Source organism: Benincasa hispida, chromosome 7 (genome assembly GCF_009727055.1).
Source record: "Benincasa hispida cultivar B227 chromosome 7, ASM972705v1, whole genome shotgun sequence".
NCBI lineage: Eukaryota > Viridiplantae > Streptophyta > Magnoliopsida > Cucurbitales > Cucurbitaceae > Benincasa > Benincasa hispida.
The window spans coordinates 47,167,848-47,239,936 of NC_052355.1; the positions used below are offsets into that span (position 1 = coordinate 47,167,848).

General features: G+C 33.6%; 1 protein-coding gene across 1 annotated transcript; it reads left to right on the forward strand.

The window, feature by feature from the left end:
* Positions 1-33,608: 33,608 nt before the first annotated feature.
* Positions 33,609-36,422, forward strand: LOC120081673 (WAT1-related protein At1g70260). Its single transcript, XM_039036743.1, has 7 exons — positions 33,609-33,878; positions 33,970-34,038; positions 34,807-34,923; positions 35,024-35,273; positions 35,373-35,531; positions 35,627-35,778; positions 36,026-36,422. The coding sequence occupies exons 1-7, from the start codon at positions 33,673-33,675 to the stop codon at positions 36,183-36,185; spliced, it is 1,113 nt and encodes a 370-aa protein (XP_038892671.1). The 5' UTR covers positions 33,609-33,672; the 3' UTR covers positions 36,186-36,422.
* Positions 36,423-72,089: the final 35,667 nt, after the last annotated feature.

The following is a 72,089-nucleotide window of genomic DNA, read 5'->3' on the forward strand; positions in this document are numbered from 1 at the left end:
CACTCTTGGATGGAATGCAATTCAGGATGCACATTGTAGTTTCTACTGCATAATCCCAAAACGAGTCAGGTAAGGAAGCATAACTCATCATTGACCGAACCATGTCCAACAGGGTTCGATTTCTCCTTTCTGATACACCATTCTGCTAAGATGTACTAGTTGCTGAGAGTTGTGATACTATTCTATGTTCTATCAAATAGTTTTGGAATGTCAGATCCATAAACTCTCCACCTCAATCGAATTGAAATGTCTTTATTGTTTTACTTAATGCATTTTCTACCTCAGCCTTGAATTCTTCGAACTTTTCAAAAGATTCAAACTTATGTTGCATTAATTAAACGTACTCATATCTTGAATAATCATCAGTAAAGGTGATGAAATATTCATAACCTCCCATAGCTTTTACATTCATCGGACCACAGAAGTCTGAATGCACTAGCTCTAGAGGTGCTTTGGCCCTGTGACCTTTTCCAGTAAAGGGTCTCTTAATCATTTTGCCTTCAAGGCATGACTCACATACAGGTAATGAATTTTCTTCTAACTCACTTAGAAGTTCATTCTTCATCAACCTCTCAATCCTATCGAGATTGATGTGTCCTAACCGTAGGTGTCAAAGTTAGGCATTTTCTTCAAGAGAAATTTTAATCCTTTTATGTTGAGTTACTGCAGTCTTAAACATTTTCGTGTTATGGAGGATGTTAGTTGCTAATGGTCTTAGCACATAAAAATTATTTTCTAGTTTTGCAGAACAAATACCAACACTATTCTTAAAAATAAACACTTTATTTAAAAGAAAGTTGATATTATATGAACGTTCAAGCAAACACTTTACAGAAACAAGGTTCATTTTTAAGTCAGGAACTACACAAACGTTTTCTTAAATAAGAAATTTGTTTTGTAAAGTCAACCGGAGACCTTCCACTGCAACAGCTAAGACGATATGCCCAGTTCCAACCCTCATCATCATCTCACCAGCATTTAATTGCCTTCAGGAACTAACTTATCATGTATAATATATATGTGTGTGTGTGTGTGTTATATCAAATATCACATATAATCTATATTTTTTTGATATTGTATCATATACAATATAACCTATAGATTCTTTTCTCTTTCATATGGCATTTAATATAAATCACATTTATATCAAATTTAACAATTATGAATCCAATTCATATAAATAATATTTGAATCTTATTCAAATATTTATTTTCTCTCATAATGTATAAATTACATTATACCAATTATATCATATATAGTTAAAATAACTTAATTATATCATATATAATTAAATACCTTTATTAATTTGAACAATTCAAATTAATCCAAAAACTAATTCTCGTTTAATCTTATTAAGCTACCAAGAGAACCTCATGAACTTGTAGCTTAAAACTTCAATGGTACATGAATAATTAATCAAACTCTTTAATTAAATTTTTTACCATTTGTTAATTATCGAGCACTCCACTAAAGACCGACAGTTGCACTTTTTGCACTACAGATATATTTTTGTGTCCATTGGATATAAACAATCAACAATACGATGACCCTTCACAAATTGCTTGTAAGTACAGGTGGGCTAAAATTACCCTTTTTCCCCTATAGTTACATTTAACTCCTTAGGTACTACTTATGCCTCTAATAAATAATAGATCATAGTCCAACTATGACTAAACCTCTCTCGTGCCAGGAAAGGGTATGGCGCCATATTGTTCAAGCCCCGGAATCAGCCCTTAAGGGAGAAATTTATCTACTTACCCCTACCTCAGGCAAGAAGTGAATTTCTTCTTGTGTAGTTGTATTCCCAACTCCCCAATCAGATGAATCCCTAAAATGGTAGGCTTATTGAGTCGACGGTTTGGTCACTTTTACCCATACAAATCAAAGAACCGCCCTCATAGGCAGGAATTCACAACTCACTCAAGATTCAGGTCATGTTACCTATGGTCATCCTAGTGAAATGTAAGTCTCTGTTATGAATGACGTTATATAATGAGACCAAACATTTCGTTGTTCGATCTTATACAAACTCCTTTATATAGAATATCCCCGCTCACATGTCTATACATGAATGATCAAGATCAGATCATTTGTAGCACTTTACAACAATTGTAACACTTACAATACGAGCCATACTCGTAGTTTCACCAGGATAAAGTACCCAACCTGATCCATCTACGTCAGACAATTTAGGTTATCACTTAAACATGATCCACATGTATGTCTCTACATACATGTTTAAGCTATAAAATATTGGATGCTAGTTTGTTGGTTTGTAGTTAATGCAACTAAAAATATGGAATAAAATATAATATATTTCATTAAATAAACAATGAGTTTGTTCAAAAAAAACATTTACAAACTATAAGACTCTACGAGATTTAAGATATCAACCCCAACAGCTCCAACCGTCTCGTGAAGTTTCAGTCGTCCCGTGCGCTTCAGCCATCCCCTAAAGCTCAAGCCATTGGGTGACTCGTAAGCTCATGCACGCCAGCTGCTACATCTGAATTGCCTGCTCAGGTGAAGTTGGCTCAGTCAGTCCAGATGGTCTAGATTGATCCCGTTCGACTGGTTTAACCAGGTTTGACCAATTTTTGCCCCTTTTTTTGGAGTTTTGGAGCCTGTTCAAGGGATTTTAAAGTGGTTCAAATCTGTTTAAAGTGTTCGAAAGTAGTTCGAGACATTTTACTGTTTATTCTAAAAATGGATAATTTAGGTTTTGACATCCAAATTCTCTTTTGATTTGTAATAATTATTGTAATTGCCTAGTATTTTATGGGCTTTAACATGTCATCAAGGGAATATAAATTTGCTAGAGTTAATAGAGTTTGATTTTTGGTTGTAATTGTTCAGTTTCGGTGAAATGGACAACTTATTTTTGAATTTTTTTTGCTAAAAAACTCGAGACAATCTCATAGACCTGGTCTGGGACCCGTCGACCCGTCTCATGAAGTTGCACTCCAGTCGTCTTGTGAAGTCGTGTTTTCAGCTGTCCCATGAAGCTTCAGTCATCTCGTGAAGTTCCAGTCGTCTTGTGCACTCCAGCCGTCCCATAAAGCTCAAGCCATTTTGTGACTCGTTAGCTCGAGCGTGCCGGCTCCTCCATCTTAATCGCCCGCCTGGCTGAAGTTGGCTCAGTCGGTCCAAATGATCTGGATCAATTCGGTTCAACTGGTTTAACCAGTTTTGACCGGTTTTTGCCAATTTCTTAGAGTTTTAGAGCCTATTCAAGGAATTTTCAAGTCGGTTCAAAGTGTTTGGAGGCGGTTCGAGATAGTTACTGTTTATTATTGTAATAAATTTAGCTGTCTGCTAGCTTAAGATGCCAAAATCGGTCCATTTTTAGTATGGTTTATTTAATTATACATTATGAATGTATGAATTAAATAGTTTATCTTATATGTGCATAAAACATGCCATATAGATTTAAAATCCTACCATAGAAAGCATGTATCATGCATTAAAAGTATGTTATAATATGTTATAATACATAATATGCATGATTTAAGGCTTCATGTATTTAATATAATTGTTATATTAAATTATGGAATGCTTGATATATGTTATAGCATGTCTATATTTTATAAAGTGTTATTAAATGAATTAGACGTTTAAAATATATAAGAAAGATTAGATGCATGCTCACTAGCGTCATTGTTGGGGACTTCGGCAAAATAGTTGTTAACGGTAATTTTTGTGATTTCTTTGCAGAACTCTTAATCTCTGGCGAACTACGACCTAGAGATTGAGAGAACATTTCGAAGGAGAATAAGATACCACCAACAGCATCCACAATCCGATAAAGAGGAGATGGCGGAGCAGCCTAGGAATGAAGCAGCAAACAACAACAATATCATGGAAAATCTGATTCTGTTGGCAAACGATCGCAATAGGCCTATTAGAGACTATGCATCACTAAACCTCTATGATTTCTCTCTAGGAATCATGAGGCCTGCCTTAGATGGAAGAAGATTTGAAATGAAACCGGTGATACTGCAGATGATTTAGGCTGCAGGTCAATTCGAAGGAAGACGTGGCAAGGATCCGCACGCCCATCTCCAAAGTTTTATTGAAATCTACAATACTTTTATGTTCCTGAACATCTTTGCTAAAGAAGTTCGACTAACGTTGTTCCCATTTTCTCTCTGTGATCAGGCTAGAAAATGGGCTTATTCGCTCAAATCAGGAGAGGTCATTTCTTGGGAGTAGGTGATGGAGAAGTTTATGAAGAAGTATTTTCCACCTACCGAGAATGCGAGATGAAGAAAGCTTATTACAAATTTTGAACAAGATATGGACGAATCGCTCAGCAATGCTTGGGCGAGGTTTAAAAGGTTGATCCGAGATTGTCCGCATAATGGGCTACCAGATTGCCTACAAATGGAAATTTTCTACCACGGTTTGAATCCTGCTTCGCAGACTGCTGCCAATATGGCAGCAGCTGGTTGTCTGCTTGACAAGACTTATGATGAGGCAAAAAATATCCTGGACCGCATCTCCAAGAATCATAAAGACTGAAAGGAGAGTGACCAGATTAAGACTCAAGGATTCTGATGCAAATAACAGTGCTATTGTCTCATTGCAAAACCAAATGATGAATTGATTCAAGGAATGACGCTCAGCAACCCAACACCACAAGGTGGGCAGATTAACACAATAAGTCAAACCACCGCAAGGTGTGCGACTTGTGGTGATGGGCATGCAATGGAAGATTGCCCGTAAAATCCACAGTCTGTATATTTTGTAAAGAACAACCCCTTTTCAAACACCTAATACCCAGTGGAAAAACCACCCCAATTTTCTTGGAAGAATCAACAACAAAATTTTCAATCTGTGGCGCAAAAAGAAGGGCCACGAAGATTCTTTCAACGAAGTAACGATCAACAGAGCAACCAAGTAAGTAGCTCACAACAACCACCGCAATCTTCTTCTCTAGAAAGCCTATTGAAGAAATACATAGAGAAAAACGAGACAGTGCTTTAAAGTCAGGCTACGTCCATCCGCAACCTTGAATTGCAAATAGGACAGATTGCAAATGAGCTCAAAAGTAGACCACAAGGGGCGTTGCCAAGTTCAACCGAGCTTCCACGCAACCCAGGGGGATTAGGTAAAGAGCAATGTCAGATTGTGACATTGCGCAGTGGAAAGACCGTGGAGGGAGGAAGAAAGGACCAGAGTAGAACAACTTCCATCACAACTGAGCCTGAGATTGCGACAACACAAGAAGAATAAAAGGAAAATGAAGCAGTAGAACCTAAGGTTGCATCAACCTAAAAGTCAAATGAAACGAGAACCGTGAAAGTTCAGTTACCATCCTTCCCTTAGAGGCTAAGGAAGAAGAAAAACGAAGAGGTATAGCACCAATGCTTCCTGTCTATGCTAAAACAATTACTTATTAATATTCCTTTCAGTGAAGCAATTGAGGAAATGTCTGCCTATGCCAAGTTTCTGAAGGACATGGTAACTAAGAAGAGAGGCGCTAGAAAATTTGCCATGGTGGCACTAACACAAAGTTCCAAATCTATTATCCCACCGAAGATGAGCGATCCTGGGAGCTTTACTATTCCTTGCTCTATAGGAGAACTCTATATTGGGCAAGCCCTGTGTGACTTGGGGACCAACATAAATTTGATGTTGCTGTCAATTTCGACAATTAAATGTGGGGAAACTTGCGCCCACATCCATGATTCTCCAATAGGGTGACAGATCTCTGGTTGATCCAGAGGGTAAGTGAAGGACGTGTTGATCACGATTGACAAATTTATTTTACCAGCTGACTTCATCATCCTGGATTATGAGGCCGATAAAGAGGTGCCCATCATTTTGGGGCGACCTTTCATATCAACGATTCGTGCTCAAATTGATGTGCACAAAGGAGAAATCACTTTGAGCATAAACGGATAGAAGCTCAAATTTAACATAATTCGTGCCATGAAATTTCCTGATGAGGAAGACCTGCCAGATTCTAAAGATAACCTGAATTTGATTGAAGAAGAAAAGTCTGATGAAGAGTGTAAAGAAGAGAATGCCAACGCATCCGTAGTTGCCTGCAATGCAATCGTAGCAAAAACAAACAAAGAAGAAGGATTGATCGCAACGCAAGAAGAAGAGCCGAAAGAAGAAAGAAAAATAATGAAACCTTCTCTCGTGGAACCACCAACACTTGAATTGAAAACCCTACCAACACATTTGAAGTACACATTCCTGGGGCAGAATGAGAAGCTGCCAGTGATAATTTCCTCCACACTTAACGTAGATCAAGAGAATGCGTTGATGAGCATTCTCAAGAAGCATGTGCGAGCAATCGGCTGGACGCTCACTGATATCAAAGGAATTAGCCCCGCGTACTGCATGCACCACATTCGTCTTGAGGATGACCATAAAGAAACCATTGAAAATCAACGTAGACTTAACCCTGCGATGAAGAAGGTCGTCAAAAAAGAGATTATCAAGTGGCTAGATGTGGGCATTATCTATCCCATTGCAGATAGCACGTGGGTCAGCCCCGTGCAATGTGTGACGAAGAAGGGAGGAATGACGTTAGTCCCAAATGAGAACAATGAATTAATAATGCAAAGGACCATCACTGGATGGCGCATCTGCATGGATTACCACAAATTGAATGTGGGCACAAAAAAAGATCACTTCTCTTTGCCATTCATCGATCAAATGCTGGACAGATTAGTAGGGAACGATTTTTATTACTTCTTGGATGGATATGCCGGGTATAATCAGATCATGATAGCTTCTGAAGACTAAGACAAGACCACATTCACCTGCCTATATGGGACATTTGCTTTTTGTCGCATGCCGTTTGACCTCTGCAATGCACTAAGCACGTTCCAGAGGTGCATGATGGCGATCTTTTCAGATTATCTCGAGGACTCAATAGAAATATTTATGGATGACTTCTCCGTTTATGGGAACACTTATGAAGTCTTCCTAGTCAATTTGGAGAAAATTCTGAAAAGATGTGAAGAGACGAACCTGGTGCACAAGGTCTCTCGAGAAGGGTTAGAGGTGGACAAAGCAAAGATTGATGCAATTGAAAAGCTTACACCTCCAACCAACGTGAAGGCTGTGTGAAGCTTCTTGGGGCATGCCAGATTCTATAGACGATTCGTCAACGACTTTTATAAAATAGCAAGACCATTGAGTGTGTTGTTAGAGGCAGACAGGAAGTTTGAATTTGACAACAATTGCCTCAATGCATTCAAAATTTTAAAAGATGCGCTGATTACTGCACCCGTCTTGATTGCGTCGGATTGGGCACTCCCATTCGAACTCATGTACAACGCAAGCGGGTATGTGATGGGAGCTGCATTAGCACAAAATAAGAAAACTATTTTGCACCCCATCGCATAAGCGAGTAAAACTTTGAACCCTGCTCAACTTAATTATACCACCACTGAAAAAGAGCTCCTGGCTGTGATTTTTGCGTTGGAAAAATTTTAGGCATATCTATTGGGAACAAGGGTACTCATTCACACTGATCACTCGGAAATCAAATATTTGATGAAAAAAAAGGATGCAAAGCCGAGGTTGATCAGATGGGTTCTCCTCCTTCAAGAATTTGATATCAAGATAATTGATCGGAAGGGGACAGAGAATCAAGTTGCGGATCACTTGTCCAGATTAGAAAATCCTGAGGTTGACCGCAATGAATCTGAAGTAAGTGTCGTGTTCCCGGACGAGCAACTGTTTCGCATAAAAGAACTGCCCTGGTATGCGGACATCGTTAATTATTTGGTTTGTGAACAATTTCCTGAAGATTACACCTACCATCAACAGAAGAAGCTCAAGAATGAATGCAGACACTATTATTGGGATGAGCCGAATCTGTATAAAAGAGGTGCATATCAAATCATTTGATTATGCGTCCCAGATGCTGCTCAACAACACATATTATCGTAGTGTCATGATTCGCCATATGGAGGGCACTTTGGAGGACAACGTACTGCAGCCAAAGTTTTACAAAGTGGATTCCTCTGGCCTTCATTATTTAAAGATGCTGCTAACTACACAATGAAATATGATCAGTGTCAACGCACCGGCAACATTTCATGGAAGAACGCAATGCCAATGAATACTATCTTGGAGCTGGAACTATTTGACGTATGGGGGATTGATTTCATGGGACCATTCCCTCCTTCAAACGGTAAGTACTATATTCTATTAGCTGTTGACACTGTCTCCAAGTGGGTAGAGGCAGTTGCATGCGCCGCAAGTGATGCGGTAGTAGTCTCCCAGTTCCTGAAGAAAAATATTTTCACCCGTTTTGGCACTCCCCGTGCCATCATAAGTGATGAAGGATCACACTTTGTCAACCATAATATATAAGAGTTGTTGCGCAAGTACAATATCCTCCACAAAGTGGCCGCCGCATACCATCCGCAAACAAATGGCCAAGCTGAAGTGTCCAATCGGAAATTAAATTGATACTTGAGAAGGTAGTCAAACCTTCGCGAAAGGATTGGGAAATAAAGCTTGATGATGCGTTATGGGCATACCGGACTGCATTTAAAACACCTATAGGTATGTCCCCTTATGTGTTGGTATTCGGCAAGGCGTGTCACTTGCCTTTGGAGCTGGAATATAAAGTATTGTGGACGGTCAAGAAACTGAATTTCGATTTGAAGAAAGCAGGGGAAGCGTGGAAAGTGCAATTGGTCGAGCTAGAAGAATAGAGTAACAACGCATATGAAAATGCAAAAATTTATAAAGAGCTCACCAAGCGTTGACATGATCAACACATATGCAGTAAAAACCTCCAAGTTAGGTAGAAAGTCTTGCTTTTCAATTCACGTCTGCGACTCTTCCTGGGAAAACTAAAGTCTCGTTGGTCCGGACCGTTCATAATTCGATAAGTACTTCTGCATGGCGCAGTGAAATTATCAAATAACGACAGAAACAACATATTCAAGGTCAATGGGTAGTGGGTAAAGGCATACCATGGAGAAGACTGGCATCGCCAAGTCGACTCCATGGAATTAAGAAACCTTGAATGAAGAAGGAAGTAGGTGGTTCTTGCATTATCAAATGATCACAATTTATCAGGGACGCAAAGTTTTGGAAAATCTCAAGTCTTTAGCTCTTTTATCCACTACTCAGAATTATCCTTACTTTACTATCTTTTCATTTTTCACTTCTATTTCTGAAAAAAAAAATGCCTTTTATTTTGTTTAAAATAATTTGACCCTCTCTTTGATTTCCTTACAACGATCGAGGCGCTGGATTGTAGAAATTTTATGCGAAGTAGCACTTATCTTATTCCATCACCGCAACCCGACGAAGAAGATCATTGCGAGATGGATGCGTCAATGCAATGTGGGCGACAATGCTAAATTTGGGGATGTACTCTTCCTTATCCTTACTTCAAATTTTGCGCTATGACATTGCATATTTCTTTTCAAAGTTTTATCACCGCATCCTTCTTGACGACCACAAACATATCACAAGTAGATAACTTTAGTAGTTTGCCGCATGTATTCTTTGCCAAGTATGATTTCAATGACGAAAAATATGCTTCTATCTCTTTCGTATATACTAGAGTCAACGTTAATCTTAAGATAGTCACCTCATGAAATATTTCTCGAAGTTAGGGGTTTGCTAGCTTTCTTTCAAATTTTCTTTACAACGCATTCTATGACCATCACATGACTTATTTTAATTTTTTGGGCAATGAGGAAATTGCCATATTTTAAATTTGGGGGTGGGGTATTTGTTCCTGACCTTGCTAAAAAAATATATATATAAAAAATTAAAAAAAAAATGAATAATAACTCCACTGTCAATGCAATGGGAAACCCATGTTGATAAGAGTTAAGTTGTGAAAGGTACTTACCCATAGTTGGATGTCCACATGATATACATGGGGGCAAGCCAAAACGAAAGTAAGTCACCAGGATCAACGCATAAATAAATGACCGCAACTCCACTGCCAAGTTCAGTCTGAGAAAAAGTGCACTGCTCGTAGTTGGATGTCCGCATGACACCCGTGGGGGCAAGCCAAAACGAAGGCAAGGCACTCGGATCGACGCAAGGTAAAAAAAAATTAGCAATGAAGAAAATTTTTGTGCAAGGATAAATCATTTAACACCCCAGTGGAAAATTTTCTTTTTGAAATAAATAATGCGATGTTCCGTAATTCAGTAAAGTCCTTTTGAAAGATAAGCTTGCAATCCCTAAGTCGTAGAAGTATTTTAGGAAGAGATTTGAATAAGACTTAAGGAAATTTTGGTATATAGGATTCGAAATAAGTATCATTGAGAAATCTAGGGAAGGAACTTTGCGGCTAACTTACTAAAAGAATCTTTAGCTTTAAGGACAAGCATTGTTTAAATTTGGGGGTGTGATAACGGGTAGAAATACACGTTATCATAGTGTTAAATCATTAAACAATGTTGGATTGCATTGATGAAATATGTTAAATTGCGTCCATCAAGCATAAATTATATAATATTGCGGTCGCATGCGTCCAGTGCATTAAAGCAGTTGATATTTATACTTTTATGCAGAATAATGCATTAACACAATGCAAAGAATGCGATCATAGGAATACATTGGTCGAGCGCAACTTCACCGCAAGACTTTGCGTTGATCGTGCTCGCAAACATTCACCCAAGAAGAATCACCACAACATGGTGGACGCATCCGGAAAAAAGGACAATTAAATCGATGGGACAGAAAGCTAATGGCAGTCGGATCCAAATTAAGTTGACAGCCGATAATGGTCACAAAGTACACCCAGCTTTATCGGTGACAATTATCCGACACATCAGTCAGGAATTAAAGTTGTCCCATCTGTACAACCAGGAGAGAGAAGTCGTCTTTCACCTTTGATGCCTTTTAAATACCAAGGGCATTCTTCAGAGAAGGGGTGAAGCAGTCGATTACCTCATCACCATTACAAGTTCATACCTCTGTTCATAGTTTTCTTTTCCATTTTACGGTGGGGCAAGAGAAGAGTGGTGACGTTGGAGATTGTCCAAGGCAGCTCGAGAGAGAACCTTGGGGCGTAAGAGCAGAAAGTGGGCTGCCTCTCACGAAAGTGAGACTATCTTTAGAGCATGAGTAGAAACAGTGTAACGCCTGGCAGCAAGAAATTACTCCAGGCTCTTTAGTATACTTGCATTGTCATTCTGTACTTCAACTTATATCTATTCAATGGAAGTTCTATTTCTACATCTGCTCACTCTCTTAATACGCATGAGTAGCTAAACTAGTTGAATGGGTTAAGAGGAACTAAGCTAACATGATCTAGGAAGTTCATTGCTTGTGATTGTCTTGTTATATGTTGTATAAAATACCCCTTTAGAGTTACTCGAGAGAGAATCTAAAGAAAGAACCTAATGTCTTGAGAGAGCTAAGTTAGAATCTAGACTCGGGAGAGCGAGATTAGATCGACATAAGTAAGAGATAGGGACTTAGAGATAAGCTCTGTTTTTCAACACTGCATCGCGTGCACCTTAGGAATAGGAATGATGATATGTGGTCACATATTTGTGTGAATGTCATGTTGTCATCGCATAAATAAAGATAGAGTTTTATGTGTAAACCCTGTAGACTTATCGCATATTTATCGCATGTGTTCTAGCCTTAGAAGCCGTGGCATTCACACCGAGAGGTGGTTTACTATTGTATGCATGTTGCATGATCGCAAGGCATGAACGCGTCCTAGGGAGTGTTAGCCGAAACCTTTCTCAACCCGTTCACTGCATATTCATCGTATTTCCCATTTACCAACTCTTTTCGAACTCTGCTGCATTCGTTATTATTTTCATGAACGCAACAACAACCCAACACTTATTTATTCAACTGGTTACCGCAATTTTTCATAAAAATATCCAACACAACTATTTTCACAAGTCCCTATGTTCGACCCTGGACTTACCAGGAAACTCAGAGGAATTTACACTTGGATTTCTCTAGGGAAACTTGAGTGCACAACGTAATCCACCAACATATATCATCCATAATTTCCACTTCATAAAATTCAAGCATCAAGTTTTTGATGGGGGGAAATTGGAAGACAATTTTACTTGAAAACCAACTTCCCTTGGACGCGATATGCGATGTATGTTCCTAAGATATGTGTTGATAGTCATGCGTCGGAATGAAAAATGCGTTAATTGAATGTATGTGATGACCATGTGTCCTACCACAAGTTTTCTTGCGTTCATGCCAAGTATAAAATGAGTGCAAGTTTCTCGGGTAATTCGAAGTCGAACACAAGGACTTGTAGCTATATGTTGCGGTGATATGCATGCGGCGATTTGAATAAAATAATGGAGGGGATGTTCCTATGTTAATCCTACTCCTACTTCTATCTAACAGACAACGCAATGAGAATTATGCATGAAAGGTAGAGATGCGATAAACCTTGACATGAAATAAATGTGTGGGAAAATAGGTAAAATGCAGAGATGTTTTCATTGCAAAACTTAAGAGTGATCGCAAGGACAACCCTAGTCAACGCAAACTAATGCGATCATGCAACACTCATACAATAGTAAACCACCTCTCGGTGCAAATGCTACGGCTTCTAATGCTAGAACGCATGCAATGTATGTACAGAGGTGTCTATAGGGCCTACACATAAGCCTTTAATTCTTGTCTATGCGATGATACACAAACAAGGCGACCACATATCATCATTCCTATTCCTAGGGTGCACGCGATGCAGTGTTGACAAACATAGCTTATCTCTAAGTCCCTATCTCTTGCTTATGCTGATCTAATCTCGCTCTCTCGAGTCTAGATTCTAACCTAGCTCTCTCGAGACATTAGGTTCTTTCTTTAGATTCTCTCTCGAGTAACTCTAAAGGGGTATTTTGCACAACATAAAACAAGACAATCACAAGCAATGAACTTCCTAGATCATGTTAGCTTAGTTTCTCTCAACCCATTCAACTAGTTTAGCTACTCATACGTATTAAGAGAGTGAGCAGATGTAGAAATAGAACTTCCATTGAATAGATATTAGTTGAAGTACTGAATGACAATGCAATTATAGTAAAGATCCTGGAGCAATTTCTTGCTGCCAGACGTTACACTGTTTCTACTCGTGCTTTAAAGATAGTTTCGCTTTCGTGAAAGTCAGCCCGCTCTCTGCTCTTACGCCCCAAGGTTCTCTCTCAAGCTGCCTTGGACAATCTCCGGCGTCACCACTCTTCTCTTGCCTCGCCGTAAAATGTAAAAGAAAACTATGAACAGAGGTATGAACTTGTAATGGTGATGAGGTAATCGACTGCTTCACCCCTTCTCTGAAGAATGCACTTAGTATTTATAGGGCATCAAAGGTGAAAGGCGGCTTCTCTCTCCTGGTTGTACAGATGGGACAGCTTTAATTCCTGATTGATGCGGCGGATAATTATCATCGATAAAGCTGGATGTATTTTGTGACCGTTATCGACTGTCAACTTAATTTGGATCCGACTGTCGTCAGCTTTCTGTCCCATCGATCTTAATCGTCCTTTTGTCCGGATGCGTCCACCATGTTGCAGTGATTCTTCTTGGGTGAATGTTTGCGAGCACGATCAACGCAAAGTCTTGCGATGAAGTTGCGCTCGACCAATGTATTCCTATGATCGCATTCTTTGCATTGCGTTAACACATTATTCTACACAAAAGTATAAAGATCAACTGCTCTAATGCATTCGACACATGCGACCGCAATATTATAGAATTTATGATTGATGGACGCAATTTAACATATTTCATCAATGCAATCCAACATTGTTTAATGATTTACTACTATGATAACATGCATTTCTACCCGTTATCACTCACCTAGGGTTAACAAATAACAACTTATTTTAATAGTTTAAATAGTTCGTTATCTTGTAAATTTCTGGTTACAAACTCAACCGAACTATAAAGTCTAAGGTTGAAGGTACTTATGTTGACAGTTTACGAAACACCTATTACCTAAGGATTATAACCAAATTTCGAGTGTTGTTGACCCAATTTTATGAGCATATGTGAGCGGTGTAAGGTAATAAAATGGTTTTATGACTTAGAAATTGTAGGTTAAATCCAAATATAATAGTTAAACTTGGATAATCACCTAGACTTAGGATGTTTTTAATCGAAATAACCTAAGTAAAGAATATACTCAAACAAATAGAACACTTCAATGGGAGATTAATAATATATATGATATATTGTTTTTAGTTCTCACCTTTCTAAGAGTTCACACCGTGAGATCCATGCTCGGCTCGTGTCACTTTTACCACGACTACTCCATTCGAAAAGTGTTTCATGGGTCAATAACAAGGTGAATAGGGGAAGTAATTTATAGTAAGTGGGTGAAGGAATTGTGTCAACATATCCTACAGTCTCTTCCATTAGTTTGAACCAGGAGATTCTTATGTTGCGCCTGCTATTGTTTTTAGGTGGTATTAGCTAGTTGGTTTTTAGTGACTATCCTCTTGGAGGGTTGTAACATAGGATTCAAAACAACTCAAACTTCAGAAATGAATATGGTTTCTTAGTTTCGTCTTTAGAATTGTCTTCCAATTTGGGGGCTTACTGATACCGTTCTATAAAATTTGAAAATGGAGGGTCACACTTACAAGAGTTATTAAATGTTAGTAAGTTCTTGACCAAAAATGATAACTAAATAACTATTGGAATAAAGAGTTATTCTGGAATTAGTATTTAGTCAAGAATGTCTTGCTTTAGTGAAGAAATATTTGTCTGCCCCTCGGTAGCATCTATTCTGACTCACTAAAGTATCTTTGCAAATAAATAATGAAATCTATGTACATTATTACTTTTTGCTCAAATGAATTTGGATTTAGATGCATTTTTCTGATAGAATTTGTTTATGTTTCAGTATGTCGAATTCAATTATCCAACTTTTAGCTTCCAATAAATTTAACGGCGAGGGTCATTCAAACTGAGAATCAAATATCAATACAAAATTAGTTATGGATAATTTGAGGTTTGTTTTAATGGAGGAATGTCCTCTAGTTCTCAATTCAACGACAAACTGAAATATTCGGGATGCATATGACAGATGGGTTAGGACAAATAGAAAAGCTTGAGCCTATATCTTAGCTAGCATATCTGATGTGCTAACTAAGAAGCATGAGTGATGGTCACCGCTAAGGAGATCATGGAGTTGTTACAGGCGATGTTTGGACAACCGTCTTCATCCGTTCGACATGATGCTATCAAATATGTTTACAATTCCTGAATGAATGAAGGGACCTCTTAGAAAAAAATGTCCTGGACATGATGGTCCACTTTAATATCGCGGAAGCAAACATGACTGTTATAGACGAAAAGAGCCAAACCAGTTTCTTGACATTTCGTACAAATATTATGATGAATAAAATAGAATATAATTTGACTACTCTTTTGAATGAGCTTCAGACTTACCAATCCTTGATGAAAAATAAGAGCCTGGAAGGGTAAGCAAACGTTGTAACCCAAATAAAATTATAAAAGGGATCGTCATTTGGGACTAAACCTTCTTATAAAAAGTCTGGACTTTTAAAGAATAAGAGTATTCAAATGAAAAAGAAAGGAAAAGGGAAAAAGAAAACTCCTACAAAGAAAGACAAGGAAAAGGTTTCCATTGTAATGAAAATGGGAATTAGAAAAGAAACTCCCTAAATATCTTGTTGAAAAAGAAAAGGCTGAAAAGGAAAAGGTAAATTTGATTTACTAGTAATTGAAACATATTTAGTGGAAAGTTCTCATTTGACGTGGATATTAGATTCAGGCATTGCTAACCATATTTGCACATTCATTCAGGAAACTAGTTCCTAGAGATAGCTAACAGAGAACGAGATGACTTTCAAGGTGGGAACAAGTGAAGTCATTTTGGCTCGTGTAATGGAAGATCTAAAGTTATTTTTTAGAGATGCTTATATTTTGTTAGAAAATATATATTATGTATCTGATATGAAAATGACTTAATATCAATCTCCTATTTATTAGAACATATGTGTAAAGTTATTTTTTATCAATGAAGCTTTCATGAGTTCTAGAGGTGTTTACATATGTTATGCTAAACTTGAAAAGAACTTGTATGTGTTAAAACCAATTGAGGCGAAAGATATTTTAAGTATAGAAATGTTTAAAAAAGATAAAACTTAAAATAAGAAACGAAAAATTTCTCCTAACGCCTAAGACAATTCTCTATCTCCATATAAATCATGTCTTGAAGGTAAAATGACTAAAAGATATTTTACAGGAAAAGGTCAAGAGCCAAAGAACCTCTAAAGCTTGTACATTCAGATCTCTATGGTCCAATATATGTTAGAGCTTAAGGAGGATCTAAATATTTCATAAGTTTTATTGATGACTATTCAAGATATGACCATGTTAACCTGATGCATCATAAATCCAAAACTCTTGAAAAGTTCAAAGAGTAAAAGGCAAAGGTTGAGAACTTATTAGGTAAAAAGATTAAAATACTTCAATTAGATTGATGTGGTAAGTATATGGATTTAAAATTCCAGGACTATTTAATAGAATATGGAATTCAATCCCAGCTTGTTTGGTACACCACAACAAAATGGTGCAGCTAAAATGAGAAATAGAACCCTATTAGACTTGGTTCGTTCGTTAATGAGTTACCCCCAGTTACCTCAATCTTTTTGGGGATATACAATACAAACTACAATATTTTTTTTTTTTTTTGACATAGTTCCCTCAAAAAGTGTTTCAGAAACACCATACAAGTTATGGGAAGGATGTAAAAGTAGTTTATGTCACTTCAAAATTTGAGGATGCCCAACACATATGTTGGTGCAAAACCTAAAGAAATTGGATCGACATTCTAAAGTATGCCTATTTGTAGGATACTCTAAATAAACAAAAGGTGGTCTATTTTATGATCCTCAAGATGATAAAGTGTTTTTATCGACAAATGCTACATTCTTAGAGAAAGACCATATAAGAAATCATCAACCTCGTAGTAAACTAGTATTGATTGAAGTATCCAGAGAAACTATAGATAGATCAACAAAAGTTGTTGATCAGACTAGTCTTTTAACAAAAGTTGTTAATGAAACTAGTCCGTCACACCCTTCTTAAGAATTGAGAATACCTCGACGTAGTGGGAGGGTTGTTCAACAGCCTGATTGTTACATGGGTTTAACAGAAACTCAGGTCGTCATACCTGATAATGACTTAGAGGATCTATTAACTTTTAAACAGGCAATGGAGGATGTAGATCAAGGCCAATGGATAAAAGCCATGAACCTTGAAATGAAGTCTATGTACTTCAGTTTAGTCTAGGAACTTGTAGATCAACCTCGCAGACAGACTTAGAGAATCGGTACATTGGTTGTAAGTGGATCTACAAAAGAAAATGAGACCAAGCTGGTAAGGTACAACGCTATAAAGTTAGACTCGTGGCAAAATGATTTACTCAAAGAAACAGGGTAGATTATGAAGAAACCCTTTCTCCTGATGCCATGAAAAAGTCTATTAGAATACTTTTATCCATTTCCGCCTTTTATGATTATGAAATATGGAAAATGAATGTCAAGACAGCCTTTCTGAATGGCTATCTTGAAGAAAGTATTTACATTTTTCAATTAGAAGGGTTCATTGAACAGGGTCAAATGCAAAAGGTTTGCAAGCTTAAGAAATCATCAACCTCGCAGTAAACAAGCATCTCGATCCTGGAATATAAGATTTGACACTGCGATCAAATCTGATGGCTTTGAAAAAAACGTTGACGAACCTTATATCTACTAAAAATTGTCAAAAAAATTGTAGCTTTTTTAGTACTATATGTTGATGGTATCATACTAATTGGAAAAGAGGTAGGATTCCTTGTTGACATCAAGAGATGGCTAGCATCGCAATTTCAAATGAAAGATTTAGGAGATGCACGGTATGTTCTTGGAATCCAAATATTTCGAAATCGCAATAACAAATTGCTAACACTATCTCCAACGTCTTATATAGACAAAATGTTGTCTAGATATAAAATGCAAAATTCCAAAAGAGGTTTATTACCTTTTAGACATAGAGTTCATCTGTCTAATGAACAATATCCTAAGGCACCTCAAGAATTTGAGAATATGAAAAAAATTCCTTATGCATCAGCAGTCGTGAGTTTAATGTATATCATGTTGTGTACACGTTCAGACATATCCTTTGCAATTGAAATAATCAACAGGTTTCAGTCCAATCCTAGACATAGTCATTGAATTATCATTAAAAACATTCTCAAGTATCTTCAAAGAACGATATACTATATGCTCATATATGATTCTAAGGATTTGATCCTTACTAGATACACTATTTTTTATTTTAAGACCAATATGGTTCTAGGAAATCTATTTCTAGATCAGTATTCACTCTGAATGGAGGAGCTATAGTCAAGAGGAGTATAAAGAAAAGTTGTATTACTGACTCCACCATGGAAGCAGAATATGTAGTTGCATGGGAAGCAGCCAAAGAAGCAGTATGACTTAGAAAGTTTTTAATCGATTTTGGAAGTGGTTCCAAATATGGATCTACCAATCACCTTCTATTGTGATAACAGTGGAACAGTTGCCAACTCAAAAGAATCAGGAAGTCATAAGCACGGAAAGCACATTGAGCGCAACAACCATCTCATCTGGGAGATAGTACATTGAAGAGACGTGATCGTCACGCAAATAGCCTCAGAAGATAATTTAGTTGATTCGTTTACAAAGACCCTCATGACTAAAGTGTTTAAAAGTCACCTAGTCGTACTAGGACTATAAGCTTCATAGTTTATTGTCAAAACTAAGGTAACTTGATCTTAATTCTGAGCTACCTATGAATTGTTTTTTATTTGGGATTATCCTTTAATCGACATGGGTGAGAGTGGCTGAACATCGCTGGTTAATAAGTCTTCCATTTTAAGTCCCTCTACTAGCTCAGAAAAGGATTAAACCTTTTGAGTGGATTTGAAATGTTCAAATTTGGATTAGGGTTTTAAAGAGTTGAGATTATTTAAATATGATTTAAATATTTTAATTAGGTGTTTTAGTAATTTAATATTTATATTAAATTAATCTAAAATTAATTAACTAAATTGTTTAGTTAATCCAAATTAATTTTATTGAGTTTTGAATTTATGAAATTCAAAATATAAAATTGTTTTTTCTCATTTAATATATTTTGGAAATTGTTCCAATTAAAATTAAAAAGAAAATAATTAAATGGAAAGTGGGATAATCCCACATTTTTCATTTAAGTGGAAAATTTGCATGCTCAAGGCCTATAAAATGATTGAATTTAATTTATTTCAACGTTCATGCAACCCGAAACTCAGAAGAAAAAAACTGTTGTTGAACACTCTCTAAAACCTTCTAAATTCATCCCAAAGCTCACTTAATTTTGGTTCCACCACCTAATCTAAGGCCTGAGAATAGTAGAGAACACTCTTGTGGTAGTCTACTTCAAGGCTTGAAGAAGAAATTCCTGGAGATTTGGAGCAATTTAAGGATTCATCAAAGGTTGTGTTATTAAAACCTTATTTATGATTTTGTTATGAAATTACATGTTTGCTAAAATTACTGTAATTAGAGTGCTCAAGATCCAAATAGCTTTCATTTTTAGAACAACTCCATCATGGCATTCATCTAAAATTCATCTTTCAGAGTCCCTTAACATTCTTTGACTCAATAGGGGAGGTGAAATACATACTCCCCATCAGTTTGAGATAATCCACTTTCTCCCTTTTGTGAGTACAAACATCATTATTTAGATCACCAATTATGTTATTAAGAAAGTTATTCTTTTGAGCACGAGTGGATACAAGAAGCACTCCGTTCTTAACACCATCTGATTTAGAATTGTCAATTTCACACATATTGCTACATGATGAAATGGCAGAACAGATGTCTCTAGCATCAGAAGCAACACAGGGCAGTGTCATGATCTTCATCTTCTTTACTAGGAAGCTCAATATCTTGCAATCAACAACAACATTGATGGATTCCATAACATTTCGAATGTGCTTGTTGAAGACACGGTAGGCACGACGGTTAGAAGAATAATCGAGAAAGATACTTTTTTTTGCTTTGGTATCCCATTTCTTTCTAGAGTCTCGATCTGAAAGAGTATAACGAGTATTCCCAAACACATGAAAATATTTAATATTTGGCTTTTGTCCTTTCAAAATTTCATAGTTAGTGCTCAGAATATTGGGTTGGATAGAGATTCAGTCGTGAATAGGACATGTGGTATTAAAGGATTCTACTCAAAAGTGTAGAGGCACACATTTTGCATGTAGCATAGTCCTTGCCATTTTTTGGAGGGTGCAATTTTTCCTTTTCACAATTCCATTCTGTTGATGGGTTATAGAAGAAGAGAGCTCATGCTAGATACCTTCTAAGTTACAGTAGTTTTCAAAATTACATTTTCAAATTCTTTACCATGATCAGTTCTGATTCTCATAATTTGTGCCTCTTGTTCTCTCTGAAGTTGGAGATATAGTGTCTGACAAACTTGAAAAATGTCTAATTTTTCTTTTATAAAACGCACCTAGGTGTACCTAAAAAAATCGGCTTATCATTTTTCCCCAAGCTTTCCACCTACATTGGCCCCATGAGATCCATATGCAGTAATTCCAACATTCGGTTGGTAGTATGAGCATAAACTTTCTTATAGGCAACTCTAACTTGTCATCTTGCCTGACAGTCACCACACACAGCTTCCCCATCTCTAGATAAGGAAGATAATCCGAGGATAGCTTTTTCTGACATAATCTTCTTGATAGGATGTAGACTAACATGACCTAACCGCTTATGCCATAAAGTAGCTTCATTGTTTGAAGTTATGTGATAAACATGAGGGCAAACATTAAGAGACCAAAGATAACAATTATTAGAGGAAAGCATACCTGACATGATAGTCACATTTTCAGTATAAGTCTCGAGGCATTTTTCTTTGGAGAAATTTACAGTGATGCTAATCACACAGTTGACTTATGTTGATTAAATTCGCAGTCAATTCTTTGACAAGAATAACATTCTCAAGTAGGGGAAGACCAGGATATGACTGTTGACCTTTACCGAGAACCTGTTCTATTGCTCCATCACCGAAGGTAACATGACCAGATCCATAAGGTTGGATGTTTTAAATACATGATTACTCACCTGTCATGTGATGAGAGCACCTATTTTCGTAATACCAGCCCTCTTTTGATGAAGAACGAAGAGAGGTGAAGGCAACATGACATTTATCATCAGTTTTAGACGGACCTCTTTTTACCCTCCATTCCTTTTTAGGTTTCTTGACATATCTACCATGGGGAGATCATCTGGGATAATTCCACCACAGTATATCACTCATTCTTCTTGATAACTGATAAAAGTATGGTCGAATATCCTTCCTACAAAAGTGACAGATCCACTTTCTTTTATTGATGAATTTCAAGGAAGAGATGTTTCTTCACTAGCTTTAGACATTAACTCACTCATCCCAGTGTCTTTTGCTAGTACAAACCCTTTGAACTTCAAGGATTCTTCTATGTAGAAATGATTCCTAGACTTGCTAAATCCAACACCTTGTTTATCTGAGACCTTCTTACCAGAGGACAAAATTTTATTGAGAATGTTTGTGCCAGAGTTGAGCATCCGAACAGATTTAAACATAATTTCAAGGTCAGCTTTGAGAGCTTGTAACTTCTTCTTTAAGTCAGATATAGTACTTAGCATATGACAATTGTCTTCAATCAGATTTGCAATTCTCTCCTTTTGAACAACCTATACCTTTGTATCTTCCATCTACATTTAATAAACTTGATCATAGGGCAATTGGTCATGGGAATCATTGGCCTTATCCAACTGGGATCTTGAAGCAGAAACATCAAAACTATATGTCTTAGAGTTAGGAATTCAACCTAAAAATGATTAAAACCTTCACATTTACGACATCTGAAATTCCTTTCCCAAGGACCTTGACCTCCATTGCCTTCTTTATTGTTGTCATTCTTTTTTACAAGTTGATTTACTTGTTTTAAAACATTGTTATTGAAGGGATGAAAACCTTAAGACACAGTGGAAGCTTAAACACAGAACCATTTCGTTTTTCCAAATTGGTATTAAAAAACAAAACAAATTTTCATTGGAATAAAAAGTAATATCGATTAAGCATGCAATTTCCAAAAAGACTAATTATACAAAGGAAGAAATCCTACCTTGCAAACCTTTTGAAAATTCTGTAGAATTTCTTTGTTGAATCGGGATTGGGCACCACCACTTGGAAACCTCCCTATTCTTGCAGGGAATTGAGGCTACGAAAAATTATGGGTTTCTCTCTTTTGGGTTTTGGGAATATCACATAACGATTTTTCTTTCTTTTCTCAGGAAGAAGAAAACACACACAGAGAGCTTGAGAGCCTTCTACTCCACTCCTTCTATAAAACAAAACCTTTTTGTTAAAGGGAGAGAAAAGCGTGGGATTGATCCCACGATTTCTCGTAACTTTCCTAAAATGGAGAGTTTACTTGTTTAATTTAAAATAAAATAAAATAAAATAAATTTATTAATTAAATCATATTTAATTAAACGATCATTTAAATCATATTTAAATGATTTCCTCTCACATAACCTATAGTTTTATTGTGCATCTAATGTACATTAAGTTTAACCTATAGTTTGATTTAATCAATTTAATTAAATTCAAAATTCAAAATTTAATTTACCTAAATTAATTAATTAATTAATCATCCAATTAAATATCACATATTTAATTTAATTTCCCATTTAAATCATATTCACAAACATTTCTTTCATTTAACCTATAGTTTTAATGCGCGTCCAATGCACATTATTTTTAACCTATAGTTTTCAATATGAATCTTATTATAATAAATTAATATTTGAACTCCTTTCAAATATTTCGTTCTCTCATTTGTTAATTTTGAATCATATCCAAAATTAATAATAAAGTCCAAAGTTAAACTTTATATTAAAAAGTATCAATATAAATTAAAAAATTCCTAATCCTGGATTTGAACATTTCAAATTCAATTTAATGAAAGATTACCTCAATATCCTTTACAAGCTAGGAAGGGGACCTAATGAACCTACAAATTAGAATCTCTAACGATGTGAGATTAATTGACTAAATTCATTAATCAAATTAATCAAGATTCGTTAACTGTGGGTACACTCCATTAAAGACCTACAACTGCACTCTTCTTACTACAGGTATATTTCTATGTCCACGAATATAGACCAATAATAGCAAGTTAGTCCTTTATGAGTATTTGTAACACTAGTTGGGTTGCCTGCAAGTGCTCCTCTAATGAAAAACTTATTTATTATCCAACCATTAAATAGAAACACGTCTCGAGCCAGTGAGAGGGTAGAGCCCTTTGTTCAAGTTCTGAAGACACCACTTAAGGGAACACTCATCTACTTACCCTGAAGTCAGGAATGAGTAAAATTCATCTTGTATGATTATGTTCTTAGCTAGCCACTCGATATTATCCCCAAAATGGTAGGCATGTTGAGCAGACGAACTAACCACTCTCACCTATACAAATCAAAGGACAATCTCTCGTGAGTAGGAGTTCATAATATACTTAGAAGTAAGACTAAGTTGCCTAGGTCATCCTATTAAAATAGAAACCTAGCTAGTCAATGGAGTTACATCTAGTGGTTACTATTTCGCGGTCTGATCTTGTGCAAACTCATTACACAAGATAACCCCATTCGCATGTCTCCTACACGAATGTATTGGATCACGACATTTGTATCAAATACAAAGTGGGTCGTATTCATAGTGTTACCAGGATAAAGTATCCATTCTTATCCTATACTATAGACCCTTTAGGTTGTATCTTGAACATTGATGCCTATGTCTCTACATACAGTTCAAGACTCATAAGACAACCTAGGATGTTAGTTTATTAGATTTTAGAGTTAATAAGACAAAATTAAATAAAACACCAATAACACTTATTGATAAAAACATTAATAACTATTTATTAATGATGGTCATTTAATTACATTCACTATCTACCAGTTTTAGGGCATAAAACCCAATAGTTGTTGTCACTATTCATGTCTCTATCATGACGAGGAATATAGAAGTCATGAGAAGCTGGGCGTTTCTCTCAACGCATGAGGGCTTTTCTAAATATTTTGGCCAAAAGAGATATGGATTCTGTAAGATTCTCATCAGATTATTTAGCTTTACTTGGCAATTCACCATCATTCACAGAGGACTGCAAGGCTATTCCTTTAGCCTTTCTTTCTGATTTGCAATCAAAGATTATTTCAAAAGTTCAAAGAGATCCGAATTAAATTTTCATGGTACTGGTGTCTTGTGCCTCTTCAATTAAATTTTCAAAGTGGACCAATTGAAATATGTCACTTAGAGCATGGGAAGAATGACATATGGTAGGCTTTTGATTTTTTATTAGTTTTAAAAAGAAAATGAATTTAAAAGGAAAATGAATATAATATTATTTTATGTTTGTGTCTAACAGCTAGTTGGACACATGATGAAATTTTACTTTTTGTTGGATTTTAAAAGAAAATGATTTAAATATCTATATAGATATATATTATATTATGCTTGTGTCTAACGACTAGTTGGGTTTAAATCTCCACCATTCAATTTTCTTTTCCAAGATCCAATGCCCCAAATTAAATATGTTTCCAACAATTTTTCCTCCCTATTTAAACTCATCTTCTTCTCCAAATCATAATAACAATTACAATAGTTTACAATCCTGAAAGCCACCATTATTATGTTCTCAAAGCTCTCATTTTTTCTTTTCATCTTATTCTTGAGAGATTTATTGTATTATGAAGATTAATTTATTGAATGCTACAATTTGAAAATCCACTATTTTGGAGATTCTTTTCCATATTGTTCTTCATTTCTAAATCTATTGTAAAGGGTTACTTTTGAACCCATAACAAGAGTATTGTAATGGTTTGATCCTCAATTGTGGAAAGGATCAAGTTTATTCTTGCTCCCGAGAAAAGAACGTTGTAGCGGTTTGACCCTAAATCGTGGAAAGATGTAAGTTCGTAGTGACATACCCAAGAGGAGCTTGGGAAGTGGATGTAGGCTAGTTGTGCCAAACCATTATAAGCTTTCCTGTGTTAATTTCTCTATCTCTCTCCTACTTTAATTTTGCAATTAGTTTGTTGCTATATTTTATTGCATGAAATTAACTGTAATACTTGTTCCTCTAATTAATTGCTTAATATTTATTTAGGTTGGTTGAATTGATCTTTACATAACTCATACCGATATTTTTAATAAAATCAAATTGGGTGCTTAAAAGTGTTAGTTTTAGTTACTTGGCTATTTTGGGTTGAATTTATTTGCATGAATTTATTGTTTAAAATATTTGTTATCAAAATTTTATTAATTTGTTTAGTTGGGCCCACATTAGTAGAAAGTTTTAAATTAGTTTGATTATACCCTATTCACTACCCTCTAGGGTTGCCATACTAATCCTACACTTCTTCAGTCCAGTTCTTTTCGAGTTTCGACTTACCACACCATCCTTGTCTGTAATTGTAGGATGAGTCCAACTAATGATAACTGCTTTCCAAGACTTACTATCAATAGATTTAAGAAAAATAGTCATTTGGGCCTTCCAATAGGAGTAATTAGTTCCATCAAGCATAGGGAGATGAGTAGTTGATCCACCTTCTCTGATTGACTCCATTGAATACTCAATGCAATATTTGATACCAATTGAAATAAACAATGAATCATAAAAATCCCACAAGTTAGTTCCAATATTAGAGACAATCAGTAAAGCAAGAGAGACAAAGGAAGAGAGAAGAGAGATGCACACGAAGACTTGGTAACCTAGTTCAGTGAGATTACACCTATGTCTAGGAAGCTTTATGCCTAGTGAAAAGAGATCCACTGTCATTCAACATAGTTTTAAAGGTTTTGAAGACCTAGCGGAAGCGTGGAAAAAACATTTGATCTTTCAATTTTTTTTTTTTTTACAGAACACTACTTAAAATTAGAGATGCATCGAAAACAAAGCATGATAAACATTCATAGCATGCTTTAACAAGAACAGAGAAGAACAAAAGAGAGAGTAACACTTACCCTTGAAGTCACAAGATCTTCACGTTCCTCTTCGGTACTACTCACAATGAACTATTGGGAATGATGTCCTAAATCTCCTTGTAATCTTGTACTTTGTAAACTCTATAAACATATTGTTATTAATAAAATAAGTGTTATTTTATAAGCATTTACTCAATCCAATAAACTAAGATCCGAGGTTATTTTATGTAAATTTAAACAAGTGTGTAGAGACATATAGGTGGATCTTGTTTAAATAATAACCTAAATGATCTGTAGTAGATGGATAAGGTAGATACCTTATCTTGGTGACACTACGAATACGATCCGCTTTTTAGGTGTTACAAGTGTTGTAAAGTGCTACAAATGATATGATCCTGATCGTTCATGTGGAGACATGTGAATAGGGATATCCTATACAAAGAGTTTATATAAGACCGGACCACGAAATGATTAGTCTCTTTATATAACACTGTTGATAATAGAGACTTACATTTCACTAGGATGACCATAGATGACATGATCTGAATCCTGAGTGACTTGTGAACTCCTGCTCATGAATGCGGTCCTTTGATTTGTGTAGGTGAGAGTGGCCACATTGCCAACTCAACAATCCTACCATTTTGAGGATTCGTCTGATTGGGGAGCTGGGAACTCAGCTTCACAAGACGGAAGTCATTCCTTCCCCGATGCAGGGGTAAGTAGATAAATTGCTTCCTTAAGGGCTGATTTCGGGTTTTGAACATAGTGGCTACACTCTCTCTTGGGAAGAGAGGACTCAGTCATAGTGAGACTATGAATTATTGTTCATTAGAGAAATCAGGGGTACTTAAGAAGTTAGAAGTAACTACAGGGGAAAAATGGTAATTTAGCCTAGCTGTACTTACGAGCAGTTTGTGAAGGGTCATTGCACTGTTGATTGGTTATATTCAATGGACACAAAAATATATCTGTAGTGTGAAGAGTGCAACTGTCAATCTTTAGTGGAGTGCCTGACAGTTAACAGATGGTGAATATCATGATCAAAGAGTTTAGTCAGTTATTCACGTACCGTTGGAACTTCAAGCTACAGGTCCATAAGGTCCCTTTGGTAGTTTATTGGATTCAAGTTGAGAATCATATTGTGGGTTAGTTTGAAGTGTTCAAATTAACAAGAGGGAATTTGATTATATATGATATAATTCAATTAATTCAATTATATATGATATAATTGATATGATGTATTTGATACATTATTATTTGTTGGAGGAATTAATAATAATATGATTTATATTAAATGCCATAAAATAGAAAAATAACTATGGTTTATATATTGTATATGATGCAATATTAAAACTATAAGTTATAAATATAATATGATAAGTTAGTTATTGTATTTATTTATAATTTATTAATTATGAGATAATTGATAATTCTTTTTCTTCAATAACTACCTTAGTGGGTGGTTTTAAATGGTTTTTATGGTATCTGTGAGATAAAAAGAAAAATAGTTTTTCAAATCAGTCATTCGAAACATCTCATAGAATTCACTATCAAATAAAAGGAGTTTTACTACACGATAGCTTATCAGAGCCTAAATGATCGAGCGTCGAGTTACTACACGATAGTACTCGTTTATACACGATCAAGCATCAAGTCTATGCGATAGACTTCCATTTGCTAAACGATCATTTTGTCCAATACTTGATCGTTTCTTCCTTCATCCCTTTATCCAAAATCATACAGAGTCCATAACTCCTGGATTCTCACACCGAGAATACCAAGGTAATCTTGTGATTGTGTTCAATTGATCGAGGATCAAGTTATACTCACTAGTGATCGAGGATTTTCTAGTTGCATGTTGCGTTCATGCTGTTCGTTGCGTTCGTGACTGATCGAGGAACAGACGTGAAGAAAGAGTTATTCAAAGGCATTGTCACTCAATCCCTTATATTTACTAAAGAAGCATGGTGTAATTTATCTTTAATGCATAATCGTTTCTGTATGATTGTAAATGTTTGAGTTCTTTTGACAATGGAGTTTGGAACGATCCACTTCTGTTCAAAGGTCCTCTAGTTTTAGAGTTCCTTCATGAACAATCACAAACTACCACGAACACCCAAGAAGGACACCACCAACAAGTTTCCTCTGTATTCTCAAAGGGTGAGAATTTACAAGAGTTTCGTGGACTTTGTACTTAATTTGAAAAATGATGGAAAGTAATTTTAGAGAGTAATGTTGCAAAAAAATTCTTTTGAGGAGAAGAGACTGAGAGCTCTATGTGAAAAACAATGAGTTTCACTATCTACTCTTAACGTGAAACCAACTTTCACGTTGGTTATCGGAGAGCGGGGTGAAGGGAGTTACGATAACTCCTTCCCCATTATTTAGTTTTAAATTTAAAATGAATTAGTATTATATATTTATATTAACTATTTAACATATATAACTCACCTTCTATTATATCAAATATAACACATAACCTATAGTTTATTATTCTCTCATTTAAACTATAGTATTTAATATGAATCAAATTCATATTAAATTTAATCTATAGTTTTTTTTATGAATCATATTCACATAATTAATAATTCAAATATTTATTTCCTTTAAAAAAACTTTATATTATAATATATCATATACATTATATTAATTATATCATATATAATTAATTCTCTCAAATAATCTGAACTATTCAAATTAATCCAAAAATAATTCGATTTTTAATAATCCCAGTTGAGCTACAGATGGGACCTTATGGACCTATAGATTGTAGCTCCAATGGTACTTGAATAATCAATTAAACTCTTTAATTAAATTAACCAATTTCCATTAATTACCTATCACTCTACTAAAGACCGACAGTTGTACTCTTCGTACTACAGATATATTTTTGTGTTCATTGGATATAACCAATCAATGGTGCGATAACCATTAAAAAATTACTTGTTAGTACACTTTAGTTATATCAAACTTCTTAAGTACCATTAATCCCTCTAATGAACAATAAGTCATAGTCTAACTATGACAGTGTTATATAGTGAGACTATTCATTTCGTTGTCCGATCTTATACAAACTTTTTGTATAGAACACCCTCGCTCACATATCTCCACATAAATGATCAAGACCATATCATTTGTAGCACTTTACAATAATTGGAACAATTACAAAGAGAGTCGTATTTGTAGTGTCACCAAGATAAGGTACCTAGCCTTATATATCTACTACAGACCGTTTAGGTTATCGCTTGATCATGATCCACCTGTATATCTCCACATACATGCTCAAGTTATAAAAGACAACTTTGGATCTTAGTTTAATGATTTTTTAAGTTAATGCTTCTAAATGTCAAATAAAATACCTTAGATTTTATTAAATAAATAAATTGTTTGTATATTACAATTACAAACTCCTGAGATTTAAGGCATCAACCCCAATAAGTTTAACAAAAATTTTTTTACTAAGATTACATAGAGTCGGATTACTCATGTCAGAATACTAGAGAGCAAGTTAGGCTCCCCTTAACTTCGATACTCCTTGCGATGAGTCTGCAAATTTAGGCTCCCTTAAATTCAATGCCACAACAACGACTTCACCCTCTTGTTACCTGCTAGTTGAAAAGAACACTCAACTAGTGTTCAGATATAGTACGTCCAAGAGCCTACTTGAACAACCGAAGCCTCACAAAATCAAAATGCTTCTTCTTTTGTTTGAACAACAATCATGTATGCACCAAAAGACTCTGCAATTTTAGTAATCAGTTCATCATCTTTTTAATTAAAATTTCAGTAGCCCTAAAAACCTTTGCACCAGTCCTTAAATACGAGCATGACAAAAAAAAGGGCAGAAAAACACCAACGACAAAGACGCACATAAGGAAAGAAATTCCCAACAAACATGTCACAAATAAAGAAAGAATGTTCCCACAAAGACAACAACAAAAAATCTAACACAATAAAAGAAAATATTATTAATTAATAATAATGTAACAATTACTTATAAATATTATTACTCATATGTACTTTTATGATGTTTGTATGAAATTTGTAATAAATGTCTTGGATTTTGATATTTAGCATTTGAGTTTTATTAAATTTTAATTATTAGTATGTGTTGTATACAAATTTAAATATTTTAAGTTAATAAAAAGAAGTAATAAAACAAGAAAAGAAAAAAGAAATAACCCGACAACTCAACCCAACCCAACCTGAATTTTAAGGGTTGGATTAGGTTGGAAATCTTATTAGGGTCGTCAACTCGATGGTCCAAAAATTCCTCCAACCCAACTAAATCTAATCCATGTATATTCTTACTTTCTTGTTTGTGTATATCCATGCCCAAAGCTATGTAATAAAAAATTGGGTTGTACCTTAAAATTGGGTTATATATATAGCCCAATTTTACAACCTTCTTGTTTGTTTATATATATGGGGCTTTTTTTAAGTAAAAAATTGTGTTGAGAAGTAGAGATTTATATCTACAAATCTCTTTTTACTTTAAAAGGTCATTGTTCAAATTTTCACTTCATATCCAATCTTATATTCTGAAAAAGAAAGAAAGAAAAAGAAAAAAAAAAGTCGGAAAAAAAAAGTTAAAAACCTACTCTGAATATCACTTCACACCTTTTTCAAATCGTCTGTAGCGTCGAAAAAAAATGGTAATTAATTTTTTAAACAATTCGAAATTTGAATTTGACATATATGTATGCATTAACTTCTTTAATTTTTTTTTTCCTCTTTTATGTGTCCACACAAACTTGACCCATTTAAATTTAAAACTTCCAAATTCTATATAATAAAATTTAAGAATAAATTAAGTTCCCACCATACCCCAACAACTCGTACATATGGTAGTTTCTAAAATTTTAGAAAAATTCGATAAATAAATATAAGAAAAATTATTTTAAATAATAAAACTATTAAAAATATTTATAAATAATAGCAAGATTTAACATTTCATTTGTAATAATGGTAGATAGACATTAAAATTTTACTATATTTATAAATATTTTGACTCATTTTCTTATATTTGAAAAAATTCTCATATACTTTTAATTAGGTTGAACAACAATAATAGTATATATAAGCAATGAAATATATCTGTGATTGCACATATCACCAACCTGCATATGGAATGGATTATAAATGCGCTTATGAAGGATCTTTGCTTATTTTAGATGATAATAATAATAATAATAAAGCCACAAAACAATATGATATACATTTCTCAAAGTCTGAGGATAAATAGATGAAGGTTGTTGTTGTCATAAGAGACACAAAAGCCACCGACCTTTTACGAGTTCAAGTCCTTCCAAAACTATTTAATAATCCCTCTCTATATTTTAATTACAAAATAGTTACATGATCATTTTGGTTATCTTAATTATATTAAAGTTTAAATACTATTCTCATCTCTCCTCCTTTTCTTTCCTTTTTTTTTTTTTTTTATTTTTTTTAGTTTATATATTTTCAATTTGGTTTATGGATTAAACTATTCATTTTTTTAAAAAATACATACATATGGAGTCAAAAGATGTCAAAAAAAATATATATAAAGAGCTACCCTTTCAAATTTATGCTAAATGACCTCTTTTATGATACCCTTTGGGATTCATACTATGCAGAAGTTATAAATGAATGTGTCAAAGTATTTCAGATATTTCGGTGCACCTCTCAATATCTCATTTCTCTAATATTCTTGTTTTTAAAAAAATAAAAAATAAAAAAATAAGTTTTTCATTCCCATCTTGTATCTCAGAAAGATCTATTGCTGAATGGCCTTTTTTTGGTACCCTTTTGAAATTTATGGATGAAGAAGAACAATGGGGTTTTCAAGGACAAATTAAAGTGACAAAATCAGGCATCTCTAGAACAACCCTAGTGATCTTTGCTTTTCCCTTTGGGCATCTAAATGTAAAGCTTTTCGCCAACAATGATGCTTCTATTTCACCTACATAACCCTTTAATAGAATATCTTTTTTTTAAAATAATAATAATAATAATAAAAAGGATAAAGATAAAAAAAACAACATTTTTAAAAGTATAAAAACTAAAATGAACTAAAGTTGTCATTTTGAAAATCACTTTGAAACATGATTTTAATTTTGAATCTTCTAAACCAATTTGATGATATGAAAATTACAAATTTGAGTGACTTTGATATACATCATTCATAAATGTTGATTGCATTTAATAATAATAAAAGTGTATGCTTTGATTGATTTTGAAATTATTAAAATCACTTTGAAATACATCTTTAATAACTTAAATAATTTTATACTTTTAAATGTAATTTTCATATCATCAATTTTTTTTTTTATTTTGAAGGATTAAAACTATATTTCAGGGTAATTTAAAAAATGATCAAAGTGATTCTAACTAGAGATGTCTACGGGATGGACCGAGGCCGAGGATGCCATTCCCCATCCCTTCCCCGCTCCCAATTCCATTCTCCATCCCATGAAATTCCCCACGGAGATCGGGGTGGAGATTCCTTGCAGGAAATTTGATAAATTACTCAAATTTTGACCCAAAAAAGTTAATTTATTTTTTTAATATAAAGTAATAAATACAATCAAAATTTTCTCATATATAATCTAAATTTAAATATTCAATTTACACATATTCATTATCTTTCCCAATAAATAATCAAATTTGAAATTTAAATGTAATATTTATATAATAATAATAATAACATAATATTAGATAACTATACTAAATAAATATGTAGAACTTAATCGGGATAGGGACGGGGAATGGGGCAGGAACAGGAGTGGGGATAGGGAATGCATTCCCCGTCCCCGTCCATGTTTAGCTCACGGGAATTTTTTCCCCCATTCCGTCCTTCATTTCAAGCCTAATCGGGGAATATCCGTCCCATTCGAGGCGGGGTCCCGTGGAGCCCCCGTTCCTGAAGAAATTAGACATCTCTAATTCTAACTATGACCGACGCACTCTATAACATCTTCGAAAAAAAATGTTTAAAGTAATTTTAAACCTAAAAATAAAGATTATTTTAACCATTTAAAAATTACAGTCAAATGTACTATTCAGAATACATTGATAGTATTTAAGTCTAAAATGAAATGAAACTGTGGGAATAAATTGAAAGCTTTTAAGGAGCTAAATATCGGGGGGTGACGTAATTCCAATGGGCCAATGAAAAGATTTTTTTAAGTTTATAGAGTGGGGCCTTACTCAACGTTGGCCACGCAAATATTAGGCTGCAGAATTCCCAGCCTCGTTGTGCGAAGCTGATTTGTCATTTTTCTATTTATTCTTTACATTAATTAATTAATTAATTTCTTTTTTTTTTTTAACCTAACCAAAAAAAAAGGAAAAAAAAAAGCTTTATAATTATAATGACCCCTTGACGTCTGGTCTAATGTTTTACACAAAAACAAAGCCAAAAATTTAATGATATAATAAAAGTAGACATTATATATCTAGTCAGCTTTTTCCCTAACGTCAGCCTTTAAAATAATTACCCAAAAATTCGAGCCGCTACTTCTCTTTCTCAAGTAGCTGTACGATGTGTTGAAAGGTTACCCTTTTCTGTTTCCCTTCTTCATTTTGTGGAGCATAAATAAGTGAAACCCATTTTCTAATTTCTCCATAAAATTTATAATTGAGAGAATTAAAGCAAAAGAAAGAAAAAAAAACGTAATGGAAGTTAAGGGAGAAAGAATATTGGGAACAGTGATTCCATTTTTGGCGATGGTGAGCATGGAAGGTTGCACGATTGCATTAACAATATTGGCTAAAACAGCCATTACTTATGGAATGTCTACTTTTGTTTTTGTTGTCTATACAAACGCTGTTGCTTCCATCATTCTTCTTCCTTATTCCTTCATCTTTCATTACAACCACAGGTTCTAATCCCATTCTTTCCTTTCCTTTCTAATTTCCCTTAAAGTTCAAAACTTTACCTTTAACTTCTTTTTTTATATAAACTTTTTGCAGAATGGAATATCAACAATCTTTGTTTTCCTTTCCTCTTCTTCTCCGAGTCTTCCTCTTGGGTTTCACTGGGTTTGTCTTCTCACCCCCTTTCTCTCTCAATCTCTCTTTAATACAAGTAGTTAAAAAAAACACTAAATTATTTGACAGACGGTTAGAATAATGTAACCGACAAATATTTTCATATCGTTGGATGTATGAGAGATAAATGAAGAACAATATAGCATTAAGTTGAATAACTTTTGGAAAAAAAAAATACAAAATTATTGTATGCATTCAGGTTGCATCTATTTATTTTGCAACTTAGTGTTATGGTTTAATTAAAATGTCTTGAAGTTGTTATTTGAAAATCTGGTTGATTGACTCTAAGGTTTAGAAAGATTGTTATATATAAACTCTTTTAACTTTAGAGGTGCTTCTACAATCTATATTTTTTATACTTCTCTCTAATAAGAAAATCATGTAAATCTTTGAGTTGATTTTTTAATTGTTTACCATGGTTCAACAACTCTTTGTTTGTTTTTTTCCTTCTGTTATGTGGCGAGAGGTGGACTGAAGAGAATAATAATTCACATATGGAGTTTATGATGCAAGTAAATATTACTCATAATTTTTTTTCTTAGTTTAGTTGGCATATCCTTTCACTGTAAGGCAGACAAGGCCCAGAACATTGAATTGTCTTTGACTTTTAAGCAATACAAAACTTTACCTAGTTTAATAATTTGGAAAGGTGAAATTGGTTAATTAATTATATCATGTCACGTACCAATAGATTAATTTACTGGTATCAAAGGAAGATAAAAAAGTAAATAATTTGATTTGGATTGTTGGACTGTGTAGGATATGTATATCTCAGAACCTAGCATTTTTGGGCCTAAGCTACAGCTCTCCAATTGTTGTATGTGCAATGGGTCTTATGCTTCCAGCCATTTCCTTCATACTCTCAATCCTTCTCGGGTAATGATTTATATTTCTTTTATTAATATGAATATAGTTCAACTGAGACTATTAAAAAAAAGGAAAAAATAGAAGTAATTAATTAGAGTTTGATTTTCAGGAGGACAAAAATAGAGTGGAAAAATCCCAACTTTATTACAAAGGTAGTTGGGACAGTTATATCAGTTATAGGAGCTACATGTGAAGAGCTATACCTAGGGCCAGTTGTACGGCAACATCCATCTTCTTCTACACATTTACAATTCAAACAGAAGCTTTTGGTGTTTACTTCAACCACAGATCGTTGGATTTTTGGTGGCCTTCTATTAGCAGCTGCCACTTTATGTGTCTCAATATGGAACATTATTCAGGTTAATAATAATAATATGTTTTTATTATTGTTATACACAAGCCCCATGTTTTTCTTTTTTTAACATTCTTTTTGTTGTTGTCATCATTTTTTTGGCCAGTTGGGAGTTATAAAACAATACTCACAAGTGATGAAAGTTGCCTCATTTTATAGTTCAGTGGGCACATTACTCTCAACAATTGTGGCTTACTTTGTTGTCAATGATTCAAGTGCTTGGACAATCAAATCTAACTTCGACCTCTTTCTCATTATTGCAACTGTAAGAAAAACAATGGATAAGGACTTAGGTTAATTTTGTTGTTATATAAGTAGAAACCAGACCATTCATCCTATGAAAACGATGAACTTTTGCAGGGAACTTTTAGCGGTTTGATTCGAAACCGAGTGCAAATTTGGTGCATGCAAAAGAAAGGGCCATATTACGTGCCCATGTTCAAGCCTTTTGGCATTCTTTTTGCTACCTTCTTTGGCGTCACCTTCTTTGGCGACACTTTTCATTACGGAAGGTACAATTATTGAAAAATACTTGAGTACATCCTAAGCTGTATTTATATTTTCTGTTGTCCACTTAGTTATTATTTTTCATGTGACCAATTCTTCCTTCTTTGTTATTGGAGTGAACGGCAAAAAGATGAATGCAATTTAGTATGCACGGATTGGAGTGAAAAAATCTTTTTTGTTTTGTTTTTTTGTTTTGTGCTGATGTAAGTGAGAAAATCTTCTCTTTTTTTTTTTTGGGGGTATGATTGGCAGTGTGATGGCAGCATTTATAGCTGGAATGGGGTATTTGACAGTATTGTGGGGGCAAATTAACGAAGATCGTGGAGTAGGAGAAGACAAAGATGGTGACAAGAATAATGATGATTTGTCTTCAGCTAAAGTTCCACTTCTTGATGAAGAATCAGAAGTGTAAAAGAAACTAAAAATATCTAAGATTGATGATCAGAAAACAGTTATTTTTGAATGAAATTCTGATCAGAATTAGGAAGGCCTTTCGCTTTCTTATTAGAATCTCTCTCAATCTTTGGAGTTGAGAGCAACTGTATATAATTATCATTGTACTGTGTGCTATTTAATGGGATGCTTCTTCGTTGGTTTTCAATGTAATGGTATGATCCTTTTCTATTTATAATATATTATCATTCATCCATGCATTATTCTTCAATTTCTTTGCTTTCTCATGATGGTGATATATAATAGTTCTGATCATTTGAGCTGAGATTATATATATATATATACTGCAAGTGGTTTAAGATAATTTTGTAATAATAAGGTTATGTTGTGATTACAAAATAAAGAGAAGCTGAATTTGATAATTTTCACTTAACATATATATTCAATGGTTGATAATCAATTATTAAAATGGAAATGATTACTATTGAGAAAATGAATTGCCTGAAGAAAAATTTGATGGGTATTTTCGAAATATATCAGAAGTTAGACCCTACTTCTAAAATGGGTAAAAAAGTAATGGGATCTAAGTACTATAAAACGATCCTATAGTTTTGGTTCCAAATTTTCCTAGTTAGAAATGCTTTAAGATTGGGTATGCTAATTTTAGTTAAAATTCATTTTTGTTGAGAGTAGTACAAAAACTTTGAGAGAGTGCATGCTCTTGTGATTGAGATAATCACGGACAAAAGAATTTTGTGTGATCGTAAAAAATGATTCTTTTCCGATATGAAGTTTTCTGTATAAATTCATGGTTTCTTAATTTTGTTGTTTTCTTTTAAGAAATATTGTAGTAGTAAAAGTGTTTTTTCCACGAATCTAAGTGTACACATGAGGAAATATATGTGAAGATTCAAACTAATTAATTACAAATTTTAGAGAGGGAGTAGAAATATTATAACAAATAAACTTACTTGTAAAAGAAAGAGAATAATATAAAGAAAATCTACTAAAAAAATGAATAAAGTAATTAGAAGATAAGAGCTTTTCATGAAGGAGGTCTTAAAGATATACAGTGTGTTCTATGTCAAAAGTATACTTGATGGTGTTTTGAAAAATTGAACACCAGTTATATGTTTCTGTAATATAAAAAGTTTTAAATAAAAGTATTTTTTGGTATTATATTATAGACAAATTAAGAAAGGGTGGTTGAAATTATTTAAGTTAATATAGGGTTCATAAAAGTTGGAAACATTTCCATTCATCCACCAACCCTATGGTTTAACAGGGCTTATAGTAAAATATAATTTCTAATGAGATAGATATTTTGAGGAAGCATTTAACTATTATTTAATTAAATAATCAGATCACATCTTTAGAATATTCATTAAAATAGATGTCATTCAAAAAACTCTAGTACATATATTCTGCAACTACAGCATTTCTTCAGTAACCTTTAATTTAAACTATTCTTTTCCCAAAAGAAAAAAGAAAAAAGAAAAAAAAAAAAACAGCCTTAGGGCTTAGATCAGCTTTACCAACTCCAGGGAATCCAATCCACATACTGTTTGTATTAGGAACATATCTTTCTTTTCTTTCTTTTTAAACATTTGTCTTCTACTACCTATTTGTTAAATATGTTTGAGAAAAAAATATTGTTTTCTTGGGAAAAGGTTTAAATTTTTTTAAAAAAGAAAGAGTTGAAAATTCACTGTGACCAGATCTTGAGAATTTTCTATTTTGGTCTAATTTGAAAATGTTTATAAACTTGGTCATGCGGACGAACGAGTGGAAAATGAATGTTGATGCCTCTTGAAATTCTACAAAGTTATGTGGCAATGTTGGGTGGATGATCTGTGGCTCATTTGGTTCTCTTATTTATGTTAGGTTTTAGAAGATTTGTTAGGAGTGGTTGATCAAGTAGTTGGAGGTTCAAGTAATTATTGAAGAGTCGACCCGTCCTTCTTCTCTCCTTGTCACCCTTGCTATTATGGTTAAATCTGACTCCTAGGAGGTGATAAACTTGATTAACAACTACTCATCTGACTTCAGGTGAAGATGTTGAAAATTAAACATGTTTTAATTAGATAAGTTACAAATGAATTAATTTATGAGAGTTGGCAAAACTAAGGGATGGGAGTTAATTAAGTATGTTAATGTAAGAGTTAATTTATTAGAGTTTCATATGAATTAAATGTCAGATTTTAATTATTCCATGTATGTTTGTGTGAGTTATGTATTCAAATTTGCCCATGACAATGTTATAAGTAGGATTGACATTTACATTGTTGATGCAACCAAGTGTGGAGAGAAGAATACACAAAGAGAATTGAATACAAAGTGTGAACTAAGTTTGAAGAGATTTTCATACAAAGTGTTTTTGTTTCTTCTCAAACGATCTCTTGTTGATTTATTTATTTGTGAGTGCCCATCACATACTTCCAACAAAGTGGTATTAGAGCCTGAGTTTGGAGTTTGAAAATAATAATTACTTTTGTAAACGGCAAATAACAATTTGATTTCCTTCCAAGTGCCTCAACTTACGAAAGAAAATTGTAGTAGCTAGTGTATTCTTATGAAAGCCCTACTTAGTTCAAGAGATGTGTGTGATATTGTTAATAATGGTTATGAAGAATCAGAAAGTGATGCGACTTTAAATCAAACTCAACGACAAACTTTGCAAAATACAAGAAAGAAAGACCAAGAGGCTCTCACCATTATTCATCAAGTTATTGACAATCCAAATTTTGAGAGGATTTCTGGAGCAACTACTGCACATCAGGCATGACAAATTTAGGATAATACTTACAAAGGAGTAGATTAAGTTAAGAAGCCTCGATTCCAAAAATTGAGAGGTGATTATGAATCACTACATATGAAGGAGTCTGAATAGATTTCAAATTGTTAGGGTGTTTGTTGTTGGAGTATGATTGGCTTATTTATTACGGGCGAAATTTGATCATGTTTATGTGATATGTTCCGTGTCGTACTAATTCTTCATTGAGATTGGCTTCTTAGATGTTGATGTGTAATGCATATTTGCTTATGTGTTTTCTTGTCCGTTGCGACATATCATACAACATGTTGTGACATTATCTGTGACATTATTATGTGATAGATAGAAAAATCTGCAGAATATTTTTTCCTTATCTGTCAGCAGGATTTTTCAGATTTTATGGTCTGCTATATTTTTCCTTGCAAAGTTGATTTTATTCTTTTCTTCAATATATTCTCAATCATACCCAAATATATATGAGGCTTTTGTTAAAGTTTAGCATTGACCAGTTTGAAGAATATTGAAACCATTGTCTTGCGTTTGTGTCGAAAAAACACAATTGTGTCAATCTATGGAATTGTGAAGTTTTTGCCATTGTTGATCTGAGTGTTCTATAGATCTTATTGTTGAAGTTGATGCCCTAAATTTCGTAGGTTCTGTAGTTTGTAATTGTATTGATAAAATTTGAGGTGTTTTATTCAACATTTAGTAGCATTTACCCACAAAACCAATAAACAAACATCCAAGATTATCTTCTATAACTTAAATATGTATGTAGAGACATACAGGTGGATTGTGTTTAAGTGATAACCTGAATGGTTTGCAGTAGATGGATAAGGTTGGGTACCTTATCCTGGTGATACTACAAATATGACCTGCTTTGTAGATGTTACAATTGTTGTAAAGTACTACAAATGATTTAATCTTGATTATTCATGTAGAGACATGTGAGCGGGGATGTACTATACAAAAGGGTTTGTATAAGACCAGACCATGAAATGAATAGTCTCATTATATAACACTATTAATAGTAGAGACTTACTTTTCACCAGGATGACCATAGGTAACATGACCTAAATCGACCCGAATCCTAAGTGAGTTGTGAACTCCTGCCTATGAAGGTGGTCCTTTGATTTGCATGGGTGGAAAAGTCAGTTTGCCGACTCAATATGCCTACCATTTTAGGGATTCATTTGAATGGGAAGTTGGGAACACAGCTACACAAGATGGAATTCACTCATTCCCTAATGTCGGGGTAAGTAGATAAATTGCTTCCTTAAGGGCTGATTCCAAAGCTTGAACAATATGGCGCCACACTCTCCCTTGGCCTAAGAATGGTTTGGTCATAGTTGGACTATTACTTATTGTTCATTAGAGGGATAAGTGATACTTAAGGAGTTAGATGTAACTATAAGGGCAAAATGGTACTTTTGGCTCAACTGTACTTACGAGCAATTTGTGAAGGGACATCACACTGTTGACTATCCAATGGATACAGAAATATATCTGTAGTGCGAAGAGTGCAGCTATCGGTCTTTTGTAGAGTGACCGGCAGTTAATGGAAGTTGGGTAATTTAATTAAAGGAGTTTAATTAAGGAAGTTTGTATCAAATAATACAAATAGGAAAAAGAAAATTGATCATATATACCACATTTAAAATATTTGCTAATATAGAAAATATTGACCGGTCAAGCTATTACTTTTTTAAAATTCCAAATTTACCATCTCTTTCCCTTTATTAACTTTCCTTTTTCACATTGTCGTTTTCATTCTTTCACGGTGAAGCTCTGTCGAAGAATCGGTCTCGATGAATTCCAATTCGTGAAGCTCCGTGATACTTCGATCAATTTCAATCCATGAAGCTCCGTGATACTTTGATCAATTCCAATTCGTGAGTTCGTTTTTCTTTTTCCGATTGCATCTTCGATTGGGAGTTTGTTTTCTTTGAGCGATCTTGTTTTTTCGATTTTATTTTTCAATTTTTTTTCTCGATTTCTTCAGCTCATTTAGTCTTTTCTTTCTCTTTTTCTCAAGAACCTAATGATTTCTTCAGCTCATTGTGAACATAATGGAATGTGAGCGGAGTTTGTATGCTTTCATGAAATTTTTCTTTGTTCATTGCGTTGTTTACTTTTTCTTTGATATTTTGAGTTTTAATTGATTAATTAAGTTAGGGCTTGCATTCTTCACTCTTTTATTTGATATTGTATAATATTTCTATAAACATATAAGTGTATTTTGATGTTTGATATTTTTAGGTTTGATATTACAGCTACCTTGGCTTTTTGTTTGTCATTTATGATTTTATGCTATTTTCAATGTATTAACTTAGGGTTTAGAAGTTACTTTCATCGATTGGAAGATATCAGTGACTATCATTGATAGTGTTTATCACTGATAGAATATATGTGATTGCTTATCATTTTCTATTTTTTCATTATTTTTTATTGATATCCATTGAAAGACATGCCTAATTATAGACTGGCATCAGTGATATTGATAGATTTATATTTGCTTTTGATAGATATTAGAGCCTATTGATATTGTTATTCAAGAGTTTTTGTTTTACTTTTGTAGGAATTTTAAAACATGGTTATTCCAATAGTTGTTTTTCATAGTGGAATATGGAATTAAAAACATTGTTTTGTGAATTACAAATCTACTGGAGTTTTAGTAGATGACATAATGGTTTTTAAAGATTTTATGGGTTTAATAGTGAAGGAGATTTGTTTGGATGTGTCTACTTCTTCTATAGAACTTTCAATTTTATTAGATTTTGTTATGAATGAGGTTCATAATGTAGTTCAAATTCGTGAAGATAAGAATATAGCTTGGTTTTTTGCTTTAGTTAAAGAACATAATACACGACATCCTTTGGTTGCTCATGTTAGTAGTTCATGTTTGGAAGTGTCTTCTAATGTTGTTTCTAGTGGAGCTGAGAATTATTTGTCTATTGTTCCTTCTTCTAAGCCTATGATTGATGATGGCAATTTCCAAGTGATTATGGATATACATATTGCTCGTGATTTAAAAGAAAAAGATGTGTTTGCTAGTAAAGAGATTTTATCAAATTGTTTTTACTTGATAGTGGTTCAGAAGAATTTTGAATTTAAGACTATAATGTCAAATTCAAGAGCAATTGTGTTTCGATGTGTTCAAGATGGTTGTCAGTGGTATGTGAGGGCATCCCGTTACAAGCGGAGTATTTTGTGGATGCTCAAGAAGTTTATTGATATTCATGATTGTTCTATAAAAAGTATTCAAACTTGTCATAGGCAAGCTTCTTCGTCCTTAATAGCTCAATGTTTAAGAAATGATTTTAGATTTAGTTTTTCTCATACCCCAACTCATAGTGATATTGTGAATAAAGTCTGTAAGGAATTTGGAGTAACTATTAGCTATTATAAAGCATGGAAGGCTAAAGAGCAAATAATGAAGTCTTTGAAAGGCGATGCACACGAATCATATGCTTTGATTCCAAAGTTTTTGATGAGGTTAGAAGAAAAGAATCTAGGTTTCTTGTTTCCGACTTATTATATGATCTATCAATGATAGGTCCTATCACCGATTGGAATCTATCACTGATATCTTCCATCACTAATAACAAGAAAATAATGGAGTCTATTGGTGATAGACTGCAACCAGTGATAGAAGCTATCATTGGTAGACATCAATCAATTATATACCTTTTGTAATCTAGTTTATTTGTTTATTTTCTTCTTTTAGGTACATTCACTGCTTATGAAGCTGACATAAATGGGTATTTTAAGTATTGTTATATGGCTATTGGAGCATCAATTGAGGGTTGGAAGCATTGTAGGCCTAATATATTGGTTGATGGGACATTCTTGAAATGTAAATATGTAGGGACTCTTTTGACGGCTTCAACAATTGATGGTAACAATCAGATTTTTCCTCTTACTTTTAGTATTGTTGACTCTGAAAATGATGCATCTTGGAGATGGTTTTTTGAGAATTTAAAGAAAAGTTTTGGTGAACGAGAAGGATTAGTCATTATTTCTGATCGGCATTTTAGCATTCCGAAAGGTGTTATGAATGTTTTTCCAAATGTTAAGTATTGTGTTTGTCTACGACACCTTTTGCAAAATATGAAGTTGATTTATAAGGATTCTTAAATAGTATAGACAATATAATTATAGTTGTAGCAAAAGCTATATACAGATTGAAAAGTTGAGTTTTATATAGAAATGGATGAATCAATATAATCCTACAATTACGGAGATATCTCAGTAAAAGTTGCTTAGAGAAATTGGCAGTTGCACATTCTAGGAGAAGAAATGTATAATTATGATGATTACTAATATTTCAGAAAAGTGCTTGAATAATATTTTTGAGAAAGAGCCTAGGAGTTCCATGTTGCATCATTACTTGATTATATTAGAAAAAATACTTCAAAATTGGTTTTTAATAGAAAAGGTCAATCAGCATTATCTATGAAGACTATTTTGACTAATTGGCAGAGTCTGAGTTGCGAGAGCAACAAAATCAGTCAGAAGCTTCAAGTTACAAATACCTTAACTATTAGAAAATATCATTAATAACATGTTATCAGTGATAGCTTCTGTCATTGGATATTTTTTGTTAAAACTAAAAGCTTCAAAATATATTAATACATGTAGAGATAGGATCACTTACATTTTTATTTTATTAGTTTTCAATTGAACATTCCATTAGTTTCACCTGGTTGATTACATTTCGTTGACTATTATTATTTATTAATCAATTAACAATGTAGAACATAAAATAGTTGATGAGAGAAAAAAATTTGGGTAAACCTCTAAATCGTGCAGTTTTTATGTTTGGAATTGTGAGATTTGATGTGTCATGTTGTGCTGTTATTCATGGGTAAATTAGATATACTATAGCTTTTATGTCGGATATACTATTATTTTCCAGTAATATTATCAACCTATAAAAAGGATTAGTTTATCCTAAGGAAATCATTCTGATTAGAAATGATGTTTGATGTAAGAATTTATTATCTACCAATAGTTAAACGAACCCGCTGGAGGAACCACGTAAATAAAAGAAATATAAATCATTGTGAAAAGAAAAGGAGCTTGAAGTGCAGTCGATGTCATCGTCATGGCCATAATTGTAGGACATGCAAATTGCCAACAGCCGTTTAAGAAAGAAGCTTGATTTGTAATTCATGTGTTTAATGAAGAAACTTGTTTTGTAATTGATGTTTGTCATCAATTTATCAATGATAGTGAGACAACTGATGTTTTTCACCAATTTATCCATTAGATTGTAGTTGTTGCTTGTTGTCATCAATTTATCCATTAGATAGTGAGACAATTTGTTATTGATGTTTGTCATAAATATATCAGAGATCTTGTTACTAATATTTTTTCGGTGGAACAAAATTTGTTGTTGATATATCCATTCTTTAGTCAATGTGATGCTTTCACAATATGATGCTTTTGTTTAAGAAACTTTCGTTTTCCTTTAGCCACAACAATTGAAAGAAATGATGTCAAGCTATCTGTAATAGCTTCTGTCAGTAATTAATACAATGAATTCAAAAGCATCAAAACTTCTTTTGTTTAATAACTATATTAAAAAATAAGCATTTTTGCAAAAAATCCATCAATAATAGATTTTATCACTGATAGCATGTCTATTACTGATACCATACGATCAGTGATAGAAGCTATGCAGCTTGTGTTTAAAGTTTGATCAACCAGACAACCTGTTGAAGAACACTGAAATAAATTGAAAGTTGCAACTATATAAATCGCATTTTTTATGGATTCATATTGATTCCAAAATATTTTCCAATCTATTTTCCAATCTAACTATCATTGATCTTGTAAAATAACAATGTAATTTCCAAAAGCATAACAATCACTATCTATTGTCCAAAATAATTTCCAATCTAAATTCGAATCTAACTATCACTGATCTTGTAAAATAACAATCTAATTTCCAAAAGCATAACAACCACTATCTAACTATCACAGAAGCTTATATATTGTTAAAAAAAAAAAAAAAAAAACCAATCATCATGGTCAAACAGAAGTCTATCTATTGTCAATAAACAAATCTATCTATTGTCAATCAAAGTTGTGATATTTTGAGATCAAAGCTTGGAGCGTCGTCATTCCACCTTGGAGAATGCCTTGTAGCTTTTCTTGGAGACACCTTGGTAGACACATTTGGAGAGACCTTCTTTTTGTCTTTCTTTTATTTTTTTGCGTTCTCCAAAATTTTCTTGATTGATTTTACTTGTCTTTTTGGTCTCTTGTTGTCCTCCATATTTTCGACCACAACCTTTGGTCTATATTTTTTTGGACTCCTTTTAAGAGTCTTTTCAAAACCTGAAATCATGGAATCAAATATTACATGACATCTATCAATGTGATATCAGTATCAGTCAAGTAAATAAAGCTTCCTATTATTTATACTATCATTGATAACCAACTATCAGTGATAGTGTATCACTGATAGTTGGTTATCAGTGATAGTATAAATAATAGGAAGCTTTATTTACTATTATCGTTGATAGTTGGCTATCAGTGATAGCATGCTAATCTTATACTTAAAAACATCAATCAATCAATACTTACCTTCTTTTTGGTCATATCTTATTTATCTATATTCTCTTCCTCTTCTTTATCTTTATCCCTTTTTTCTTCTTGATCTTCCTCTTCATCTTCAGGATCTTTCTCTTCATCTTGCAATTGTTCTTGCTGGTCATTCTCTTGAACACTCTTTTCTTGAGCCTCTTTCTCCTTAGCAGTTTCAACTTCAGCCTGCATGCATATATCATTTATGTTATTGTACTTCTTTACATAAAAAGAAAATCACAAATTTTACCTTTAAAACTTCCAAACTTGCATCTAAAACTCCAAACTAGATGATGACGCTTTGTTCTTCTCAAGAGATTCTTGAGATTTCTTTTCACCACCTTCTTCTTTTTGTGGAAGTTTATCAATGATAGCTTCTTTTATGTGGCCCAATATATCAAGAATCTCCGTGTGCTTTTCATGGATGTCCTTTTTAATATCTTCTTGTCCTCTTTTTAATTCTTGAATTCCTTTTTGTAATGATGCAATTCTTCTCCCAGTTGACATTTGTTTTCCTTATTTTTCTTTTTATATATCCATCTCCCTTGTTTCCAGCTCTGCAAAATAGCCATAATAGTTTGATTGTAATTCTTGTTTAGTTGGAACCAATGAAGCAACGGTAAACTAAAAGTTTAATAAAGATGTTAGTGATACAACATATTTATAGAAACAATCACTGACTTCTAGTAATCATTGATTGCTTCTATCTACAATAACATGCTATCAATGGTAGAAGATATCACAATAGTTCGAAATGAGTGATAGAAGCTATCACTGATAACTTAAAATCAATGGCATCTTCTATGTCATAAAAGCTGAAACATCATGTATAGTTTCCATCATTTGATAGCACGCTAATAATATATATTGATGAAAATAGAAAAGGAAGGAAAATAGAAACACACAAATAATTTACGTAGAAAACCCTAGGCCAGGGAAGAAAAAACGATCTAGACTAGTATTTTATTATTCAAGTGATACATAAATACATGAGGACTTGCTCAAATAAATAGACAAAGATGAAGCCCTATGCCCATAAGAAAATTACAAATAAGCCCCTAGGGCAATCCAACTCTTTTCGACACTCCCCCTCAAGTTGGGGCGCAAATATCAATAAGACTCAACTTGCTGATACAATAATCAAAACTCTGTCTTAACAACCCCTTTGTATGGACATCTGCAATCTGCTGATTAGAAGGGATGTAGGAATTGCATATGCTCCCATTGTCCAGTCTTTCTTTGATGAAATGTCTGTCAATTTCGACTTGTTTGGTCCTATCGTGTTGGACCGGATTGTTTGCAATACTTATTGCTGCTTTATTGTCACATAACAATTTCATCGGAAGCTCGTTGTCTTGTCGAAGATCTGTCAACACTTTCTTCAACCAGATTTCTTCACATATCCCCAAACTCATGACCCTGTACTCGGCTTCTACACTACTTCTGACAACCACTCTCTGTTTTTTACTCCTCCAAGTGACCAGATTTCCCCAGACAAAAATGCAATACCCAGACATAGACTTTCTATCAACACCAGACCCAGCCCAATCCGAATCAATGGGTCTTTTTCTAGAAGAAGTGCCCACACAACCACCTTTCCTTCCACTGTTCTCGTTTTCTGGAGTTATTTCCTCAGTGTTGTTCTTTCCATCAGTTTCTTTATCCACCTCGATTCCTTCTATTTTCTCATCATTGTCACCAATTTCTATATCTCTGTCCACTCTGCAATTATTATGCTTAACACAATCATTAGTATCACAAACAGGGATGTTCATACCTGGAACTGAGACCGAGTTAGACTCATGAACTGGAGCCGGAGAAACGATAGGTGCCACTGTTTTCTTTCTAAGATTCTTCCTGTAGTATGTTATCCAAGGGACTTAATTAGTGGGAAGAACAGAACCAGGATGTTCAGCTTCAGCCAACATCTTTAGGGGAATGGAATACATGGACCAATTAGCCTCTTCACTAGGACCCTCCCCGTGAAGAGGACTAATGGGAAAGAAAGTCTGATCTTCGAGAAAGGTGACATCCATAAAAATAATGTATTTCTGAGACGAAGGATGATAACACTTGTACCCATGTTGGTGGAGAGGGTACCCAACAAAGACACATTTCTGGGCACGAGGAGTAAATTTCATACGGTTAGGACCGTGGGTATGGACGAAGACAACACACCCAAATACCCGTAGAGGTATGTCAAGGATTAATCGAGTGTTGGGATACGACTCTTTGAAACAGTCAAGAGGAGTATGAAAGGCTAAGACACGGGAAGGCATGCGGTTGATGAGGTGGGTTGCAGTGAGGATAGCATCACCCCACAGATAGGAAGGAAGAAAGGTAGATATCATAAGAGAACGAACGACCTCTACCAGATGCCTATTTTTTCTCTCGGCTACTCCATTCTGCTGGGGAGTATAGGCACACGAGCTTTGATGGACAATCCCTTTAGAAGCTAGGAAGTCCCGAAACGAGTTATTAACAAACTAACGCATGTTGTCACTTTGTAAAATGGCAATTTGTGTGTTGAATTGGGTTTCTACGGTAGCATATAATTATTGGAAAATAGAGGACACCTCAAACTTATCGGTCAAAAGAAAAACCTAGGTCAGTCTGGTGTGATCATCAATAAAGGTGACAAACCAGCACTTGCTTGTAGAGGTAGCGGTTGGTGAGGGACCCCAGACATCACTGTGGATAAGACTAAATGGTTTAGATGGTATGTAAGGCTGAGAACAAAATGAGACACGACTTTGTTTAGTCCGGATACACACATCACAATTTAAGGATGATATATTAATATTATGAAACAAAACAATGTCGGGTGAGAAAATAGTTTGACAGTTCAGGTCCCTTGTAATTTTATTGACTAATAATAAGTTGTATGAAATTCTAGGAACATGCAACACATCACATAATATTAGACCCTCAAAAGGAGAAAGATGTCCTTTTCTTGCAAAAGGGGCAAAGTACCGATTTGCGATTCTAATCTTTTCATTTCTGGCGCTCGGGTGATATGATATAAAATGATCAGAAGAACTGGTCAAGTGATCTGTTGCTCCAGAATCCACAATCTAGGGCTTTTTTCCATTAATGCTAATAAAACCAAAGGATTGAGTCGTACCTAAGTGTGCAATCTCGTTGACCCCGACAACACTTAAGTTACTCTGACCGTCAGCTTGAGGTTGAGCCGAGGCCTTGTTATTCGTCGAGTCCCTTACCAAAGCCCGTCTAGGACCAGACTTGTCCTGCGACGTCACCATGCAACTTCCAGCATTGGTCTTTTGTGTGCCATGGTTTTTTGCAATGCTCATAAACAGATGGAGGTTTCTTGTCACTATCAGATCTGGAGGACTTTGTGGCAAAAGCAGCAGCGTCAGTAGATGTAACTACTGAAATATTCATTGCACTAGACCTATCTTCTTCTAGGCGTATTTCAGAACACACCTCCACAAGTGACGGTGTAGGACGTTGGCTCAATATCCTGCTGCAAACATCGTCAAATTTTGGATTTAGCCTAGCCAGAAAATCATACACTTGATCAGCTTCCTCAATTTTGGAATACTGAGTCTCGTCATGTGTACACTTCCAGATAATTTTACGGCATAAGTCCATTTCTTGCCATAACAGGGATAATTTGTTGAAGTACGACGTTACGTCCATAGTCCCTTACTTACATTCATGAAGTTGCTTGCGTAAGGTATATAGGCGGGATGCATTCTGCTTCTTTGAATACAACTGTTATACTGCATCCCAAATGTCTTTGGCAGTTGTTGAATAGAGCAACGGTTTGCCAATTTGAGGTTCCATGCTACTCACCAGAACTGACCGTAGTAATGAATCTTCTACTCTCCAAATGCATTCTTGAGGGTTACTAGGTTCAGGTTTGGGTACTCCCTAGTTAGATAGACAAATTTTTGTCTTCCTTCCAAAGCCATTATGATGGATTACGACCAGAAGAAATAATTTTGGCATCAGCTTTTCTCCAATAATAATTCCTGCAGAATGTCACATTGATCCAGACAACAAATTTGCAGTAGGTAAAGAATGGAAAGAGTTTACCGGGTTCTCGGAGTACAACTGAAGATCGGACGACTACGGTTGAACAATTTGTGAGTTCGTGCCAAGAATCGACCCAAGATCTGCGAGTTGTAGCTGAAGAAAAATAATTTTTTTTTTAATCTCATCAGGACACACCCCATTCACGACTATCAGAGAGTTTGTCGGAAAAGAAATGGGACCCGTGCAACTGCAGTCGGATTGGACTGGCTAATCCACCGACGGCTGTTGTTTAGAGACGAAGTTGCAACTAGTCGAGTCGAGGAAATCACTGCGACTTCTTGCCCGAGGGTTTTTCGTGAAGTATGTTTGATGCGGTCGAGTTTGGACACCGTCGACGAATCGAGTCACCGCGGCTGGCTGGGCTTCGATCAGATCTGGATGTCGATAATTATCTGCACCCAAGAGATTGAAAGATCTAGCGCTGCTGAAGTAGAACTGGGTGCCGCTGTCAATGGGGCCTTTTTCGCACGTAATCAGAGCGCTGTCAACGTGTCTTGACTGGGTGCTCCTCCACGGCTGGCCACGACCCAATCTGTCCACGATTCTCCATGGCTGGACGTGACCCAATCTGTCCGTCGATGGATTCTGTCCGACGACACTCATTTTTTGAAGAAGACACGGTAAGGCAGCCTCTAGGTACTATTGGACAGCTTCCTTAATCGTGTCAGCCATCTCGGAGGTTGTCGTCGAAGGGACTCATAAATGGCGGCTAGGGTTTCATCGTCTTGCTCTGATACCATGATGAAAATAGAAGAGGAAGGAGAATAGAAACACACAAATAATTTACGTGGAAAACCCTAGGCCTGGGAGAAAAAACCACGATCTAGACTAGTTTTTTATCATTCAAGTGATACAGAAATACAGGAAGATTTGCTCAAATAAATAGACAGAAAAGAAGCCTTAGGCCCATAAGAAAATTACAAATAAGCCCCTAGGGAAAACCAACCCTTTTCGACATATATAAATAAAGAAAATAACAATGATAAAAAACTTACACCAGTGGCTTTGAAAATATTGATGTTGATGTGTTGTCAATCATTAGGTTCTTGAGATTCCCATTGAGTAAGCCTAGGTCCATCACTATTTATTCTTTGTGCAAATCCAATAGTGGGGTTGGATAATCTTGGTATAATTTCAAAAGCCCAATATACCAAAGTAAGTGGAAATTCTTGGAGGAAAATGGAAGATGGCTTATTGATGATAGCCTTCTTAAAAAACTCTACAATTAGTTATAAGGAAACCCTGCCCTATGGATAAGATCTAAACTTTTCTTCATCATAACAAATTAAAAAACTCTACATTTTTAGATACTTCCAACTTACTTTGTTATGTCCTTGTGTAGGAATTAGGAAGCTTTCTATAAAATACAAGTGTGCAAGTTTGACCTTTATATCAATGGGTATATTGGCATCAGATCCTAACAAATTAAAAGTAGGTGGAGCTCTCTCCTTGTAATTTTCGTATTTGTCTTGAAAAAGAAGTTCCTAATTGTGTTGTCCATCGATTTTTGTTCACTAAAGATACCATCTATAGAGTAATCATCACAATTTAAACCTATTACTAAACAAAAATCCTTGAGGCCGAATTCTGAAATATGTCCTTCTAAATTAAAGGCCAAGATATTTTGTTTAGTAGTTGTGCATTGCCTTCTAATTAGGTGGGATATGACTTGGTTGTGCACCCTTTTCATTTTCATATCTAAGAAGTGCCCAAAAGGACCTTACCTAAATAGTTGGAGTGATAGCTCATCTAATTTTCCTATATTAGATAGGACTTCTAAACTTATGAAGGAGCTGACTTTCAACGGGTTTGTCCATTCACTTTCTAGAAACATTAATACATTTTGTTGTATATATAACAATAACTTAAATATAATATATATATATATATATATATATATAAAGAAAAAAAAGAAACTATAAATCTATGTAAATTTATAAAATATCATTAAATTGTGGACCTTGATCTTCCTGTGCTTTTTCCAGATATTGATTCTTCAATGATTTCCTATTCCTTTCTCCATTTATCCAAAAAAAAATGTGTGGAACCATTACATTCATATCATTGATAGTAGCCTATTAGAGATATCACTTAAAGATGCTATCAATTACATTCTCCTAATGTTATACTCTAGTGACACTATCAGTGATAGATACTATTAGTGATAGCAATAAAAGAGTATCACTGATAGAAATAATAGTGATAGATACTATTCCTATAAATAAACAATCATCAAATCACAATACAGGAAACTAAATTAGCATCAGTGATAGCATCAATGATAGTTTGTTGATAGATAAATCCATCAACAAACTATCAATGAACTGTCAACATATTCCTTGAAGCATCAATGATAACTTCTATCACTAATAAATAACTAAATTAGTATAATATTCACTGAAACATCAGCAAATCACAATCAAACACAGTACAATAAACTTCACATAATTAGCGATCAAATACAATCAACAATAAACTATCAACATATTCACCGAAAAATCAGCAAATCACAATCAACATATCAACAACTATCAACAAATATCTATCAACGAACTGTCAACATATTCCCTGAAGCATCAGTGATAACTTTTATCACTGATAAATAACTAAATTAACATAATATTCACTGAAACATCAGCAAATTACAATCAAATACAGTACACTAAACTTAACATAATTAGCAATCAAACACAGTCAACAATGAACTATCAATATATTCACCGAAAAATCAGTAAATCACAATCAGCATATCAACAAATATCAACAAATATCTATCAACGAACTATCAACATATTCCATGAAGCATTAGTGATAACTTCTATCACTAATAAATAACTAAATTAGCATAATATTCACTGAAACATCAGCAAATCACAATCAAACACAGTACAATAAACTTCATATAATTAGCAACCGAACACAATCAATAATAAACTATCAACATATTCACCGAAAAATCAGCAAATCACAATTAGCATATCAACAATTATCAGCAAATATAAAAAAACATCAACAAATATCAATAAATATCAACAAATAAACTTCACATAATTAACTTTTTGATGACTATCAGTCTATGATGACTATGCTGTGATGATTACACTGTGACCAAAATGCATAATAAAACAATGAATGAAATACCTAAAAAAGATGGAGAATGCATGTAGCCCTAATTTGAAATAACTATTCATCTTCTTATATAAATTATCAATGGAAGAAGAATGAAGTTTTCAAAGTTTTGATATTAGTGATAAAGAGATGAAGAAAGGAAAAAGAAGAAATAAAGAAACAAAGAAGAAGAACGTACCTTTTGAAGTTTGGAGCGAAATCGAAGGAGAAGAAGACGGCACTGTCGGAGCGAAAGAAGATGAAGGGTTGGAAGTGTTTTCCCCGATTATAGAGCTCGAAAGAAGGTGAGCCAAACTGTGTACATGAGCCATTGAATTAATTATCCAAGTACCATTGAAGCTTCAATCTACAGGTCCATAAGCTCTTCTATGTAGCTCAACTAGGATTATTGAGAATTAATTTTGGATTAATTTGAACTATTCAAATTAATTGAGGGATTAATCATATATGATATAATTAACTTAAATTAGTTATGTGATATAATTAATATAATGTATTTGATATATTATAATATAAAGTTTATTATTGTTGGGTTTTATGCCCTAAAACTCGCAGTTTGTAAAAATATAAGCATATTTCATAGTCAATAAACTTATTATTGATTTTATAAATTGCATACATAAAAGTCTAAGATCTATGGCTATTATATGAATACTTGAACTTTATGTAGAGACATAAAGATGGATCAAGTTCGAGTAAATAGCAAAAACGATCTATAGTGCATGATTAAGGTTGGGTACCTTATTCTGGTAACACCATTGAATGTAGCTGTTACAAGTTGTTGTAAAGTTACTACAAACGAAGTGATCAAGATTCGTTCATGTATTTGACATGAGGAGTGGGGTTGTCCTATGCAATGAGTTTTCATAAGATAAGATGAAGAAACAAGTCACTCTTACTTTATAAAGTTGTTTATTATATAAGACTAACTATTTCACTTAGATGACCTAGGTAACTCGGTCTTAATCCTGAGTTAACTATGAACTCCTGTTTATTCGGAATTATCCTTAGATTTGCATAGGTGAGGGTTGGCTCAACAGTGCCGACTCAATAAGCCTCCCATTTCAAGGGTAAGACCGAATAGATAGATGGGGACATAGGGTGCAAGACAGATTTCACGTCTACCCTATTTAGGGATAGGAGAAAGGTTGTTCTCTCAAGTACTGAATCCAGGTCTTGAACAAAGGGCCCCACCTCTTACTGGGCTGAGAGAGATCTGGTTTAGTGACTAGATCACAAACCAGTTGTTCATTAGAAGATCAGTAGGAACTTAAGGAATAAAATGTAATCTTAGGGGTAAAATAGACATTTGACCTAGCCATTATTACGAAATACCTGTGAATGGTCGACTTATTAATTATGGTTAAATCATGTGGACATAATATCTACAGTGAGAGGAATGCAACTATGGGCTTTAGTGGAGTGATCCATTAGTTAACGAATGGGGGTTAATTCGATGTAATGAGTTTAGCCAATTAATCTCAGATCATTGGAGCCCATGATCTATAGGTTCGCGAAGTCCCCCTACTAGCTCGTTAATGGATTGGTTTTAGAGTAGCGTGATAAGTTAATTTGAAACGTCCAAATTATAATTAAAGGAATTAGTAATTATATGAGATATATTTACACGTTTAATTTTAAGAATTAAACGGAATAGGAGAATTAATATTTAAATATGATTTAATATATGAAAGTAGATTTCTGTAAAATTAATTTAATATTTTATATTAAATTTGTTGGAATGGTAGCAGCACGTAACAGAAGCGACAAGGATCAATAAGCACTCTAATTGATTAATTTTGGCAAAATCGAAAGCATGCTCAAACAGAATTTAATGGGTTTCAAGACATACCTTCGAAGAACCTTTGAAATCTCGATTTCCAGCAACTAATTCCTCCAAATCTTTGTAAAGACCACCACAAGATCTTCTCTACTATTTTCTTGGTGCTTAGATTGAGTTGTTGGACTCAAAATTTGCTGGAATCAAAGGGAACTTGGAGAATACTCACAACAGCAACCCAAAGGAAGAAAACCTTCTTCACACGAATTTTCAACTAAAATTCTATCGGTTGCTATTCTCCAAATTCACTCTATTCCCTTCAATATATTGTAGACCATCATGCAAAAAGATTTGTTGCATGAGATGCAGCTCATGCTTGGAGTAATTGATGCTTGAAGATAATGAGTTGTTTGTGAGCTACTTGAAGATGAAGTTGGAAAAATCTAATTTTTCCTTTTGTGTATTTTCTATTTCAAATATCCAAAATTGATTTTTAAAATCACATTTGATTTCTAAGATCAAAATTTATTAATTTTACAAATTAATTTTCTAATAAAAGTAATAAATAATTATTTAAACAATTTAAATAATTCTAATTTATTTAATATCCAATATTAAATTAATTTTACACAAAACCATCTTCATATATTTAAATCATATCTAAATATATATTCCCCAATTCTGTTTGATTCTAATTTGAACATTTCAAATTAACTTATCACGCTACTCTAGAGCTAATCCATTTTCGAGCTAGTAGGGGGACCTCGTGGACCTACAGATCATGGACTCCAACGATCCGGGATTAATCGACTAAATTCATTAGACTGATTTAACCCTCATTCGTTAACTAACGGGTCACTCCACTAAAGCCTATAGTTGAACTCCCATCACTGTAGATATATTATGTCTACTCGATATAACCATGATTAGTAAGTCAACCCTTCACAAGTTGTTTGTAATAACGACTGGATCAAATCTCTGTTTTACCTCCAAAATTACCTCTTATTTCTTAAGTCCCCTCCGATCCCCTAATGAACAATTGTTTTGTAATCCAATAAAAAAAATCGAGTCTCTCTCGGGCCAATAAGAGGGTGGGGCCCCTTGTTCAAGACCCAAAAGCAGCACTTAAGAGAACAAACTCTCAACTATCCCTAAAAGTAGGTAGGAGTGAACTCCGTTTTGCACCCTATGTCCTCAGCTATTTATCCAGTTTTACCCCTGAAATGGGAGGTTATTGAGCCGGCACTGTTGAGCCAACCCTCACCTATGCAAATCTAAGGATAATTCTAAATAAACAGAAGTTCATAGTTAGCTCAGGGTTAAGGTCAAGTTACCTAGGTCATCGCTTTGAAATAGTCTAGCCTTAAACATAAACAGCGTTATAAAGCAAGAGTGACTGATTTCCTGGTTCGATCTTGTACAACCTCTTTTGCACAAGGACACCTCCACTCCTCATGTCTCAGCATAAACGAATTAGAATCACTTCGTTTGTAACACTTTACAACTCTTTGTAACAACTACAGAGCAGGCCGCATCCAATAGTTTTACTAGAATAAGGTACCCAACCTTACTCATATACTATAGATCATTTTGACTATTTACTCGAACCCGATCTACCTTTATGTCTCCACATAAAGTTCAAGTACTCATCCAATGGTCAAGGGACTTTTAGATTCATTGGATTTCTATCAAGCAAAATATCTATTCAATAACACCTTATTGAACTTTCAGAATAAGTTCCATTGTTTACATACCACGAGTTTTAGGAAATAAAACCCAATAAAATTAATTAGAATTAATTGAGTTATTTAAATAATTATTTATTAATTTTATTAGAAAATTAATTTATGAAATTAATTTTTCAAAATTAATAATATTTTCAATTTTTGAAATCATTTGGTAAAAATTGAAAAGTTTGAAAAACAATACAAAATGGAATTATGGATTTTTTCATTAACACCTTCAACTTGCTTACACCAAACTCACTTAAGTTTGGCTTCAATAACTCCAAGCATGAGCTGTATCTCATGTAGTCATCTTCTATGCATGAGAGTCATGCAATAAATAGAGAAGATTGGAATGAAATTGAGGCATGCATCTATAGAGTTTTTGCTGAAAAATTCGAGTTGAATAAGTTGTTCTTCAAGTGGGTTGTTGCAGTGGGTTCTTCTCCAAATTTCCTTCATTCAAGCTTATTTTGAATCCGACAACTCAATCTAAAGCTCCAAAAGAATAGTGAAGAAGATCTTGAGGTGATCACAACAAGATTCGGAGAAGTTTACAACTGAAAATCAAGATTTCAAGGAGCTCTACAAAGGTATGGCTTGAAACCATCTTCTTATTGTATGAGCATGTTTTAATTACTGCCAAAATTAATGAATTAGAGTGCTTATTGATCATTGTTGCTTCCGCTGCTTGCTGATATACTCCAACAATTATGAGAGAAAATAAATATTTGAATATGATTCAAATACTAATTATATGGATTAGATTCATATAATTAAATTTAATATAAATTTGATTTATATTAAATACCATGAATTATTGAGAGTTTTAAAATCATGATCTAAAAGAAAAAAAAATATTTCTCAAGTAAATAATGTATAACTTAATAAAAAAGTAATGTACAACTTAATAAATTATAATAAAAAAATTAACTACACAATGAAATTATTATTTACATAGTAAAAATATTATTTGCACAACGAAAATATTATTTACACAATAAAAATAGTATTTACAAGATAAAAATATTAATAATAAAAATCTCTAATTGTCTGGAGCCTGTCTTCATAAGTAATGACTCTTCCTTCGATTATGACATAACTATTACAAAACTCACATCGTAGTCGAGCACTTGGTTCTATCCAATCCATCTCGTTATGGTATCGTGAACTCTTTGGTCTACCAGGTTTCCTCAACAACGATGAGTCAGGATGTAAGACTAGCATATTAGGGTACGTGATCCAGTAATCTTCATGCGGTACAAGTTGAAAATGAGGAGAGTAACATGCAGCATACATTGACAGTTTATAGTAGTCCTTAATAAAATCTTCGTAGTTTATGTTAAAATGTGAGCAAACTACAATAAAATGCAAACATGGAATGCCAAATGCATGTCACTTGTTGCATGAACAATACCGCTCAAACCCGTTTAGCCTCAGTATTTGAATATTTCCTCTGTTAACATTAAGGTTGTGATGTCTGGTTTTTACATGAAACACACCTTCTTATCGATCGTATGACTATACTTCATGTTTATTAGATTTTTCAGTCCATTTATTAATTTTTTTGTGTGCGTACCTGAATATTTACTCACTTAATATTATAAATATATTTGAAACATTTTGTTAATAATAAAAAAAATAATATTACCGAGTGTATTTATCTTGTCGCTCCAAAACAACCCTTATTAAATAACAAAACCAAAACCAACTAAACTTTTTAAAATGCAACAAATACTAAAAGATAATACTAATACTAACAAAATATAATATTATTAAAAATAAAGAAAAAAATATTAACATAGTAGGTCTAACATAATATGAATAAGATTATTAAAATATATGCAGAAAAAATCAACCACTATTAAAATTTATTAGGATTATTATGATATTTTATGAATCACTTAAATATGTTACTGATATAAATTCGTAGTTAGTAACTTAGTTTAGTTATATTTATATTCTATATATTCATATTACCAACTGCATGCTTTAGTAATGTTATTATATTGCAAAATATTTATGTACTTCAAATCTATTTATTGTGTATTATTAATTATCTGTTAATTAATCAAGTTTGATTTTTTTTTTCTGTTCCTACTTTTCTCAACTATTTTTATAGTTATTAATTTTTATTTTTATTATTTAAATAATTTAAATTTTAAATTAAAATAAACCAGTGTCCCATAGTTGAGAGACAATTATGAGCATCACTGTCTTATTTTCTTAGGGGAGGAGAAGACATGACACATTACATTACTTTCAATTTGAAATTATATATAAAAAAAACATATTTAAATCATAAAATATATAACTTTATATTTCCTAACATTATAATACTATTTAAACTACACGACATATTAAAAAATTAGTTACGATTTTCATGCTCTTTCAATATAGACATACAATTCTTTTTACATTTTGAGAACATCTTTCAAAAAGAGTAAGATTATACCTAATTTAATTTTAATGTTCTATTTCTTTAAAAGAACAAGGTTACGTTCCGTCTTAATATATAAGGAATTAAAATGATATATCTAAAATAATATAAATATATAAAAAAAAAACTAATAGTAAATAAAAAAAGGACAAACAATACACCACTAATTATTTTACTACTTATCAAACTTAAATACAAAAAAAAAATATAAATAAAATATTAAAAATATTAAAAACTAATTAAATAAACTTTGAACATCAAACTTAAATACTAATACAATCTAATATTATAAGAAATATATATTAAAAAAACTTTTTGTATTAAATAACAAAAGCAACTACTAAACTTTTTAAAATGCACTAATACTAAAAGAATAAAACTAATACTAACAAAATCTAATATTATTTAAAATGTAGAAAAAAAAAAAGATTAACATGGTAGGCCTTACATCATATAAATAAAATGCATAAAAAAAATATTAACATGGTAGGTCTAACATCATATGAATAAGATTATTAATATGTAAATATTACTGAATTCAACAACTATTAAAAAGATTAACCAAGATCTACCAAAATCAATATATAAGAAATTAAAATGGTATATCTAGAATAATATAAATATAAAAAAAAAAAAAACTCATAATAAATAAAAAGTAAACTCACAAATGCAATAGTAGCTTTACTTTTTTCTCAAAGCGACAATGATCCCTTTTTTTTCTTTTATTTTTTATTCGGCAACAAAAACTACGAAAAAATAGAATATTATGAGAATATAGATCTATAACTTATTTTTTATTTAGAAAAAAGATAGGAATTTTTTTGAGTGAACATTACCTTTTTTTGTTCTTTGTTTCCCAAACAACGAAAAAAACTATTAAAAAAATATAATAGTATGAGAACAAGAATAAAATTTATAATTATTTTTTAAAAAATTAAAACTTTGTAGAGTAAATGTACAAACCTCACAATTTGATGGACGAATGTGGGAAAAAAGAGGATTTAATAACAATTTTTGGAGGAAAAAGAAGGAAAAGATGATCTAAGAGACAAAAGAATAAAAAAGGGGAGTGATTTTTTATAAGTTTTGGAAAGAGAAGAGAGCAAAATTTTGAGAAGTTTTGGAACAAGAAGACAATCGCAGAGAGCAATTGAAGACAGTAATAAGGTAGGGGGAGGAAGGCAGACAAAAAATTGTGATATGGGAAGCTCATGGTGGGTGTTTAAAACATTGTGGGTTGAGTTTTGAAAACTCAACCCACAAATTAATTTTGCATGCAGAGTTGCAAGCTGGGCAAGTGGAAGATTAAAGGTGAATTAGCTGGGAAGGTGAGATTAAAGGCTGATGGGGGACAATGTGTCGAGTTTTGAAAACTCGACAAATGTAGGTCGAGTTCTCAACACTCGACCTTATTACAAACTTCATCGTCGAGTTTTCAAAACTTGACTTAATCCCTCTCTCTTCCTCGGACCTGCCAAACTATAATATATCTCTAAATACGTTCCAAACTACCCTATTTACTAAATATTTTTTCTAAACTACTATATTTTAATAAAACATCCTATATAAATATATATCCCAAAGTTATAATAGAAAAAAAAAAGTATAAAAAGAAGATATATACCCAAATTAAAATAAAAAGAAAAAGGAAAAGGAAAAGAATATGTGCAAAGATATATCCGAAATTAGAAGGGGGAAAAGATATAAAAAGCAGGGAAAAGATATAAAAAGCAATCAGGCAACCAAAAATTATGATACTTTATTGAATATTGTAATGCAAATATATATAAAAATAAATAAATAAATAATAATAATAATAAGGGGAGAACTTATCCTTCCGTAGATCCGCCTCTATTTCGAAGTTTTAGGTCTAGGTCCTTAAATTTCTAAATGGTACAATTTAGGTCATTAGGTTTTGAGTTTTGTTTCAATTTAATTTCTAAGTGTCAAACTGCTACAATGTTGCCTTCAAATTTTGAATTTTATTTCAACTTATTTCCTATGTTTCAAAATTTGCACTTTCCATCTCATTTTTTCATTAAATACTCATTTTCTATCTTTACTTTTAATGTTTATTAATTAATTTAAAAGAATTACAATTAATTATGTTTCACTATTAAAATCAATTTTAAAATTTTACTTTATAATTATTTTAATATACATTAATACTAAAGACGGAAAGTATATATTTAGTGAGAAATCTAAGTTAAAAGTATAAACCTCGAAATTTTTTTGATCAAATTGAAGCAAAATTTAAATCTCAAAGATAAAATTGTAATATTTTAAAACTTAGGAACTAAATTGAAATTAAACTCAAAAGTTAAGGAACTAAATAAAAACAAAACCTAAAATTTAAGGATGAAAAAGGTATTTTCCAATAATATATCACCTAATAACAAGTAAAATGTTGAAGGAAAATAATATGTACAACACAAAAGAAGTTAGACCCTCTATGACCTGTATGTTGATGGAAGTAGAAAAAAAATATAATAATTAGGAGATTTTATTGTGCAGTAGCAAGTAAAAAAATAAAATAATAATAATAATAAAAAGATGAAAATGAGCCTAATTTAATCGACATAAAGCTTATACTAGATTTCCCAGTTCACATATCTCAAAGGAAAAAAAAAGTGATGCAAAAGAAGAGAGAGGGACTGTTTCAACGGGGTTTTGATGAGATGTAAGAGGGGGGAATTATAAGTTATGTTGTATTAACTCTGAATTTGGAAATTAGAAATTCAGACTGGCTCGGTAATCATTTAACGTGTTTGGTAATTATTTTATTTTTTATTTTTACTTTTAAAAATTAAGTCTATTTTTCATCATTTTGTACAATGATTTATATCTTTCTTTTTAAGTATAATGGTTGAATTCTTAGTCAAATTCCAAAACTAAGACCAAGTTTTTAAAAGCTATTTTTGTAAAATTCAAATTTTGGCTTGGTTTTTTAAACCATTAATAAAAATTAGATAGCAAAAGAAAAATTTTGAGGTGGAAGTAGCATCTACAGGTAGAATTTTCAAAAACAAAAACAAAAAACTAAATAGTTACTAAATGGACCTTCAAATTTTTTACATGTTGTTCCAAAATGGTTCTATTTTGTTGTGTAGTTTGGTAACTTAGAGTATTTAAATTTGTTTTCGCACTTTTTATCTTTTGTAGGGTGATTTTCTCTATGTTTTATAATATGTTTCAATTTTGTATCCGATAGTTATAGATCTCTAAATTATAAAATTGACTTTTTGGGTTTGATAAAAGAAAAAAAAAATCCAATTTTATGTCTATTAAATCAAAAGTATAAAAATATCAAATAAATCAAAGATCTCTATAAAATTCAAAATTCAAAATCTATCAAACACAAATGTAAAAGTATCTTGATGAACTATTAAATATTTTTTTTCAAAAAAAAAAATATACCATTTTTTAAAATGTTTTTTTTTCAATGGCCAATCAAACATTTTTTAAATAAGTTTCAAGATGAGTTATTCACACAAAATTGAAAGATTAAATATCTATTAGATATATAGATTTTAAAGAATAAAAGACAAAATAGACACACAAATAAGTTAAGTGCTTAACTTGTAATTTAAGGCCCATTTGATTCATGTTCGCAATTTTGTTTTCAAAAACAAAGAATTCTATAGAAAATAAAAACGAATTCTTCTTTTTCGTTATATTCAAAAACACGTTTGATTCCAATTTAAAATTTTAAAATTTGAATTCAAAATTCAAAATTTGTGTTTTATTGTGCATTTGAAAATACTAAGAGAAGATTAATTTGTGTTAAAAAAAATCATTATTCTCGATAGTAAAATTTAATTTAGCATTTTTTATTGTATTAAACTTTTATAGTTAATAAGGAAAAGAAAGATAGTAATATAGCATTTTTGTTGTAGCATTTTGTTTTATGTAGGGGCGGTGTATCATGAATAACATTTTATTGTGCCAAGAGCTTGTTGGGAGTTATTAGCTTAAAAAGGGTAAACCTCATTGTGTGCTGGAGATGGATCTTCAGAAGGCTTATGACTCGATTAATTGGGACTTTTTGTTTGCTGTTATTTTGGCCATTGGAACTCCTCTAAGATTTGTGAGTTGGATTCGTGCCTGTGTTACTTCTCATTTTTTCTCTGTGATGATCAATGGCTCTCTTGAGGGTTACTTTCCAGATAGGAAAGGACTAAGGCAGAGGGATCTTTTGTCCCCTTTTCTATTTGTGATGGTCATAGAGGTATTGTCTCGGTTGTCGAATAGGCCTCCTCCCTCCTTTGTGTTCCATCATAGGTGTGAAAAGGTGAGGTTGACTCACCTGTTGTTTGTTGATGACCTCATGATTTTTTATTGGGTGAATCATGGTTCGTTGAGTTTTATGAAGTAGGTGTTACATAAGTTTGCGAAGCTGTCTGGGCTGGTGGCTAATGTTGGTAAAAGTTCTATGTTTGTTGTTGGTGTTTCTTCTGATGCAGCGAGGGATCTGGCTACTAATATGGGATTTTTTCTCGGGTCTTTTCCTGTTTGTTATCTTTTCCTTTCTCTGCTATCGGGGACAAGTTGATGGCAGGGGGGGTGTGTATGTTGCTTGGGGCGAGGTTTGTTTGCCGTTATCTGAAGAGGGTTTGGGTATCTATCACACTTCTTCCTGGAATGTGGCGGCTATCTTGAACTTGTTATGGTTATTGTTGGTGCGGCCTGGTTCCTTATGGGTTGCTTGGATGGAGAAGTATATGCTTAGAGGATGGTCGTTATGGGTGGTTCATGCTGAGGTGGGGCGGTCGTGGTGTTTGAGGGTGATTTTACGTTGTCGAGATAGGCTTAGGCCGTTGGTCAGGTTGTAGATTGGTAATGATAGGAGATGTTTTGTTTGGTGGGATTCATGACTACCTGTAGGGTCTATCTTAGAGAATTATGAGGAGCATGTGAATTCTGATGCTGATAGTTGTCGTGAGGCTAGACTGTCAGACTTCTTATCTATTGATTGTTATTGGCATTGGCCTTTAATTTCATGGGAATTTCTTGAATTGTAGGGTTTGGTTCAGGGTGTGGTGCCGAGGGTAAATGTGGAGGATAGTTGGGTTTAGGTTCCGAGTGGTAATGATCTCTTCTCTATTGCTAGTGCGTGGGAAAGTTTGCATCCTAGGGTGTCTTGGACTTGTCTGGTTTGGTCTGGGGGTAATATCCTAAGGCATTCTTTTTTAGCCTGCCTAGTAGTGAAGAATAGATTAGGTACTCGAGAGTAGTTGAGAAGGTGGGATCGGTCGATTGATGTTGCCTGTCTGCTTTATATGGGTGTCACACCCTATCCCAAACTATTCTCTTAGCCGAGAAGGAGACATGACTGTAACAGTTATCAATCCTTGTATGACACTTACTGCCTACTAACTCTTTTTAAATAATCTGTTAACAACATGCAATCTCAAACACAGCGACTGCCACTAAGGCCAACAAACATTAACCATTAAACACAAAACATTTACAGAGATTACAACACAAGTCTCATAAGTCTCAACTCCCAAACTTAGTCCCTACATGCAACAACTACAACATGTGTACAAATATTTACAGTAACTACCTAGCTGACGGGTTGCTAGAACTCTTGACTTTTAGTGGCAGAGTAGATCCAGAGCTATCTTTGGAGGATTTGACTGCTACCTAGGGAAAGAAAACATTTGAAAAACGAAGTGAGCTATTATCCTAGTGAGTGACTTAAGAAAGAAAACAGGTTCTCATGTATAAGTCTCAATAAAGAGATCATACTGAAACATAAGTCTTTATAGTAGCCTTGTACAGAAAGGAAACTTTACGGTAACCTTGTACTGAGATGTAAACTTTTTCAAGCATTAAACATGTAAAATTTTTTTCATCATAAAATGTTAAATCGATCCTTAGTTGAGAGTAACCCTGCTATGGTTAAGTCCCAACGTCAAATTCCTTAGTCAAGAGAGAACCCTTTTGCTCAATCTCTGACATCAAACTACCTACGTGTACGTGGTTATAACTAAGTACTGTCATACCTTAGGTACTATTACTCAGATACCTTCTGAGTGTCCTTCAGTATCGAGTTGCTCAAATACCTTCTCAATATCCTTCAGTATCGAGCTTGAAGTAACATTAGTCATACTAAGACTTACTCTTTAAAGTATGTAAATCTAAACACATAGAAACATGTCTTTAAAGGCTCTAACGCATGCTTTGTGCATTTAAACACATAAATAGTTTTACAAAATACTTTCATACATGGTATGTATTTAAAACATAAACTCATAGTTTGCTTAGAGAAACTACTTTGTAAATAGCTAGTATGAGAATAATCTTTCTTAAAATCATGGTTTCTTTAAAACATTATAAATACTTAGTCATTCACAACTTTAGGGCTACTTCTTAAAAGTTGATATGCTTCTTACAATGGTGTCAATCCCGTGGACACAACAACATATATTTAGCTACTAGCATTGATCTCCTTTTTAAGATAAACTCTTAATTAAGCTTTGCGTTTAGCATTCCCCTAAAAGACCTTTACTCAAACGCATACCTGGCTATAGGTCAAGTACTTCAAAATTTCCTTGAGATTTTGGCTTTTGCTATGCGGTCAACACACCTCACCAATACATTCCCATTATGCAACCAACACTTGCTCTAAGTGTTCCTTCATCCGCATGGTCATTCACAAAGGCCTTTATGCATCCTAGTCTTCAACGCAAGCCTCCTCAACCCAAACAGCAAGTTAAACGCATCGGAGTGCTCAGCCCTTAGTCTGTTCGAGTGCCTACCGTGAGCTGCCAACTTACTCAACCCAAGCAATTGCTTGCTTGTTTATAGAATTCCAGATTCAATTTACTTCATTAATAACTCAAACTCTAGAGCTCATCTCAAGAAATTTCCTTCTACAAATTTGTTTAAAATTGTATTAGGAATCTTACCTTAAAATTTTCGGTTCAAACTCTTTGTGATTCGTCTTGGAACCTCAATTCTTCATCAATGGCCTGGATTTACCCATGAACTGAACCTCTTGTCACTTTCTTCCTTCTCCGGCCTTATTCCGATTAGATCTTCTTTTGGCAACACTACTCCAAAAATAAACTCTCAAATATTTCCAAAGACACCAAGAAATTTCAATTTTCATGGAGGAATTGTTCAAACTAAGCTTTTAAAGTTCGTCCTCCCTTTTATACTACCTCCCACCCTTTATAAAAAATGCTTAGTATGACACCTCCAGCTTAAGTGGAGTTAATTCCGGAGCTTAGGACAGCTGGTTCCCCTTAATCGGTGGTTAAGACTGATTACTTCACCTACTATCAGCGCATACTTTCAACTAGGTTCAACGCACACCATAGTTCTCACACAAACCTATTCCAACGCATGTGCTTTGTGCTTTGGCCTCCTCTCGATTTCAATCATCATCGCATGCCAAGCTTGACCAACGCACAGCCAACCTTACTCAACGCATAACGCACACTGAGCAGCCAGTACCTTGCGCTCAACGCGTAGACTGGTTCGCACCACGCAATGCCTCAATCGTCTAGCTTTGCGCCCATCGTCTATCTCTTGTTGTTGCTCATCGTTTATCTCTCATTGTCGCTCATCGTGTAGAGCTTACGCCCATCGTCTAGCGCAACACGCCGATCATCTAGCCCATCACGCCCATTTTCTAGCGCTTACGCCCATTGTCTAGCGCATCACGCCCATCATCTAGCGCATCACACCCATCGTCTAGTCCTTACGCTTATCGTGTAGCACCATCGTCTAGTACATCGCCTAGCACATTGTCTAGCACTGCAAGCAACTATGCAATCAACCATGTGCAACACTCCAACACCCAGCGCCCACGGTCGCGTACACCCAATCCTACCTCATGCATACTAACCTCTCAAGTCTTGGTTGTCACATGCCTTGTACACGTATAGGGTTGCTTGCTCACAACACCGCTCCTCTTTGCATGCGCAACCAACGCATGACTTCTCTTCACTCGGCCACACTTGGCTTCCTTAAGAGCCCAACTAACCTCAACAAATAAGTAAGGCCAACGCATGGCTTAGTTCCCACGCCTAACACGAAGCCAACACATGGGCAACACAGCCAATTTTCCTAGCTTCACCCAAGAGTCAAGCTTCCAAATTTAAATATTTCTTCTAACTTTTCACCCTTTTCTCTACAATTAAACATCAACTCTCACACTAACCTACTCACCATACTGGTCTCAATAGTGAGCATACGCAAGTAGGAAAATTAGGGTTCAGGGTTTACAAGTAGAGTCTCAGAATCATTTGTTTTTTACTATGTGTTTGGGAGGGAGATTTAGGAGGGTGTGGTGCGTCTGTTGAGTTCATCTCATTGGGTTGTTGGGTGGGATGTGGAGTTGTGTGGGTGTGTTGGGTGGGGGCTGGTAGGGGTGTGCAAAATAAGTTATTTCGAGTCTTCTAGTGTGCATCAATTTACTTAATTTGGCAGGAGAGGAATCGTTGGCTGCATGGAGGGCGTCTAAGAATGGCGTATACCTTGTTTCAGCTTATTTTCTCTATGGTTCGCGCGTGTTCTGCTTCTTGGTGGATTGATCTTCATGGCTTTTTCTAGCTTCTTTCTTTTCGTTACTTTTAGTTTTCTCTTGGTTACGTTGGTTTTTGTGTGCTCCCCGACTTGTGGGATTTTTTCCCAGGCTGTGGGATCCGTCTTGTTGTTGTATAATAATATTACCTATTCAAAAAAAAAAAAAAAAGATAGTGGAGAGAGATTACATGATGGAGAAAAGTTTTTTGATTTGTTGAAATACAAGTGATAAAATTTACAAAAGAAAATGAGTGAAATCTCATGTATGAGAGCCAAAAAAATCATGTCCAGATTTGTTTACCACTATAATATGTAATGAAACAAATAGAGCCAACTGCTTTCCCATCATCTTCAAGGACATCAATGCTTTTATAGTACTTGGGGAGGACCTTGGGAAAGATGACTATTGAATCCCTTATACTATTCCAAAACACCTCTACGCTAAACGTTCCATTAGAAGCCATTCTTGAAAATCAATGAGTTGATAGCATAAATATTTCCAACAACTTCGAGTGCTCTTATGAAAAAATATATGTGAAGATTCAACTTAAGTACAAAATTTTTAAACGGAGCAGAAATATTTCAACAAATAAATTTATGGTAGAAGAAAGAGAACAATCTATATTATATTAAAATGGATTATTATGAAAGAATTTTTAACTTTCTTCTTTTTCCTTAATTTTTTTTAATAGTGATTATTTTGCCCGCACACTCACATCCTTCCATAGTATTTTAACTTCTATCTTTAACCTTAACTCTTTCACTAATGACTATTTTGCCTTCACTTCCACACCCTTTCATGACTTTATACACACCGTTTATGTCTTTTCTCTTTCTTTTTTTCTTTTCATTTAATTTAATTTTATCCTCGTATTGTCTTTTCACACTTTTTTGCACTTTTCATGCATTTTTTCATTTCATTTTTACATTCTCCTTTGGTCATTAGATCTTTCAACGATCTTATCTTATACTTAAACCCATTGATTCTTTTAAACTTTTATAATTTTTACTAATAAAGAACTAATAAATAAAATTTAAAACCATTTATCTACATTTTTAACAAAATCTTCTAAAAAATCCTTTAATAAATACAAATTTCTTCACAAAAGGATCTCGGTTGGGGACGAGCAGGGATGGGGAGGGTCCCCACCCTACTCCTGACCCGAACCCTCTTCGTTTAATTTTTAAATACTTTTTATAAATATATAATATATTTAATGATTATTATTATATTATATTTTAAATATAAAAGAAAATACTAATGAAAAGAATGATCATTTTAGAGAAACTCAAATTTCCTTTCATTTTTTTTTATCAAAAAATGAATTTTTATAACATTTTGAATTTCTATTAATTGCATTTAACACTGCAATGGTGCGAAACTTAAATTTTATGGATGTTCAAAGAAAATTTATATCAAAAGATCATGTACCTAACAACTTTTTTAAGTTTAAGAAGATATAATCATTTACTGGTTACTTATTTGAAAATACATATAAATATATTAAAAATAACTACTGGAGTATGAATACCTTTTAAGAACCATTCTTCAAACTCCTTTAAACACTGAATACCTTTTAAGAACCATTCTTCAAACTCCTTTAAACACTGAATACCTTTTAAGAACCATTCTTCAAACTCCTTCAAACACTTCAATGCATCCAAGAACAGCAAACCAGCCCTTGAACACAACGACTGGAACGACAGCACAATCACAATGAACATGAACCCAATGAATGGCCTCCAAATCCTTGAAATCAATCGAGTTGAGTGAGGACACCACCATAATGGTTACCTTGGTATTATCGGTGTGAGAATCCAGGAATTGTGGGCTCTGTATGATCTCAGTTAGAGGAAGAAACTGGAAGAGCAACAATCGTGTAGACGGTTGAGCAAGTGGGAGATGACATAGTCTATCATATAGATGATGTGCTTAATCGTGTAGAAGATGACAACCTATCGTATAGACAATGCCACATGATCATTTAGCTACGACCAAATGAGTGAACTATCGTATAGTTAAACTCCACGATCATTTTAATATCTCTATGAGCTATCGCTTAGTGAAACAATTTCATTTGATAGCCTTGTCCATGAGTTTCTTTCTAAATTCAGTAACTCTATTTTTAGGAAAATATTTTCCTTTTTATCTCACGGTTACCATAAAACCACCAATAACCTCCTACTCAATTGGTTATTAGAGAAAAAGAGATAATTATCAAATAATTAATATTATTATAAATAAATATGATAACTAACTTATCATATTATATTTATCACCTATAGTTTTAATATTTCATCTCATGAAACATATAAACCATAGTTTTTTTTTTTTTTTTTCTATTTTATGGTACTTAATGTAAATCCTATTTACATTAATCCTCCACTTGATGTATCTCATACATCATACCAATTATATCATATATAATTGGATTTACTCTTGTCAATTTGAACATTTCAAATCGACCCCAAGAGTTGATTCTCAACTTGAATCCATTGAGCTACCAAGGGGACCTTATGGACCTGTAGCTTGAAGCTCCAACAGTACGTGAATAACTGACTAAACTCAATCACGGGATCCACCATCTGTTAACTGTCTAGGAATCCATTAAAGACCGACAGATGCACTCTCATTACTACATATATATTTTGTGTCCATATTAACAAATAACCAGTGCGATAACCTTTCACAGATCGTTCGTAAGTACAGTTAGACCAATTTACCATTTTGCCTTTGTAGTTACATCTAACTCCTTAAGTACCACTGATTCTTCTAATGAACATAAGTCATAGTCCTACTATAACTGAGTCCTCTCTTCCAAAAAGAGGCTATGGTCACTATGTTCAAGATCCGGAATCAGCCTTTAAGGGAGCAATCTATCTACTTACCCCTGTTTTAGGGAATGAGTGAATTCCATCTTGTGTAACTGAGTTCCCAACTCCCCAATCAGATAAATCCCCAAAAAGGTAGGCTTGTTGAGTTGGCAATCTGGCCACTCTCACCCATACTAATCAAAAGGCCCCCTCAAAGGCAGGAGTTTTCAAAACACTCAGGATTAAGGTCATGTCACCTATGATCGTTTAGGTGAGATGTAAGTCTCAAGTATCAACGACGTTATATAAAGAGACTATTCATCTCGTGGTTTGGCTCTTTGTATAGGACACCCCTGCTTGCATGTCTTCACATGAATGGTCAGAATCAACCATCTATAGTAGTTCACAACACTTGTAAACCTCTACAAAGCGGGTCGTATTTGTAGTGTCACCAGGATAAGGTATTCCTCCTTTAATCCTTATACTACAGACCTTTTTAGGTTATCACTTAAGGCATGATCCATTCGTATATCTCATATACATACTTAAGTTTACATGCAATAATCATGGAGTTTTGTTTATTGGATATGAATAAATGCAAAATAAAATTACTCTTATTTTATTCATAACAATGTGTACAAGTGTTTATAAACTACGAGACTCAGAGAGAATTAGGACACCAATCCCAATAGAGATATCTCAGAGCACCTACTAGAGATGTCCAAAAAATCCATGGGGTCGGGACCCCGCAGGGACCTGCCTCGAACGGGATAGGGAATCCTCGAATACATGGGGAATGGGGGATTTTTTTTTCGTTTGCAATTCGGGGCCGGGAACAGGGAATATATTCCCCAACCCTGACCCTGCATCCCTAACCCACCTGACTTGTGTATATAAATTATAAATTTATAATATATATATATAGGATAATTATGAAGGTTTTAATTATATAAATTTAAAAACTTTATTACTTTGATTTCTTAGATGTTGTAGTAAGATATGATGTTCTACTTGTTGAATTTTAATTTATAAGAATTATGAGAATTTAGCATTTTAATTATATCTTTTCAATTTGAAGTTATATTATTGTTTTTATTACCAAAATTGTATTTTATTTAAATGAAAGTTGTATTGGATATGTTTAAGGTATTTCTAAAAATATATATTTAATTGAAATAAAAAATTTGTTAGAAAAAATGATGACGGAGAAATTTTTCCGTGGGGAACCCGATCCACGCGAAATCCCCACAGGGAATCCCTCATCCGTTCCGAAAAATTCATGAGAACGAGAAATAGAATAGGGGGGCGAGAACGGGGATGGGGAGGGCTTCCCATCCCCACTCCGCCCCATGGACATCTCTAACACCTACTGATCCCTCTATCTCTAAGTATCTTATAAAAAAAATATATATTTTACTATTATTTTGCTTCTTTTGTTTGAATTCATTGAAAATTTTAATTATATTTGACTATTGTTAGTTTCTTTGTTTCAATTATTAATTCTTTTTATTGAAAAAATAATTAAAACAAAAGAAATAATAATGGTCAAATCTATAAAATTGCACAGAAAATTGCACAATATTTTAGAAGATACAACATGGTTTCATATTAAAAAGTGTGTAACTTTTATGTTTGTTTATATTTTTTTATTCAAAACTATTTAAAATTATAAAGGAAAACATAGTACTTCATTTTACTTCCTTAATTATTTTAAAGATTTATGCATAATATTTAAAAATTTATATTTTTTCATCCTTTTTATATTTCACTCTATGAAATTATGTTTTAAACATCTACATCAAACATGTAACACCCCACACCGTTTTTATTTATTTATTATTAATGTAAAACTTTTCCCTTTTCAGTATTTTGTCCTTAGTTGAAGGGCATGTTTGGAATTCCAAATTTAAAGTAGAATGCGAGGATTTAAGTGTTGTCATGGAATTTATTCACAAACTTTTCAATTTTCAAATGCAATTTAAAAAAGTTATGGCAGGAATTAATTATTTTTGAAAAAGGAAAAGATTAAATAGTATAAAGTGGGTTAAGGAAAGGATTTAATTAAAAAT

Excerpts from the sequence above, each read along its gene's own strand:
- LOC120081673 (XM_039036743.1), top strand. The coding sequence starts at position 33,673 with ATGGAAGTTAAGGGAGAAAGAATATTGGGAACAGTGATTCCATTTTTG. Across the intron at positions 33,879-33,969 it reads ATCTTTCATTACAACCACAG|AATGGAATATCAACAATCTT; the intron begins GTTCTAATCCCA and ends AACTTTTTGCAG. Across the intron at positions 35,274-35,372 it reads CAATATGGAACATTATTCAG|TTGGGAGTTATAAAACAATA; the intron begins GTTAATAATAAT and ends TTTTTTGGCCAG.